The sequence below is a fragment of the Mesoplodon mirus genome (assembly GCF_964341445.2).
Source record: "Mesoplodon mirus genome assembly, chromosome: 16".
NCBI classification, from domain to species: domain Eukaryota; kingdom Metazoa; phylum Chordata; class Mammalia; order Artiodactyla; family Ziphiidae; genus Mesoplodon; species Mesoplodon mirus.
The window spans coordinates 23,531,453-23,603,541 of record NC_138992.1 but is presented as its reverse complement, the minus strand read 5'-3'; positions in this window follow the sequence as shown (position 1 = coordinate 23,603,541).

Below are 72,089 nucleotides of genomic sequence, written 5' to 3'. Positions count from 1 at the left end.
GCTCCAGTCACATTTCACGATTTCAAACTGTGTTTCATTCCTCAACTATGACAGTATTCTAGTATAGGCCTTTCACAATTATTATACAGTGCTCTCCCAATCAGCTTTTTGCATAACCAGCTCTTTCTTTTTATATAGATATTTAGAAAACTCTTATAATGCAATGATATCTTATTGTTTAGACATTTTATTTTATATCTTTTGAAAGAGATTCCTTAGAATTGGTTAAATATTTTTTTACATAAGATGTTTCTTTTCCCATTCTTAGATACTGAAGTGAAATATGCATGTGCTTATCTGAAACCTGTACTAGAACTCTTTCCTGACTATACAGTTTCCCACATACAGGTTAGAACCAGGCATTGAATATAGGACTATAATGGGTGTCAAATAAATCTGAAATCTAGTATCATAACTGAGTAAAGTCAAATTACAAAAACCTAAATGATTTCTAGCCACGTCTTTTCCCCCAGCTTTATTGAGAAATTATTGACAAATAAAAATTATATATATTAAAGTTGTACAAAGTGATGCTTTGACATAAATTGAATTGTGAATTCAATGTAAATTGATTATCTCGATCAAGCTATTTAACATATCCATCACCTCATATACCACTTTTTTTTCCATGTGGAGAGAACACTTGAAATCTACTCTCAATAAATTTCAAGTGTACAGTGTATTACTATTAAGTACAGTTAACATAGTTATCAAAGATGCATAGTCCACATCTAAAATAATATTAAATACTAATATTAATATTAAATATTAAAATAATCATGAGACTCCTATCAGGTTGCACATACTTCACTGTCAAAGGAATGATTAAAAATACAATTTTTATAATTTTTATGCAAAAATTATATAATGGAGGACATTTACAAAAGAAATTTAAATGTATAGCCAAATTATATTTTTATATTTTATTAAAAATTTTTAAAAAACAAAACAAACTGTTTACATTACAGCAGATTTACATCTGAGTTTTGATTAGAATATTTATATTACTATTCTGACTCCATAATTTATAGTAGACCCTACATGTATTACTTGATGATGTTAGCATTTATCTCATATTTACTTGTGATGATTAATGAGAGAACACATTCAATGAATTTCACACAGTGGCAAATTAAGCACTTCCTGAAAGGATAAGTTACTATATATTCTGTTTCATATTTTCAATAATTTTAGATAAGTATATAAAATAATTTAAAAAAAATTAAGTATAGAGTATGTTGTTATGTTTTGCAACAAAGATTTTAATGATAAAGGATTTTGTTCCTTAACTTTTCTCTTAATGTATCTGAAAATTATTCATTGACAGTAATGACAAGATTACCAACTAGTGGCAACCATCATTAATTACAGACACATGGTCCTTGTAAAACTGAAATATCAAGTTCAGTCACTGTATATACCAGGACTAGATTTGATATATGTATTTTAAATCTGAAAAATGACGATGTGTTAAAAGTGGACCTGATAGGCGTCATGAGTTACAAATTCAGTACAACACACTTCCATTCACAAAGAGGTCGATTCATATACACTTGTTAAAATTATATTTTAAAGATGAACACATACTGCAATATATTTTAGCAAGTAAATAGGAGGTAACCTTGATCACAAAAGTTGGATGTAACATGGAGTATATATGTAAGTATTCATATATTTTAGAATAGAGATAGGGTACATGGACTCTGAATTTAGCCACAATCTTTGTAAATTTCAGCTTTGTCACTGTCTAATTTGGGGGCGTAGGCAAGTTTTTTTAATCTCGTTATTTAAGCTAATTGTCAGTTTCACATATTTGTATATGTAATATACAATATTTGCAATATTACAGGGATAATCTGATATTTATGCATGTACTGCTTCTAGCAGGACAGAGCAACTACTCAATAATGTTTTTCTCTGTTATTACCTCAATACTTTTAACAATTCTGCAAATAATACAAACACAATAATCACTAATATTTATTACCCTAATGATAATGAGTATATCTGATCTTTTACATACCACTTCTTAATACAGTGATCTAAAGAATGCGATCGTTTGATTAGAAATCAGTATGTTGGGGCTTCCCTGGTGGCGCAGTGGTTGAGAGTCTGCCTGCTGATGCAGGGGACACGGGTTCGTGCCCCAGTCCGGGAAGACCCCATATGCCGTGGAGCGGCTGGGCCTGTGAGCCATGGACGCTGAGCCTGCGTGTCCGGAGCCTGTGCTCTGCAATGGGAGAGGCCACAACAGTGAGAGGCCCGTGTACCACAAAAAAAATAAAAATAGATAAAAATAAATAAAAGAAGAAAAAAAGAAATCAGTATGTTGTTATTTAGACCTTATAATTAGCTAGGATGTTAAAATAAGAGTCATATCATCAATTAATTAAGATTTATTTATTCATTAATCTTTACTGTCAAATTAATTTATTCATTAATCTTTACTGTCAACATCAACATAAAGTTAGTACAATTATTTGTACACAGATAACAAATGTAGTATATTTTAATTCATTAAAACATTGTTATAGTATAATTTTATATCTACCAAGAATATATATGTTTATATCATCAGAGTATATATTTTATTTAAAATTTTGGTTTATTCATAACTTGGGATTATTCTTTTAGAAAGGTAATATTTTAATTTTTATCTTTCTTTCTTTGGGTTATTTTATTTTTGTATTTTGCAACCAGCACTAACTAATGTATCTCAAGAAGCACTAGGAAGTTTGATACAAACATTGAAGCTAATTTTTGCAATACAAAATGTATGTTGTAAGTAATAGTATCTTGTGAATCTATTATAGTTGACTATTGCACATTACTGTGGACATGTGATAAGAATGTGTTTGGAATATGAAGATAGAACTAGCATATCTTCCCATGCATAACTCTGCATTTTTGTTTAATTTTGCAGATCTGATTGAAATCATGATGCTTTTTTCAACACTAGACACTTTTTTCCTAAATTATATTCATTATGAACTACTTCAAGTAAACTATAAGTATGCCATTATATATCTTATGTTCTCCCTAGGTTGCTGTTTTAAAATGTACTACAGGTGGTAGAAACAATAAACTGCTTTGATTTGAGAGAGAGAGAGGGAGAGAGAGAGAGAGAGAGAGGGAGAGAGAGAGAGAGAGAGAGACTACTTAGTATAATTATGGGGAAAGAAGCTCAAAGTTTGAAATCAGAATACATACCCAGGATTAAAGTTATCAGAAGAGTTAAGAAAATCAGTAAATTTGAAAGCAATGATTTCTTAGGTTTTCTTTTTTTTAAGCTATATATTTGGAATATATATAACTTGTTGAGTTTGAAAATAAGTATACACTCATAAAACTATCAGCCACCACCATCAAGGACATAAATATATCCATCACCTCCCAAAGTTTCCTCCTGCACATTTATTAACATTATTATTATTTGTGGTAAGAACATTTAACATGAGATCTACCCTCTTAGTAAATTTTAAGTACACAGTATAGTATTATTAGCTATAGGCACTCTGTCTTATAGTAGATCTCCAGAATTCTTCCGAAACTGAAACTTTGTACCTTTTAACCATCACCTCCTCATTTCCCCTTCTCCCCAGCTCCTGGTAACCACTATTCTATTCTCTGCTTCTATGAGAGGGCCTATCAGACTATTTTCAATTCCACATGTAAATGAGATCCTATAGTATTTGACTTTCTGTTTCTGCCTTGTTTCTGCTATACCTACCATAATTCTCTCCAGGTCCATCCATGTTGTTACAGAAATAGAAAGACGTTCTGTGTTGATAGATTGGAAGAATTAATATTGACAAAATGTCCATACTACCAAAAGTAAACTACAAACTCACTGTAATTTCTATCAAAATCCCAATGACATTTTTCACAGAAATAGAAAAAGCAATCCTAAAATTCATATGGAATCATGAAACACCCCAAAGAGTCAATGCAATCTTGAAAAAGAATAACAATGCTTGAGACATCTCACTTTCTGATTTTAAATTATATTACAGAGATATAGGAATTAAAACACTATGGTACTAACATAAATTTATAGACCAATGGAACAGAATAGAGTGCTTAGAAATAAATTTATGCATCTATGGTCAACTTATCTTCAGCAAGTTTTCTACAAATTTGAGTTAATTTGACCTTTGCAATTAGGTTAACCTGAGTGTAGGGCACACTTAGATTAACCTAATCAGAAATTTTCATTTCAATCTAGTAGCCTGTGAACAGCTATCCTATTATGTCACAATTTCACATGTGAATATTTAACTAGGAACAATTTAGTTTATAAAAGGAAGGAAAGAAGAAATAAAGCATGGAAAAAAAATTTTAAGTCACAGCAAAGAATTTCTTTTACTCTAGAAACTCAAAATATCTGCCTCTATATATCTTGGGTCAAGTAAAACCTCGTCTTGTCTTTTTAACACCCTGATTGTATTGTTATATTTATTTTGATTTCATAATTTTGTGGTCATAGCTTTAAGAGATTCTCACATCCACAATACTGTGAACTCTTTGGAAAGCAAAATCTTTATTCTCAGGAACCAGACCAGTATCTGAGGCATAACCGATATTAAATACTAATTGTTTGACTAAATAAATTGGTAGGTGGATAGATAAACTTATTAATACTATAGTATTAATAATTGCAGATTTTTATAAATGTTTTCACTGATGCAACCTCTTGCATGGAACTGACACATTAAGAATGATATGAAGTTAAAGCACTAAAATAATACTACTTATTGATTGTGGATATTTATATAATTAATAAAGTAAAAAATATCTTCGAGCAATGCATATGAACTTCAGTATAATTCTTGGTTTTCTATACAGATGAAGTAAATAAAACAAGATATGATATTAAATAATTAAATAATAAATAAATAATTTTGGCTAATTTCAAGAACATGTTAGAAGAAATGTTAACTTCTATCTGTCTTAATAACATATTAAAAAGTGTAGGGAAAAGGTTTGAATAATGTATATCTATTTTCAACGTCGGTTCGGAAAAATTGAATAGCCTACTTTTCTTGTGATAAAAATTTGAAAGTGGTCAAAAGATACCAAAAAAAAAAGTGAAGTTTTGTTGCAAGCAGAGGCATTCTGAATCATTCATTTCCAAAAATAGGCATTGATGTATCTAAATTACTAAGGATTTGGGGTTGGGAGGGGAGGTGGGGCAAGCTTATACTGAAACTGTTGCTTTAGTTCATTTTCTTTCTTCTTTCTTCTCCTTGACTTGGTAACAATAAAGAAAAATTTAAGAAAGACAACAAATTGAAGCTCAAGATATGTGGAATAAAGAAAAGAAGGACAACCAAAATGTTTTGCTTTATATAATTTAAAAAATGTTTTTGTTTTATTTTTACTATGGACCATCAGTACTAGTAAATTCTTCAAAACTTAATCATAGAACAATTTACTGTAGACCCTTCCCACTACTCTGAATGATTTGGAAGGTTCAATAACATGAGAAATTCTGCTCCTGAAACAATTAGAGTGCAGATGTGATTGAAATAAGTAAATTGCAGGTGTTGTTAAGTTTTTTAAATGACATTTCTCTTATGCTAAATTTTATATCATGGAATTTCCTTAAAGGGAAAATAATTTTAGCTACTATAAAAGAAAAAATGTATTGAGAGATTATATTTTAGTTTGAATCTCAATTTTTTTGTGTGTTTGCTTACTAATTTCTTATAAAGATCAATCGTCTCTCTCATCCTACAGCCCTATTCCATCAGAAAATCTGCACGATGCTCCACTAGACAAGGTAGAGAAAATTTTTTTTTAATTTTTTCTTTGTGGATTTAAATATTTATGTATCTATATCTCTTGAGATATATATATATATACACATATATATTTATATGTATTTATATATATGTATATATATAAATATTTTAATGTTTTGGGTACTGTCTACAAGCCTCTAATTTTCCTCTTGCCCCAGGTCCTCACAAATGTTATAAATTTGTACCAGGTAACCTCCTGCCTGTACTTTTCTAGTGTATGCACTGTACAAAGGCTCAGAGGGCTGGGAGAGTGATTTCTTGTCCGGGCTTCATTTTCCAAAAGCTATGCCCTAGCCCTGACACAATTTAACCTGGAGAAGTGGATGAGGTTTGTAATTCATGTTTCCTTTTGCAATTTCCACAAAAGTGCCTTGGTATATTCAGGAATCAATAATTAGCTGAATCTGACAGCAATGATGAGTTCTATCTGAGTGAATATTTAATTGTTGTTAAGCTTTAAAGACGAACGTTCCACCAAGGGGCCAGTGTTCCAACACCCATGTGCCTAGCCTTTTAAATATTTACTGGATTTTGTACTTTAAGGATAATAAGTTCCATTAATTTTCAAATAAAATCAGAAATTTGTAGGTGAAAAATGTTCCAATACTCCAGAATGTATTTAATGGCTTTAATTTTAACATGCTTGTGTGTAAGAGATAACTGTTACAAAATAAAATAAAATTCTCAGCCCGAGTTTGACTTAGCTTAGCAGTTAAAACTACAAAACTACCTATTAGAAAGGAACACAATAAAAATGGTTCCACTGACTTTAGAAATAATCTTGAAAATAGGATAAAAGAAATCACCTTTGAAAGCTGTAAGAAATGTGTCTTCTGCCTGACAAAGTGGTAACACTGGATCATCTTGTGTTGGGTCAGTGACAGTATGCTGATTTGTGATCATCGTTGAGTAATAAAAGACAGCATGGCTGACTTTATCCACACTGATTCCGATTTAGAGCTACCAGATGTTTGTTGGCACCTTTTACCACAAGATTTAGTTCATTTAGTCAAAACGATTAGTAGAAAAGCACATGCTAGAGTGAATCTACTGTCCTGTAAGCAAAGCTGAGACAGTGATGGAGCAAAATAGCTTATCCACAGCAAGTCAGCGGGAAGTTTTATTCTGTCACCTCTCTTCATTAATCTGTACACATGACTGCTTGGAGAGACAGTGAGTTGATTAGGTCTGCAGTGCCATCAGCATGCAGACACTCATCACTACTTCTCATTTTCATATGACCCAGATGGTATAGCTGCTTGACTGCAATTTTCCTTTATATGTGTTTTTAATAGGTTCCTTTTATAGATATTGACTTTCCACCCTCTTATGCATATTTAAAGCCAAGCTGAATTAACTTCTCTTTTAGTTACAACTTGAGGTAACCACATATTGAAAAAAGAAAAACCTTGTATATAATAATTTTTATTTTAGTTAATTAATTAATTTATTTGTGTGTGTGTGTTTTAAATTTCCTTTATTAGAATCTTTTTTATTTTACTAGCAAAACTTAACTTTTCGGAGAGGAAGACTTTACAATTCTTACCTAACTTAAGTGAATGCACGTTTTCTAATTATCTCTGTGCCTAAAAATACCTCATGTGTCCAAATTATTAGTTAACTGGTTTCTGTGATGTCCTAAGCGAATATAGTTGACATATAATCCCAGGATACAGTTGAAGGAATAGAGGCAAAAGAGTCACTTCAAGGAGGAGTCAAAGAAACAAAATTAAATCATAGATAGGATCTTACTATTAATCTGATCTGATTAACTGTTTTTACAAGTGAGAAAAAGTGAGGAGCACTGAAATTATTTGATTGAGTTTACACACAGAGTGAGTAAATTCCTAGAGTTCCTTTTTTCCTTACCTTCTTGCTCAGAACTTAAGATGGTCTAACTCACTTGGGGGACCCTGTGCCTTGAAACATAGTGTCTCAAACCCACTTTGTGTGGGAAGCCCATTGTCTTCTCCATAAAGTGTGCAAATTCCCAAATGTAGGACCACCCTCTGGTGCATGTGCATCTCCAGGCAAATAGTTTTTGTGTGACCTCTGTTCATATAAGCAGTTTGATTTAAAATAGATTACAAAATTCATGGGCCTATCTGAAGTATAGTGATTTATTGATGAAGGTTTGGAATAATTGAGTAGAGAAGAGAAACTTACATGGCTGTGTATTGTCGAATCACTGCACATGAAGATTCTTTATAGTGTTCAGGCATCAGTTTCTGTTCATGTGAGCCCAAGAAACATGTTTTTATTGTTAAATGTACCCTTTCTGGTTAACTTAATTTATTCCACTGTTAAAAAGAACAATGATCTTACAACTCACAATGCCAAGACTCTTTAAAACCTATTTGTATGGAAACAAGGTAGATATTTTTGCTTCTGCAGTTCCCTAGTACCATTTATTTAAAGGCAGTTACATCATTACTTATAGTGCTGCATCAACCATAGCATGCTGCCTATGAAGGCTGATTTCTACCGACTGACTCTCTCAAAGGTTGTGAACTGTGCTTGATTGAAGATGACTGTAAATGCAAAGGAATGTGAATATTGTGTTCTGGCCATGTTAAAATACTATTCTAATGTTTATGCATAAACATAGGATGACACGTCATCTAGCCATGACTTCTCTTAAAATCTTTAGTCTCTAATTGTTGTTTCTAGAATTTAACCTTTTTTAATGTTGATGGCATATTAGCCTTCTATATGCCATGAGAAGCAGAAAGGTTAGGCAATCAGCCAATGGGAAGAACAAGAATAGTTGTAGTCTGTCTGTATCTCACCTAGCATGGCATAAGACCAACCTGGAAGAACACAGAATAACAACATCAATTGTAGAAAAGAGGGACCATTGATTGGAATAGTCCACTGATGTTGCAGAGCTCTCGTCGGAGGTAGGTGTGGGCACCCCTGGACTACAGCCTGAGATATGGTGTGGAGTACATAAATGGGGGAGGTGAGCATCCTGGGTACTGGCTGTGGGGGGTGAGGCTAAGGGATGCCTGCCACCACTCTGTCCACTTTGGAGTATGTAGACTGGAGTTGCCACTGTAATTAGAATACTGACACGTGCAGAGCTCCAACCCAAAGGTCACCATTGGACCATTGGTAGTCCCTGCCCTGAATTTTTTCTATCTAATGAATAAGATACTCAAAATGTCACATAAGCACCATTCCGGTGGCCCACTCCTACACAATCTCATGAAAGACATCTTCTACTGGCTAACAGGAAATCTCTACTCACTAGACTATTCCCCCAAATTGGGTCCACACTCCTGAAACAGAGAGCTAGGACTCAAAATACTACAGGACTTCGTAAGTTTTGACAAAGGTGTGGCAAAACATACTGGTCCCCTCTGAAGCATGGAGTCCAAGGTGAGGGTCCCACTTGCTAGGACAATTATCTAAGGACAGTACTACCCATGGGTTTACACTCATCCTAGCTACCTCTGTCTTTGACTTAAAATGTCTTCTGTTGCTGAATGTTTGTTCCCCATTCCTATTTTGTTTCTGGCTGTTGTTTCTGTTGTTTGTTTGACTTAATTCCACTTTAGCATTGGCCCAAATACATTACTTCATTTATTAAATAATTATTGCACATCTTATATTTGTCACTAATAATTATAAACCCTGGGAAAGAGCAAATATCAAAACAAGCAAAACGCCCTCACCTTATAAAACAAAACTCCCTCCCACTTACATCCCAGTGGGAGAGGTATGTAACAAGATAAATAAATAAAATGCATAGTGTATTAGCTATAAATAAAAGCTCTTTATAAGAGAAAAAATAGAGAATCTTGGGATGAGATGTTCTGGAGGTGAGGGAAATACAATTTAAGAAGGACAGCTAGAAAGGACCTGGCTGAGAAGGTGATACTGCAGTAAAGACTGAAGGGAAAGGGAGGAAACCATGCAGATGTCTGGAGGAAAAGCAAGTTCACATGCACTCAGGCAAAGATATATTTGCCGTATTCAGGGACAATGAGGAAGCCAAGCTGATGGAACAGAGTATGAGGGGAGGAGTCATAGAGGGTGAAACCTGAGCAGTCTTCTTCGTGGGGGTGCAACCTGTGTAGTTACATAGGACTCCATGCTCCCAAGAGCCTCCTACTGAGTTTGATGCTTTGTTGTTGCCATCTTGAAATATTTACCAGTTTTGCTGTTGAACTTGTGTTTTTTAAGTGAAGTCTGATGGGGAAATGGAACATGCATGTGGGCAGAAGTGATATAATATGCAAGTCCACAGTTTTTTGCAATCACATTCACGTAGTACAGGAGTCACAATACCTCATGAACACAGGATACCAGTGGACTAAGGCATGGGCATTCAGCAAGACTCAAAGCAAATGTAAGGTAGGAGTGAAATATCTATGATTTAATAAGTGGGGCACTGACAGTCTTGAAAAACCCAACTTTCTTCTTAAACTAGAACTTGCTTTGAATGCATAAATAAGATGGCTGTGTAATAAAAAACACAAGCAACCATACAACTCTATCATATCTTTCTTACTCATTTTATTTCCCTGTATTAGCCAACTACTTCCATGGCAATGATGACAGAAAGAAAAAACTGGGCAATCGGTAGCTCTTTTTCTTTGTCTTTCCTTATTCATCAGTGAACTGAAGGTAGAGAATACTAGTAAGATGGGAGCATATCAAGAAGTGAAATAAACCATTGAATAAAATATATACACATGTACAAGTTATAAAATATATATTGTTTAATTTCAGTGTTTCTGTATATGACTTAAATGCTCTTATGCTTGCATTAAAACTAGCATTCACAGTATTAAGATGGACAGTAAATCTTATGCAATAATAATTAAAAATTTAATTATTGTTTACTTAGAATGACAATAACAAAAACATGACAAGTTGAGAGACTGGTGAAGGAAGAAAGAGAAAAGCTTTATATTTAGGTATCTTTAGTAACACCTTTTTGCGATTTAGAATAAGTGTGCATGTATATCTTTAGTTTGTACTGGGCCTCATAAATGAGCAGCTGACCTTGCTGAAAAGTTAGAATTTTCAGGCCACATGGAATTTTCTCCATAATTGCATTAAATTTAACTTTTATTCTAAGATCAATAATAAACATTAGAGTTTTAAGAGAAGAAATGACATAATCTGTCTTATGTTTTAAGAAGATCCTCTGGCTGCTGAGAACACTTTTCTTAGGGGCAAGAATAGAAGCAGGGAGACCAATTAGGTGTCTCATATACTAATTCAGGCAAGGGATGATGGTGGCTGGAATTGGGTGATACAACCAGTGGTGGTGAGAGGTTGTCAAGATCTCCATGTATGTTGTAGGTAGTAAATACAATAGGCTATCCAGTTGGATGAAGTTGTCAAAGAAGAGACTGATTAAATTTCAAGGATGTAGACCAAAGCAAATGGGAGCATTCAGGTACAAATTACTGAGAAGTAGAAGACTGCAAAAGAAGTGGGTTTTATTTTTATATTTTGTGGGAGAGGGAATGCCAGCAACTCTTTTGTGAACATATTAAATGTTTCATATCCCTTAGATACCAGAAGAGAGATAGGTAGTAGGCAGATGGATATTAAGTCTGGATTTTGGATGTATGGACAAGAGGTGTACATCTGTGAACCATTCATCAACAGATTTTGTGTAATGCCATGAGATTAGAGAAAATCACCAAGGAGTGCCTGTATGTACAGTAGACAAAAGACCTAAGGACTAAACCCTGGGCCTCTCTAGTGTTTAAAGATAAGGCAGTTAAGGAGGAAACAGGTAGAAAGGTAGAAAGAAAACCAAGATATTGATGTCTCTAAAGCCAATGGATAAAAAAAAAAAAAGTGATTTATCTGTTGGTATACTTCTTCTCACCTCAGGTGCAGAGGTTTGAGTTAATCATATTCAGCAGCACATTATAGCACACTGTCTGATTGGTCTTTGCAAATTCCTATTGTTTAATTAATTTGTTTATTACTTACATTTCATTACCTCACTCATTCCTCTGCTCCAATAGTATGTGTATACTTTACATGTTGTTTCTATGTACTGTAGAATGGATATAATTATCTGTGTGCATTGGATTTTTCACATGAACAGTATCATATAGATGAGGAGTTAGATATCTCATTCAGTCTCTCACTTATTTTCAATAAACTTTGTGCTCTGAAAACCTGGTCATCTTATACATCTTATACACCTTGCAATTACTCCTAACTGTTCCATCATACTCCAAACGGTGCATCATCAAAGAAAAATTGCAGTGGACAGAATTAAAAAGACAAGGAAAACCTTATTCAAGACTATTGCAATAGAAGTCAAAACTACTGCACTAGAGGAGAGAGATTAAACTCAACTCGCCGGAAACAATAGGCGAGAGAGTTTCTAAGCCCTGCAGTGAGCTAGTGGAAAAGTGCTTGAGGACTTTAAGGGGAAATTGATCAATATGATTAGGTCATCTGTATTTGTTAATTGCCCCTTATCTAAATTAGGTCCCTATCCTCCCACAGAGACTGGGAGATAGGGACACTATATTCTTTTTTTTTTTTTTTCACATTCTCCTTTTTTCTTCTTTTTTTTAACATCTTTATTGGAGTATAATTGATTTGCAATGGTGTGTTATTTACAGCCACTATGGAGAACAATATGGAGGTTCCTTAAAAAACTACAAATAGATCTACCATACGACCCAGCAATCCCACTACTGGGCATATACCCTGAGAAAACCATATTTCAAAAAGAGTCATGTACCAAAATGTTCATTGCAACTCTATTTACAATAGCCAGGACATGGAAGCAACCTAAGTGTCCATCAACAAATGAATAGATAAGGAAGATGTGGCACATATATACAATGGAATATTACTCAGCCATAAAAAGAAACGAAGTTGAGTTATTTGTGGGACACTATATCTTTAACAATTACATTTCAGAAGGATGGCTCCCCAGGTCCTTGAGAAAGACATTTCTGGGTAAGCAGCAGAGAAGATTTACATCTCACAGGAGAAGAGAATTTAAAATTGCAAGTTTTCTAATGTAAATAATCTTTTAAAAAGGAGGTAAAGGGCTTAGCAGGAAGAAATCTCTCTAAAGTTTAGGCAAACCAAGGAGAAAGTTAAGGCTATCTTGATCAGCAGCTACCACGTTTTAACTATCAATTTTTCAGAGATAAGCAGTAGGTTGCTTCCACAAATAATGGCATGATAAACATACTTGATTGCTGTTCACACCCTCCAGCAGTGCATGAGCAGTCCTTCAAATTCACAATCCTAACCCCGTCCATTACCCACCTTGTTGTGTTACATTTCTAATATGTAAAAAGAGACAGCTCATTGTTGTTGTTGTTATTTACATTTGTATTTATCTAAATACTAATGGTTATCAGCATCTTTTGGTATATGTGTTAGCTTCCTGTGTTTTCTCTTCTATATATTATCTGTCATAACATTTGCGCATGTTCTTTTCTATCAGGATTATTTTGTCATTGCCAGTTTTATGAATTTGTAGTTCTTCTATCTTCTAGACTAACACATTAGCAATGTTAGAGATAAAAAATACCTTCCCCATTCTGTTTTCCATTGACTTTGTCCCAGGTGTCTATTGCATAGAAATTCATAACTTTGCTGTAATCAAACACAGATAGTGCCTTTGCCTTGATGTGTTCTTTTCAGGTTTTCATATGAAATTTTTCCCTATCCCCACATCACAAAAAAAATATTATTCTATATTTTTCTTAGCTTTATAATATTTCCTTTAATGTTTGTTTATTTAATCTATGTAAAATTTAACTAGTCATCTCTTGGTAGCCATAGAGAATTAGTTCCAAGATACCCAAGCCCTTATATAAGATGGTATTTTAGGGAAGAATTCATATTTATTTTTCTCCATGTATGTCATTTATTCTATACCATTACTAAAGCTTTCCCTTTGTTTTGTGTTTTATTATATATCAGGTTTCTGAAATTTTATGGATTTGCTTCTTAACTCTGTAATCATTTTTCACAGTTCAACTGGGTTTTTTTGCTCTCATTCCATATTTATAATAATTTTTTCCATATCTTAATATGTCATAGAACATAATTTTCATCTTTATCCAATTCTTTTAGATTGACATGGCTATTTTAGAGCCTTAAATTCTCCATATAAACTTTAAAGTGAGTTTATAGAATTTCTTAAATTACAAAATTAATTACTCTCTCTTTGCTTATCTTTCATAATCTTAAGTCTTCAAAAAATATTGATTAGTTATTTTGTAAAACATACCGCAGTTGGGTTTGTCCAATGTTTTCTCGTAATTGGCATTAGGTTCCACATTTTTGGCAAGAATACTAAATAGATGATGCTGTATTTTCAGTGCATTGTACTAACAGGTTATGATATTGAGTCTTCTTATTACTGGTGATGTATACCTTGATCATTTGGTTAAGTTATTGTCTGCCAAATTTCTCCACTGTAAATTCATTATCTTTCTCTTTGTAATTGATACTTACTATCTTGTGGGAGATACTTTTGTTACCGAACCAAACTGGGGTCCACTAGCCCACGTGCAGCAAAGCCAATCTACTGACACCAGGTTGTGGTAAAGGGAAGTGCAACATTTATTGCAGGACACCAATCAAGGAGTTCAGGATGGCTAGTACTCAAAAAGCCCCAGCTCTCTGATGGGTTTCTGCAAAGCATTTTTAAAGGCAAAGTGAAGGAAGAGGAGTCCAAAGGTATGTGATCAGATCATGCACAATTCTCTAATTGGTTGATGGTGAGGTAACAGTGCAGTGTCACAGGGGTTAACATTATCAGTCCTTAGGCTGCAGTATGTCTGGGGCCTATGTGCTCATGACCATCAAGTAGTTAATTTCTTCCATTTGATGGTGGCTTTAGCATCTGTAAACCAACTCAGGAAATGTGCATCACATTGCATTATCTAAGTACTTCAGAGAGGAGTTAAAGCAGAGGATATGGGGAAGGGGTGTGTTTCGGGAAAGTCCCAAGAGTCCAGTTCTACAGTCCAGTTACACTTTGAGACTATACAATTGTTCTTTCTCCTCATACTTCCAGCCACTAATTTTAGCATCCAGTGATGGATCTTGTCAACAACATTTATTACTGTGAAACTTGCTTAATCATGAAAATTTTCTGTTCTTGCTAATTATTTCATAGTTATGTAACATGTTAACATTTAGGAAAGTGGGGTAAGGAATATAAGAAAATTCTTGGTATTTTTTTTGTAACTTTTCCATAAGCCTAAATATACTTAAAAGATAAAAACAAATATAAAATAAAAGAAACTAAAATTTTACTTGGGTTTATATTTATATTTAGGTTAATTGTTAGTTAATTTGAGGAAAATTAACATCTTATAACTGTCTACTAACACCTTATACTTTTGGTCATCCCAACCAAGAACATAATCCTACCATCTTTTGTAAGTCAACAGTTTTGTGGACATGAAAATGATGAAATTTTTCAAATGTTATTTCTATGTCAAAACAGGTGCAAATTTAAGTTTGATAATTTCATTTAGCAATGTGGAGGTTATTGGTGTCCTTCCTAAGGAAAGTTTCAGTGGAATAATAAGGTTGAAGCCCAATAAGAACATGTTCAATAGAGAATAGTGAGAAAGAACTGGAAACAACACACACACACAATTATTTCAAGAAAGTTTTGTGTAAAGGATAAGAGAGTTCAGATCAGTAGCTGGTAAGGTAAATGGAATTAAGATGTTTCTTTCTCTGTATCTTTTTCTTTTTTTATATTACAAAAGAAATATAGCACAGTTCTATACCTGATAGTAATCATCCAGGAGAGAGGGAAAGTTTGATATGGATATAAAGTGCAGAAATAATTGGAGAAATTTCTTCAATAGTATCCAATACAAAAGTGGGAGCTTGGCTAACTAAAGGAAGGAGAGACCGGTCAGTATTGTTGAGGGTTTTATTTAAGCCATGTTCTGTTATCCTAGTGCAGGCAACATTAAACAGAAAGCTGGATATGGCAGTTTTGTGTTTCTTTGTTTAAAGAGCATAATAAATAAGGATTCAAATTCTTGAGGGTAAATACCAGTAAATAATTATGATGGTTTATTAAAAAATTTAAGCTTGGATCCAAATTCTTGAGGGTAAATACCAGTAAATAATTATGATGGTTTATTTAAAAATTCAAGCTTGGAAGATGAAATGTGAGAACATAAGGTTGGGGACAGTAAAAAAAAATGTGGTGAGATCAGTGTGTTATAAATTTCTTTAAAGTCAAAGGTTTGTGACAATTGGAGTATTAGAAGGAGGGAGATTTTCATGTCTTTGAGTTTTATTTATAGGGTTTTATTTCTCCAATTATATGAACTAAGCTTTTGCCTAGGAATGTAGAATCAATTATAATTAATTCTAGTTTAAAATAACAATTCTTTTCAAGGTGTAACACTTATATTTCTTCTACAAAATCAAGCTTTGTAGAAGGTATGAGATAGATGATAGAAAGATAGGTAGGTGGGAGGTGCATAGATAGTTAGATACATGGAATTTTTAGATAATATGTATCACACAGGAGATCATCTCTGCCTAAATATTATAGGAAAAATAAATATAAAAGTTTCTTATAAATTTCAACATATCTATCTCTGTTTATTGTGGTTTTCTATTATGGAAGTTAATGTGCTTGATGTCATTACAAACAATAACTTTTACTTGACCAAGATTTTTCTCATGTATTCAACAACAGAACTAATATTTGATGAACACACACATACATACACACACACACACCCCTTGGAAGATATAATTGTTCAGGTGTAAATGTATCTGGAAATCATTCTGAAATATCTGTTTTTACTGTTTGCTCACATAATATTTTCATATCTTGGGCATTGATATTGCTGCCTTACAGTCCATTTATATACTTAACTATCTCTCCAGACCACTGTCATTCTTATACATGGCATAGACAGTATCTTAATATTTATGGTTCCAGCATTAGGTCAGTGCTGGGCACATGGGAGGTACTGAATATTTATTTGCTGGATAAATAAATACATGAATAACATGAATCAATAAAAAGAATGAAGCCAAGAAAAATCCTGAAGAAATACCCTAAAAATAATATGAAGTATCTTATGCTTGTAAAGCACTAACGTATGATGAACTAATGAGTGTTTTTTACCTTATTAAATTAATTAGCTTTATTAAAGCTACAGGTAATACAGTTTTACTATAGTCTTCATGAACTCTGCCAGGTTTTTCATTATTTGATGTAGTATCAAATTAGCATTTAGAGATCTCTGCTAACAACTTGAATAAAAACAAAGGGATTTGCTCTACAAAGTTTGTAACAATGACCAGTGATGTTTAAACAGTGTATCAAATCCTGCTGTAATAATGGAGTCATTTTTGGTCTCTATTAGTCCATGCCCTACTTAAATTCTTTTTTTTTAACATCTTTATTGGAGTATAATTGCTTTACAATGGTGTGCTGGTTTCTGCTTTATAAAAAAGTGAATCAGCTATACATATACATACATCCCCATATCTCCTCCCTCTTGCATCTCCCTCCCACCTTCCCTATCCCACCCCTCTAGGTGGTCACACCTACTTAAATTCTAATGTGAGACAGTTTGTTTTAAAGTTGACCCAGTTACTCTGAAATCCTAGGATCCTGTCTCATGATACTAAAGATTTTTTTTTCTAAAAATAGGCCAGAAAATCATTCAAAAGTGTATACCAAGAAAAAGTTAGGTGCCTATATGTGCCTAAATTGGATATATTATATATATATATATACCACATATATACAGTTTAGGGATAATTTTCTCAAAAATTTATTCAGCTTTTATTTTGAGCCCACATAACAATATTTACTGATCTTTATTGTTCTTATTACTGCTTGGAATTTTAACTATCCACTGATATTTCTCCCCCTGCTCTTCCCACACTTACTAATGGCATGGACTGCATCTTGTTACTTTTTTGTAACCACAACATTTAGACCTGTATTGGACATATGGTAGGAACTAAATATGTATTTGCTGGATGAATAAATTAATGTATGACATGCATGCGTAGAAGAGGGACCCTCAGAAATAGCTTGTGCAAAAATTCTAAAAATAATATAAAGTGTCTTATATTTGTAAAATACTTTTTAGTATTTTAGGTATGACGAGAAGGTAGGATGAAATGATGAACCCATGGCTTGTCTTTTCCCTATAGTTTGTTTTTCTCAGTGAAAGGGAAACAAACAACTTTATGGTTTATTTTTAAAAGATCATTAGTATGGGAATTAAAAGGGGATAAAAGCTGATTTAATGGAAAGAGAAGAAAGAATGCAAAGCAGAACACTGAGGAGGAATTTTTTAAAAAAATATTTCTTCAATACTATCTTGAAGTGTAGGAAAATCAAATTCCTTGATGAAGGATAGAATATGACATACAACATTATTTTTTTCTTTCTTATGTTCAAGTGTTCCTATCATTAGACATAAAAATTAAAGGGCTTGGTGGATAGAGCAACCAACCAAAATAATTTCTTGGAACAAAGGATCATTTAGGAGTATGAAATTGGAAAAAGAAGCATCAGAGGAAGATTTAAGAAACCTGGGGGAAGGAAAATAAGTGTTTTTTGTTTTGTTTGTTTTGTTTTGTTTTGTTTTTTAATAACCAAAAGCAGCTTCTGTTTAAAGTGACTGTCAAGGGAACTTTCTTCTTCCAACCACTCCTATGGAGCCACCTGCCACATGGCTCACTGAGGAGCAGCTGTCCACATGGGAAAGGACTGCTTGATTAGGTATAGATTTTTTATTATGTTAATTAAATCAATTTTCCTGTTCCCTAGCTCTCTTGTGAAATTTACTCCTGGCAAAATAATAGAGGAATTAAACATAAGGTGTAGTTTTTATAGGTCTTTCTGAAATAATACTACAGATTAGTGAGCATTTCTATTTTGTGTACTGTCAAAGTGAGACATGATTCTGAGAAGCAATGCATTATACAAATTATTTTCAATTTTTGATTGTTTTCATCACCCATTTTTTTTTACCAGTGATTATGGTAGGGGATGGATAAGGGCTGTGGTAGAGGTGTGGTTAACAAAGGCTGTGATAGAGGTATAGTTTAGGGCAAAGAAAGGAAGCTACATCAGAAAGTGAGAATTATTGTAGGAATGATAGATCAAATTATTAAGACTAAAGAACAACATTAACACTATATATATACCACTGTAAAAAATACAGCTAATGTAGGTATTCTTATAGAGAAAAGAATATCAGCATAAAATCAGTCTTTTACTAGTCATTTCATCTTAATCAGACAATTTTGACTTATTTATAAAAAGTAACTCATATTCTGCCTCAGAATCTTTGTGTTTAATGCTCCATCTTTCTGGAAATTTCTTCCTCTGGATTTAGATATGTAATCATTACTTCCTTCAGATCTCTGCTCAACCCTCACTTGTCAGAAGAAGACCTACCTAACCACTCAAAACACTTTGAAAAATGCATTGTAAACTATAGATTGCCTAAATATCAATGGCAATGTCCACAACTTCTATTGGTTTTGTGTTGCAAATAATACTGTAATAGTTCTGATCTCAAATCCCTTATTTTTTAGATACATAACTCAAGATACACTTTTCTCTCTGAATACTTAAAAGTTTTCATACTGTATTTAAACATATTACTATTTTGTTTTTAAATTACTTGACCATAGCTATGGTAAATTATATAATTTTAAATTTCATGAGTCCTTAGCATATTACTTTTATACAGTTTTTCACTGCCTCATTTATATTCACCAACAACAGCTATTTGTGTTATCACTGTTATTTTTATTCTTCATCTAGGCATCATTTAAATTTATTTTATTTGATTTTGACATAAACAATGGGCTCAAATAACTAAAAATTATGATTGTGGTATATGTGCATATATTATCATATATTGAAGTATGTGCATATATATCATATATAGCACATGCTATGCAAATAGTCAATAAAAATCTTTTATAGGAATAGAATAGAGTTTTATTTGAGGCAAACTGTGGACCATAGCCTGGGAGTGCAGTCTTCACCAAGGAAAGAAGTGCTCTGAAAAAGCATGGTTTTCAGCACAGTTTTATATCTTTTCAGAACAAAGAACAAATATGACAGGGGTGCATTCCTTCAAGCTTTCCAAAGAAAGACAGATTAGCATGTACAAAGTTAGTCAGCATGACCTTGGTGTCTGGGAAGGGAACCTTATCTTCCGAGGAATACTAGCATAAGTATCATAGAAAGGAGCAGGGAGCATTTATCGCTACCTTCAAAGGGGACGTAATTTACTTCTGGGTAATGAATTATTTTCTTAATGTTTAAAGCAGACGTACAATGCATGATAAAAAGGCCATAAGACAGGTTGTTCTAGTTAACATAAATTTCAATCCAAATGATGTATAAGCCATACCTCAATATATGAAAATTTCTTTTATCACATATATACTATTGAATGCATTTACTACAGGATTTATTAAATGTAGTGAATATCTATGTATCCATCTACCTACCTATTATCTATGTACCTATCTTTCTATCCATCCATCCATCCGTCTATCTGTTCCATCTCTGGAATTGTTCCAGTGGAATCTTTTGCCATCATGAAATTATTTCCTTAATTTATATCAATTATAATTTTTTGTCTTTATATGACAACAGTTGATGGCCCTCATCAAGGATTCTACCACTGACAGCAAAATCTCTTAGATCATTGTCAAATCAACTGCTTTACCAATGATGCCACAATATTAACGAATAAATATTCTACTGACTATTTTACAGGATGCATGGAAAGTATATACATTTTTCACTGTCAAAACAGTTATCTTACACTCTCTTCCTTTAACGCTGCCTGCAGAATGATTTATCTGCTCATTGCAGGATATGTTTAAATCACATTAGTTCTAAATCTACATGTTCATCATGTATGGATGATTAGGTGTACTTAGTTTAGATATTCTGCATCTTTATTCTTTTAATATTTTATTTCATTCCTTTTAACCTGTCTCAGCATTTATGTCTTATTTTAGGCTACACTTTCAATACCCTTTTTTTTTCAGCGCATATAAGTTGTGTAGTATCTATTTTCATATCTATTTCATACCTTAAAGAGCAAACTTTCAAGTTACTCTTAACAGCTCATTATCTTAACTAAATAAATTAGATGACAAAAATGGCATTTCCTTTTATTTACATTTTAGTTCTGCATTCGTATCATATAATGACGACTTATTCATTCAGAAGATATAAATATCACCCCACAAAAGGCTATAAAAATAAGGAAAAAGGCAACTGCCTCACTAATCTGTTACAGAAAACATAAAATAAAAAAGTTTGATGCATGTGCTAAACTTTGGAAGAGTCATAGAAACAAACATATTTAGAATTATTAATAATTCAGATCTAGGGGCTTCCCTGCTGGTGCAGTGGTTAAGAATCCATCTGCCAATGCAGGGGACATAGGTTTGAGCCCTGTTCCGGGAAGATCCCACATGCCACAGAGAAGTTAAGCCCATGCACCACAACTACTGAACCTGTGCTCTAGAACACACGAGCCACAACTACTGAAGCCCACATGCCTAGAACCCGTGCTCCGCAACAAGGGAAGCCACCGCAATGAGAAGCCTAAGCACTGCAACAAAGAGTAGCCCCTACTCCCCGCAAATAGGGAAAGCCCGTGCGCAGCAACAAAGGCCCAACGCAGCCAAAAATATTTTTAAAACTGCAGATCTATTCTTAAAAAATTAATATGCTATATTAGTTTTATGTTGTAATTTCTCTCATGTCTGATAAAAAGCTAAACAAAATCTAACCAGTTATTTCTCATTAATTATTTCCATTAACTTCTAGATATATCACTCAAAACAAATATGCTAGGTAGAGTGAATTATTAACATAAAGCTTTTAGTCATATTTAATTCCACCTTTGTTATAAAGATAACACAATAATAATTCACACGATACAACATGAAAGTCTTGGGACATAAAGTTTCATGATAATATTTCTTAAAATATTTCAGCCTGATCATCTACTTCTGCCAAAACAGCCACAAATGGTAATAGTTCAGGGGATAGTCTTAATAAATCAAAACACATATTTCCACTTGGAAGTCACTAATTCCACAGACCTAATAGCAAAGTGTCCTCCATTGCCAAGATTCTAATCATCCAGTTACAGTGTCATAAAAACCAACATCACTCTTCCTTTAGCAAATTCTCCAAATTTGCTAAAATATGGAAGAAACTATCCAGTCTTATTTGAGCCTTCTTATCTGAAGGACTTGTTGTAAGTCATAATATTAAAAAAAAAATTAAAGTTAAGTAAATTTTATTACTCAGCTTTCAGTACCTTATAGTAATAAGCAAACCCCAAATCTTGGTGAATTACACCCACAAAGTTTATTTCTCATTGATATTACATGTTGGCTGCAGGGCTGCCTTTTTATATATTTCCTCAAATCTGAGAAGTGGTAAATGTTCCCACAGAAGAGGGAAAGCAAAATTGCATAAACATGGGAGTGCTCTTAAACTTCTGCTCAGAAGTGGCACACATCGTTTCAGCTCGTGTTTTATTAGACAAAGGTAGTCACATGGTAAATGCTGACCCCAATGAGGCATAGAAGAATAACACTCTTACAGGGATGGGCATTCAATCTATAGAAACAATAAAATTCATGACAAAATTATGTTAAAAAATTAAATATGAATAATCGTCCTTTGTCTGTTAGATAAAACATTAACTCTAGGATCTCATTCCTATACTAAACCAATATATTTTAAAATGAGCCATCCTGTCTTTTTAAAAATTTATTATGATAAAATAAAAAGATTGAAAAGATTATATTTTAAAAATCTCATAAATTATAAAATTATCCAATAACGAAAATACACTTGAAAAGAAAACTGTCAGAAGTGTAAATAAAGTAATATATACCTAAATAGCAATTATAGCTTTCGAAGTGATTTATCACCACTTTGGCAATTGTTATTTAATTTGGCAATTGTTCTAATTTATTTTATTTTATTGTTGAAATATATTTGACATATAATGTGTAATTTTAATGTGTATATCATTTTGACTTGATTATATCATTTATATACTGTAATATGATTGCCACTCTAAGCAATAGTTAGCACCTCTTTCACATCACATAATTGACATTTCTTTTTTTTCTGGTGGGAATAATTAAGGTCTACTCTCATAGTAAATTTGATGATTATGATGCAATATTATTATCTATATTCACTTACTGTGTATTAATCTCCAGAATTTATTTGTCTACTAGTTGCAAATTTGTATCTTTAAACAATATCTCTCCTATCCCACCTTGTCTAGAGCCTGGTTATCACCATTTTATTTCTGTTTTTACAAATTTGGCTTTTTTAGGTTCCACATATAAGTGATATCACATAGTATTTGTCTTTCTCTATCTGACTTATCTTCTCACTCAGAATAATGTCCTCAAGGTCCAGGTTGTCACAAATGGCAAGATTCCTTCTTTCCCTTCACTGAATAATAGTCCATTGTGTATATATATACCACATCTTTTTTATCCATTCACCCATTCACAGGCCCTTAGGTTGTTTCCATATCTTGGTTTTTGTGAATAATGCTGCAATAAACAGGGGAGTGCATTTATCTCTTTGATATCCTGTTTTTTTTTCTTGGGGGTATATACCCAAAGTAGCATTGCTGGATCATATAGTAGTTCTATTTTTAATTTTTTGAAGAACCTCCACATTGTTTTCCATATGGTTGGGCTAATTTACATTCCCACCAAATGTGTAAAAGGGTTCCTTGTTCTCCACATCCTCACCAACACTACTTGTTACCTCTTGTCTTGATGACAGCTATTCTGATAGATGTGAGTTGATACCTCATAGTGGTTTTGGTTTGTTTCCACAGTAATTAGTGATGTTCAGCATCTTTTCATGTACCCATTGTATCTTTGGATGTCTTAATTGAACACATGTCTATTTTGTTCCTCTCTCTATTTATTTATTTATTTATTTATTTATTTATTTATTTATTTGTGGTACGCGGGCTTCTCACTGTTGTGGCCTCTCCCATTGCGGAGCACAGGCTCCAGACGTGCAGGATCAGTGGCCATGGCTCGCAGGCCCAGCTGCTCTGCAGTATGTGTGATTTTCCCGGACCTGGTTACGAACCCATGTCCCCTGCATTGGCAGGCGGACTCTCAACCACTGCGCCACCAGGGAAGCCCTCTCCATTTTTAAATCATATTATATTTTTTATTATTAAGTTGTATGAATTCTTTATATATTTTGGATATAAACCCATTATATAAGGTTTGCAAATATTTTCTCCCATTCTGTAGTTCATGTTTCGTCTTTCTTTCCATTCCTCCAGTTATTTTCTCTATGTATGTACATGTGTATGTGTGTATGTGTATATTATTTATTTTTCCAAAATACATGTATGGTGGGCATCCAGTTAGGTATTTAAATCTCTGTTTAAACACTTAAGATTAATTAGAGCAGCTGAAGTCTTCATAATGCTCTGCTATAAATTCTTCTAAGAAAGTAAAGATTTTATAATAAAAATCAAATCCATTATTACCAAAAGTGCATTGTGCTGAATGTTTTCTGTTTGCATCTGCAGATCTATTCCTCTTCACCCTGTACTGGCCCCAGAAGCCTGACTGGGAAGAACTATATCAATTGATTCTGTTGCCCTCTATTTTCCAGTTTGGTTCAGGGGTTAGAAAGGAGTAAAGTTGGCTTTTTTTCTGCTGAGGTCCTTCCCTATTTTGTTCCTCTAGGGTGGCTATCTTCCCTGTAAGAGGCAACAGCTCTTACTGGGTTGTCTTCCCCAGATGTCCCTTTCTACCTTCTAGGAACCACTCTACTCTGCAAATTCTGGCATAATAGCGTTAATGCTTCCCAGTTGTAACTAACCATGGGGTACTGATCTCTGGTTATTAGTTTCCATTAACCCTGCCCACATATTTGCAAAACTATAGTACATTTTTCTCAATCACCATTTTTGTCGTGACTTTCGTTTCCTGCCAGGATCCTTAGTAATATATCAATTCACAGTTAAATAATGTATCACGTTTTTTAAAAACAGCTACAAGTGGTTATAAAAAGAAGAAAAACAGAACCTATATGAAATATCTACTATATGTCTTCTTTATTTCTAATATTTATGTCAATTCCAGAAATGTTCATTAACAGGTTCCACAGAGAGTATATGAAGATCACTTGGTAGTCAGAGTCTACATGGATTTTACATTACCCATTCTGTGGATAACCGTGTGCTTCTTTCTCAGAGACATGCTATAAACATAATCCATTAAGATCTCTTTGCTCATTATTGGAGGGAAAAAAGAAGAAATTACTGAGAAGGAAAAGATGTTTATGAAGCATCTAATGTATACTAGGCATTATGCTCAACACTTTTCAAAATATTTTTTATTAACCCACACCTCACATGGGGAAATATGTATTCAACAAGTGCAACCTACTTCTGAAAGTGAGTGAAGATACAAAGGAAAAGTATTAATTTGTTTATTGAATCCACTTAGAATAATAAAAAGACCTTCAAACCTTATGCGATATTCTCATTTAAACTACTCTAGAACTGGACCAGCAGGCACAATTATTGCTTTTATACCTATTGACATGTACCATCAAGAAGAGTAATTTAGGACACCCTCAAGGTCACTAAGAAAGGTAATGATTTCATTAAAGCTATCTAACTTATCTTAACCACTGTGTTTCTCATTACATTCTAGCATACTATTCTTTAACTTAAATAAAACTAAAATTTTAATTAACTCTAAATGTAAATATACTCACCAGCAGACAATTCTTAGGAAATACAACCAATACAAAATAAATTTCCAAATGTAGAGTAATATGTGAAAAAGAAGTGCTACTATGAAAATAAATAAAATTAATGCAAGCTAGATGCCAGGCTCCATATAATATTTCTCATTTTATTCAAATAATTTGAAATAATGAATGCATATGTTATATATTCTTACACTACTATATAGTTTTTAACAGGGTTGTTAGATCATCTAATATAGATTTCCCAATTAAACTTAAAGTGAATCTAGTTGAAACTTTAAAAGACATGTCAAATACATAAAAATTGTTCATTATTTAGTAAATTTATATTTTTCATTGATGCATTCATTTTTAGTTTGCAAATTTAAATTCTCTTTATTTTTACCGCAAGTATCTTTTAAAATAAAAATATAAAATAATTAAATACAAAGGAAAATTCCATATTCCTGCCTTAAATTAGGAAATTCCTGGGTGATACCTTGCTATTTGGCTGGTATGGTCCTTCCTAGGAAGAAGAGATTTAAACTGAGAAATAATCCTTGAATCATCTGTCTTGAAAGATTTTTGTACTACAAAGTGGAAGTCATTAATCACAAAGTTAGAATGAAGACCTAGATGAGAGTAACCATCAGGCTGCAGAACTAGAGTAATCAAATGGCAGTTGTATCTTATGCTTGAGTCCTTCTGAACAAATGCACTGGTTTGCATGTAGGTATTGGTGTTTGAAGACAGAGGTAATATTTGCTGAGCTGCCATAATAATACTGCATTTAATGATGGCTTAGCACATTGGTGGCTTTATATTTTTTAAAAGATACTTCATATTAGACAAGGCCCTGGGTGGAGCAAAGAAAAGTCTTTTCTGAATTCTTAAGTGCCATTTTGTTTCTGTGACTACCATATTTAACACATAAGACCATAGTAAGTAACATTTTTATGGTGCATTATGAAAATAAAGATATTGCCTTCTAGTTTAAGATTGTGTTAAAGTTCATTATTGAATTTAGTTTTTTTCAAATTACCATGATTTGAAGATTACCAAAGATTAAAATGAAGAAATACTAAAAGTACTTTCAAAATATTTTTGAAAACCATAACAAAAATGCACTGGTCATTTAAGGAATAAATTATACCAATTCTCTACAATCTCTTTCAGAGGATAGAAGCAGAGGACATAAGTTCCTAACTCATTCTATGAGGCCGGCATTACCCTAATACTAAAACCAGACAAAGACATTATAGGAACAGAAAACTACAGACCAATATCCCTCATGAAAATACATGCAAAAATCCTCAAAAATAATAGCAAATTGAATTCAAAAAAGTATAAAAAAATTATACACCAATACCAAGTGGGATTTATCTCATGTATGCAAGGCTGGTTCAACATTTGAAAATCAATTAATGTAATCTATCACATCAACAGACTAAAAAAGAAAAATCAGAATGTTTTCAATAGATACAGAAAAAGCATTTAACAAAATCTGACAAATTCATGATAAAAACTCTCAGTAAAGTAGGAAAACAGGGAAACTTCCTCAACTTGATAAAGATTATCTACAAAAATCCTACAGCTAATATCATAGTTAATGATGAGAAACTCAAAGATTCCCAATTAGAATAAGTACAAGGCAAGGATGTCTCCTCTCAGCATTCCTTTGCAACATCATGATAGAATTTCTTACTAACGCATAAAGAAAGAAAATGTATACAGCCTGGGATGGAAGACACAAAACTCTCTTTGTTCACAATGACATGATCATCTCTGTAAAAGTCCAAAAGAATCAACAACAAAAACTCCTGGAACTAATAAGCAATTATAGCAAGATTTCAGGATACAAGCTCAATGTACAAAAGTCAATTGCTTTCCTGTATACCAACAATGAACAAGTAGAACCAGAAATTCAAAACCCAATACCATTTGCATTAGCACCCACAAAAAATGAAATTCTTAGGTATGAATCTAACAAAAAAATATACAACATCTATATGAGGAATACTGCAAAACTCTGATGGACAAAATCAAAGGAAAACTAAATACTTATGGATAGGAAGAATAAAAATTGCCAAGTTATAAGTTCTTCCCAACTTGATCTATAGATCCAATACATCTCAATCAAAATCCGGCAAGTTATCTTATGGATATGGAAAAACTTATTCTAAAGTTTGTATGGAGAGGCAAAAGATCCAGAATAGGCAGCACAACATTGAAGGAGAATAACAAAGTTGGAGGACTGATGCCTCCTGACTTCAAGAGTATAAATAAAGCTACAGTTATCAAGACAGTGTGATAGGGGCAAAATAATAGATAAATAGGTTAACTGGACAGAATAGTAAGCCCAGAAATAACCCCAGAAATATAGCCAACTCATCTTTGACAAAGGAGCAAAGGCAATACAATGGAACAAAGATACTCTCTTTGACAAATGGTACTGAAACAATCAGACATCCTCATGCAAAAATTGAACCCGACACAGAACCCTTCACAAAAATGGACTATAATTGGATCTAAATGTAAAACATAAAATTATAACACTATTAGAAGATCATAGAAGAAAACCTGGATGGCCTTGGGTACAGTGTTACCTTTCTAGGTAAACTCCAAAAACATGATGCCTAAAAAGAATAAGTGATGACCTGGAGTTCATTAAAATTAAAAACTTCTTCTCTGTGATAGGTAATATCAAAAGAGTGAGTACAGAAGCTAGAGATAGGAAGAAAAATATTTGCAAAAGACACATCTGATAAGACATTGTTACCTAAAATACACAAAGAACTCTTAAGATTCAACAGTTATAAAACAAACAACCTGATTTAAAAAATGGGCCAAACATCTTAACAGACACTTTACCAAAATAAGATGTACAGATGGCAAATACACATATGAAAAGACATTACACAATACTGGTTTTTCAATATATGTTTTTCATAATCATAATTTTGGGTGACATACTTCCTATTTAGGAATGTTCATCTTCCAAGTTCAGTAGAATCTTCATACCATCTTTTAATATTCTTCTATATCAATTCTTCTCCTTAATAATAGCAATGGAAATTTGAAATGTGCTATTGCTTTTTCACTTTGTTTAAAATTTTGTCCTTTAATATTTTTTGTCAATGATAAACTTACATTGACACCTCATAATCCTAATGTCTGCTGTTTACCTTAGGGTATAATGACATATCCATAATTATCATATAGGGAAATGCAAATAAAAAATGTGATACCACCACACACCTATTAAAATGGCCAAAATCTGGAACACTGACACCATTAAATGCTGGCAAGGAGCACAGTTGTGGGAACATATGGTAAGTGTATGCTTAGTTTTTTAGAACTGCCAAACTGTTTTGCAAAGTGGCTGTGCCATTTTGCATTTCCACTAGCAGTTTACGAGAGTTCCTGTAGCTCCACATCCTTGTCAGCATTTAGTTCTGGTTGTTATTTTTATAAGCATTTATAGAAATGAAAATAAAGTTAGCATACACACTATTTTATATTTGTCTTGAGTGTAAATCCATTTCCCTTGTCAGAGTAATTACTTGAAAAATCATAACCCTGACCAGACACAGAGATAACTACTTTCACAAACATCATTAATGATTACATATTATTTCTTGCAGTAATAGATATACATTTATTCATCAACTGATTGATAGAATTTCAACATAATCATCAATAAGGTAATTTTTATTCCAAGTTATATCTAGAATTCATTCTTAGAATTGAAAGTAAGTACCTATGTTGACAGCAATGTGAAAAACCATGTCTTGTTCTTTTTATGTACATTACTGACACCGCTAATTAGATATAATAGCAACTTAAAGAATCACATGGTCATCGATGATATATTAACTGGGGTCTGCCAGGCATAATGTTGAAGGGAGCATCCTTCTATTTGACCTTGCAAAGGTCAAGGTTAAATCCAACACCAAATAACAGGTTCAAGTCGAATAAAAAGGTATAAAATGAACTTCACACTCCATATAACCAGTTCTATGTTCTTCACCATTATTTCTGCTTTACTTTACTTGGATGAGAGTTTATATTCTACTAGGTTCTTTTCTACTTACTTCATTCCTCTGTCTACTAATTCTTCAAACATCTTTTATTTTTTAATTTTATTATTTTACCTCTGATTATTTTTCAAGTTCATGTCTTATATTTTATTGAGACTATAAAATTGATTTTTACTAAATTATTTTTTCTAATTTTCTTAACTACATCCTGGTTGCCACCTTATACAACAATTTGAAGACATAAATTATTTTTTCTTATTTGCTGATTCTTGAAAGATATTTCAGGCCTCTCGTTTGCCTGTAAAATGGGGGAAATGCTTCTTTATTTTCCCTGTTTAGCTCCAGGTAGCTATTCAAAACCTTCTTTCAGATTTTAGTGTGAATATATATTTAAAATAATGAATATCACTACTAAGTGTTCCTGATGGGAATGGAGAAATATAGAACTATGAGCAGTCCCACTTGCAGAATGTCATTTCTATGTAGTCTTTTTTCTTTGAAACTTGTGAACCAGGTTATGCCCAGTCTCTTTGTCAGATGTGGCTGTCTTTCACAACAGGGGCAAATTTTTCACATCATGCAAAAGTCTCACTTCCTTATACTTTTCAATTTGATATAGCCACTGATATTTCTCATCATAAGTAATTTTAATATTTAGTCTTTAGCAATAAATCTTAGATTGTTCTCTACCAGTCTCCTCACTTTTCCTAGTCTCAGTCCTTCATCATCTAAGTCAGGGGAATGTGTAGGAATCTTTTAGATCTTCTTTGTTTCTGGGAGTGCTGTCCCTGAAGAGGTCATCACAATTTGATCTTTAATATTATCCTCATCTGGTTCTCCTTGTAGTTGATTAAAAAAATAAAGTATTTTAGTTTTCTGGCATATGGATAACATTCCCTGTTAGTTTTAAATGCCTAGATATATTCTCGTGTTTTCATTTGCTCATTCAAATGGGAATATGGAAAACGGATAGTTCTACTTTTCTAGAAGACCTTTCCTAGATGGTATATTGATAGAAACTCCTACCATACAAAAGAAAAATACTCACATTGAAATACTTTTTTAATCTGATAAGGAAAGATGACCTAGAAAAAATTGCATCAATTATATGAAAACCCAAGACAGTCAGATAAGTGATTTTTTAAAGTGTTAACCTAATTATAATATTCCATTTGTAAATCTTAGTTTCCTAAGCTTAAATTAATTATAACTTTAAATTAGTTTCTTAAAGCTTGAATCTGGCCTGTGCACAGTAGTTTTCTGACTCCTGATTTAGGAGCATAAAATTTATTGATTTATTCTTAGACTAGTAAACAATGGAATTTTGCAGAATGTCTGACTAAACCAAACAGGAGCAGATCCCGGGAGTGTTCTGCCCACATCCGCTAAAGGTTGAGCATTCTAATACATGCTGCTGGATTGCTACTGCCATCTGCATCTCTCCTTACCTGAGGCTTTTCCCTGGCCTCCAGGGCCAATTTTGCCCCTACACAGCAGGACGGCAAATGAGCATTCTCATCCCCCAGAGCTGTCCTCACCCAATGACAGAGGAGATGACTTAATATTTTAGCTCCCTTGCCTCTGGGTATATATTCTGCACCATTCTCTATCATTCCCCACTGGGATAAAGTCCCAGTTCTGAGAGTAGACATTTATTTGAAATTATCCCCCACTGGCATCTTTATCTTTCTCATTTTACCTCCCCACTCTCCAGGAATATTTTCTGAGATTACTTCTGAATTTTCACTTTAACCCTGCCTCAATGATCTGTTTTTGCTGGAATGCAAACAAACCTATAAGTTCTATTAAACAGTGCTTGTGTATACAGAATTAAACAGAAAAAAAGCAAAACAAAACAGACCTTTTCAACATGATCAATAGATAAATACAAATCGAGTTTATATTGAATGTCATGAATACTGGTGTTCAATACCTTAATCCAGAGCTTCCCAGCAGGTTTCTGACAGTTTACAGGTGTATCACAATTGTGTCACAGTGTGCCAAGATATTGATGATCTCATCCCTGGCAGACCAGAATCCCTGGTCAACGTGTCTCTACCTATAGGTCATCTCAGTTTGTCCTGCTCTACTATATAAATATTACCATATTTATCCTGTACATGCCAATATTTTTTAAATGTTGGAAGAATGGCCTTAGACTATTGTCATCAATTTTTTCTGTAAGCTGTATAGTACACAAGTTTCTATGGATATAAATTTAATTAAAGTTAGAATTAATGTCATATAAAACAAGCTTCTATATGAATCATTAGTTATATTGAGCATGAAATATTTGACAAATTCCCAAGAATTAAAGAAAACATAGATATACCCAAATATGGTATTCAAGCTTATATAAATATTTACCTGTGTTGAGTAACTCTCTGGATTTTGATTATTATTTTTGAAGATGTAAGAATTCTCAATGGATAGATAGCCTAGTGAAAATATTAGTAAGCAATGATATGATTGTCTTTGTTGATAAATAGGAGAATGATAGCTGGTTGAGGCACTAGAGTCTTCAGACCTATTCTCAATCATCCTTACTAAAAGACCAGATTACTAGGAGGTCTAAAGTGTTGTAGCAGGGATGTTAAATGTTTGCTGCTACTGCTTTTCTGAAATAAATAAATGAATAAGAACACTACTCTCATACAGAAAAAAGAGGTACTTAATACTTTTATCTTTAGCCATTGTGTCACTCAGAAAAAGTAACAACAATTTCTATTAATGATAAGGGTAAATACAATTTATTCTCCCTCAAGAAATGTTTTATGGCATATAATTTCTATAGAGTCAAAATACTTCAGAAAAGTAAAACTTAAATCTAACATGTTTCAAGAATTTTATTATTGTTTGGAACTAACTATATACCACCGTTTATGGCTGTAAGTTTATAATTATAATATTCATCATATTATGATCATTCAAACTAATACTTAGTCATTATTGAGTTATAAATTTTTTAACAAGTTATACCCTCTAATTTCAAAGAAACTTGGGAAGGTTTAATAATCTAAAGTTAAATGATTAAAGTTTGAAACAAGGCAGAACCGCTCTAATAGAAATTGAGAAATTTAGTATCATTAGGCATCTTAGATGGGTTAATTAGCAATTTTAAAACCTAAATTGAACTCCATTTTTTTCTTGAGTGTTATTCTGATTTCATTGTATGACACATAAATTCAAAAAAAAAGTCCATGTTTTTTCTGTGAAGAATTTTTGGCAGGAATTAATTTTAAAAGATGTTATTACATGTATGTTTATTAAAACACATTGGGATAGAATAGCAGATAAGGACTACAAGTACATGTTACAGAAGACATAAAAACTCCCTGTATGCATAGAAAAGTAGTTTATCATTTTCAGTGCAAAGGCTGAAGAAAATGAAAGTACTGGGGATTTCTACATGAAAATACTAAGAGCACAATGTTTTAGATTTAATATGAGTTTGCATAAAACAAAAAGTAATAATGCATAGTTAATCACAAAGTGCTAGCATAGTGTGAAAATCTTTTTTTTTTTTTTTTTTTTTGCGGTACACGGGCCTCTCACTGCCTTGGCCTCTCCCGTTGAAGAGCACAGGCTCTGGATGCACAGGCTCAGCGGCCATGGCTCACGGGCCTAGCCGCTCCGCAGCATGTGGGATCCTCCCGGACTGGGGCACAAACCCATGTCCCCTGCATCGGCAGGTTGACCCTCAACCACTGCACCACCGGGGAAGCTTGTGTGAAAATCTTTATGCAATATACTTTTAAAATCCCTATTCTATTTTTAAAATTGCTTTGCAGAACATTTGGTCCTGTCCAAAACGTTCATAAAACATTTGGATTACAACAGAAGATCCTTGAAATTTGGTCCTATCTAAAATGTCCATGAGCATATTTGGTCCATGCCACATGATTTTTGACAGGACCAAATATCAAGGAACTTTTGGTGTGGACCAAATGTCTATATGGACATTTTGGACAGGATCAAACATGGTCAAATATTATGGACTTTTTGAGTGCAGTAAATGGATGTGGCAGGTAGGACCAAGTGTCTGCTAATCTAAAAGTTCATTGTATCTACTTTATTTTTCCTCCAACTGAAAGCCAATTATATACAGTGGATAGGAAAGGAATGTCTAAAGTCTATTTTGGATCTATTTCCATGTTGATTAGTTTCCACAAATTTCCCTTCTCTGAAGTGTTTCATACACATTTTGTGAATTTGCCTTTACCTAAGAATTTTTATTACTATTCAGTTCTATGACTCACAGTTCCAGTTCAGTTTCTATTTACCTGGATAGGTAAGCAGTATTCTAAATATTTGAAAATAAACCAATTTAATGTAATAATAATCCTGAACTTTTATCATACTAAGGAGAGTATATTTAATGTTATGCATCTCCTTATAAAATAAGTATTATTAATCCAAATGAAATAGCATAAGAAAGGGCAACATCAAACTAAGTCTGCATTGGAATCTGAAAATCAGTATGAAAATATGTGATTGGGCTGATCTCTATTGTAATCAACTATTTATTAATTGTGTAAAGCTAAAAACTAAAATATTGTCTATGAAATTGCCTGGAATAGTGCTTTGCTCGTAGTAGGTATATAATAAGCTTTGGTTGACTCTGTAGAAAACTTTGCCTAGAAATTATGGATAGAAAGTAGATAGAACTTTTTTTCCTTTCTATCAGGGAGAAAACAATTTAATTAATAAAACAAAAAATAGGCTTACATTTAAAATAATTACTTATAAATATAAGCTATTCTTTGTGATTACATAATATGATTCAGACTGAAGTAAATTCTATCTTTGAATGATTATAGCACTTTTGTACCCTATTTATATTTTTTGTATGTTAACTCATATCTGAAATACACACACACACACACACACACATATACACTATTATATTCTATTTTAGAACCTACTCCCAAATACTTGGCATAATTTAATATTCTATATATTCTGTACAATGTTTTTTTTAAAACTGTTCAGTGGCAATGACAGTGATAGAAGGAATGTGGGAAGAAAGCACCATAAGTGGGCTTCCCTGGTGACGTGGTGGTTAAGAATCCTCCTGCCAATGCAGGGGACACGGGTTTGAGCACTGGTCCAGGATGATCCCACATGCCACGGAGCAGCTAAGCCCGTGTGCCACAACTACTGAGCCTGCGCTCTAGAGCTTGCGAGCCACAACTACTGAAGCCTGCATGCCTGGAGCCCATGCTCCGCAACAAGAGAATCCACCACAATAAGCCCGTGCATCGCAACGAAGAGTAGCCCCCTCGTCTCAACTAGAGAAAGCCCGCGCACAGCAAATAAGACCCAACGCAGCCAAAATTAAATAAATAAAATAAATACATTTTTTAAAAAAAGCACCATAAGTGCTTAGTAGAGGAGCATTGAGCTGGGCCATGGAGACTGGGAGCTACTGGAAAAAAGTATTCAGAAAATAAGTATAAAAGTGTTCCAAAGAGTAAAACAGCATGACAAAATAAAGGAAGCCGGTGTGTATGTGGCATGCTTGGGAAACAGCGACTACATACATTTGGATGGAAATAAGAGTCCTAAGAGATAAACTGAGAGAAATACTTCTGTTTATAACATTACAATACAAAAAGATGTTCAAATGATCGTATGATAGATAAAATGTATAGAAGTCTTATTTTCCTGACAAACAGATAAGGTAGGCACAGCCTAGACTTGGGAGAGCTGCTCACAACCAGAGAAACGGAATGATTGGATTCACTCATTATTCACTCAACTATTCTTTTATGGCATGCATTAGGGAATGCAATGATTATGTAACTGCAATGTTAAAATCTGACAGCTCTCCTAAATGTCTTTCTGGTTCTGTGTTTTTAAATGGTTCTGGTTCACCAGCTGGCAAAGGACTCAGAAATCTCTCTAAAATATAACCATTCTCATCTTTTCAAGTCATTAGATTTTTGGTGAAAGTCATAGCAAGCCCAGATCTCATGCTGAGGATATTTGCATCTGAACATCATGAAGCAGGCTTGAACCCTGCAAACCTTAGTTCAAAATTGGCTACTGCATTGATTCGAATGAGTGCACTGCACCGGTTTTCTTTTTTCTTACATTTTTTTCTTAATCTTCAAATAATTTGATCTGAGGCCTATTCCAAGCTGCATTACAAAGTCTGTGAAACATAATGACGCATCGAGCAAAATGTAAAAACTAAATCTATAAATAAAATTAAGGATGAGATGGAGACAGTCTTCATATAATCTCCCCATGTTCATTAGCTCATATATTGTGCAAAAGCAAATTTTATCAAAAATGTTATAGCATATGGAGGGATATGGGAAGCAGATACTAAAAAAAGCTTAAAATTAAATTTAACATCATAACTTGAGTCATAAATTATATACCGGAATGTCACGCCCTTAGATACCTTTCCATTCTTGCTTGCAAGTATATGAATTATTGGAGAAATTTTACATCATAAAATTATTCTCCATTGTATTTTTCCCTCTTTCCAAACTAGATAAGGTTCTCAATTTATAAGCCTGAATAAAACTCTGGACCTCTTACTACTTTTCCCAGAAAGTATAAGGAGAATTAACTTTATTAGACACTAAACTTCATAAGTATAGGGACATTGTTTACCCGGATCGCTGCTTTATCCCAAAGTAAGCTAGTGTCAATATACAGAGCACGGAAATAAATATTTATTAAATGAATGCACCTATTAGGTAATTACAAATATAAGAGCATATAAGAAGAAATATGGGAAATGGGAACAATTGGACCAATAGGAAATCACACTTAAATGGAACCTGAAATATGAATAGTGATTAGCAGTGAAGACTGAGGAGATTATTGGACTGCAGAGAAGAGTATTCTAGACTGAGGAAATTATTATGTATTCAACAACTTCTCAATTACTACAACCTGTATATGGGTATAGCTATGTATATATGAGTCTAAACATATATATATGAAATTAATGTATTGTATAAAACAGATTATTTATATAATCTATAAACAAATCTTAAGAATATGAGAATCCCTTCTATTATTTCTTTGTCTTGCCTTGTCAAGAATCTTCAACCCACAGTTTGGGAACTACTAAAAATAAGAATTCTTAAAGATAACTCTAAAGACCTCAAGAATTAAATGGAGTCATAAAAGTTGATTTTACACCACTTAATTTTAATGCCTGTTTCCTTCTGAAACTTTTCTGCCCTGGATAGCATGATGATAGTGTTTTATCCTACTTCTCTAACTATTTCTTCTATGTCTTTATCCTTGGCATTTATCCTCCTTCTGATCTCCTAAATGGCACATCTCTGTACGTACTTGGGATTATGTTTGCTATCTTTGTGTAGCTATGTCTGTCTCTTGTTCTGCACTTAGAAAAAAACTTTTGAATTTATTCTCATCTGTTTCTACTGTTTCAACTATCAATTCTGAGACATGAGTTTTTTTTAAATCTAAATCTCTGATGTCATCTTAAAGCTTCAATCCTGAGTTTCAAAATTGTCAGTAGACATTTCTACCTCCCTTAAATGTAATTATGTTAAAATCAAATGGTAAAAAGTCAGAGATAATTAGGGAGAATATGTAGGACATAAATTGAAAAGGTCTGAAGCCAAAATTCTGGGGATTATCAACATTTCCATGTAGGGAAAGTAAAGACTGTAAAGGAGTTAAAATGAACTAATAGAGAATAATATGAAAAACTGAAGAGTCATATCAGGGAAAGTACGGAAGAAGAAGGTCACCAGAAAAAGCAAAGCTATTTACCTGTTTAGCTAGCTATCTAGCTTTTTTTTTTTAATCAAGATGAGTGTCCATTAACCATTAACCTTAATAAGTAGATCACTATGTGTGACCTTGAGGAGGGCTCCTGAAGAGAATTGGTAAGTACGGAATCAGAATTTGTCAAGCTGTGAAGTTAATGGATGGGACGGTATGGAGGCAGGGAATAGATTTACTCATTTAGGAAGTTTGGCTTTGAGGTTGTCTTTGATATAATTATAAGCAAACCGTCAAGGGGGAACATCAAACTCAGACTTGGACCTTGTTCTTGCTAAAGAGGTGCACGTGAACTAAGTCTTAAAGGACATATTATGTTTTCAAGATGATAAGAGTGATCAGAGTGGCATTCTAGAGCAGACGAAGGCACAAGATATCATTGAGAAATTATAGTAGAGCAGAGCAGGTCCAATGCAGAGCAGGACCAGATAAAGATGAGGCTAGAGAGAAAATAGAGTGCCTTATTTTCTTATTTAAAAAGATCTCGGGCTTCCCTGGTGACGCAGTGGTTGAGAGTCCACCTGCCGATGCAGGCGACGCGGGTCCGTACCCTGGTCCGGGAAGATCCCACATGCCGCGGAGCGGCTAGGCCCGTGAGCCGTGGCCGCTGAGCCCTCGCGTCCGGAGCCTGTGCTCCGCAACGGGAGAGGCCACAACAGTGAGAGGCCCGCGTACCGCAAAAAAAAAAAAAAAAAAAAAAGATCTCATGTGCCTTGCTGAAAAACTTTAAATTTTTCTTGCCTTGCATTCATGGACTTACATTCTAGCTAAACAAACAAATAATTTTAAAATGTTGTGATAAATAGTATAGAAAAAGAAAAAGAGAATGAGGTGGATAGTGAATGTCAGGGTAGGGAGCTGCTATTTATGAGGTCTGGGAGTAATCTCTCCATAAGGTGACATTTAAGCAGAGACCTCAAGGAAGTGAGGAAGTGATCAATGTAGGTACATGGAGAAAGAATTTAATAAGCAAAGGGGGAAATGAGCAAAGGCCAAGAGGAACGCTTGTATATGGCCTAGATTTTGGCCAAACAGCAAGAAGCCCATAATAGCTGCAAATAGATCAGCATTCATCATAGAAAGAGATGAATTTAGGGAGGTAGAACAGTTGCTGTGTTGCAAGGTCGTTGGATAAAATGACCTGAGAAATTTGTCATTATATTTCCTGGGTAGCTTATATTTTATCAATTATTTTATTCCAAAGTACTTATTTATTATATTAAATAGAAAAAGAATATACAGAAATGTTGAGATACAAAAAAAAATTGATAAGTGATATATACACATTATACACAATGATAAGTATATATATATACTTTAATATATATATATTTAATATATATCATTATATATATATAGTGCTATATATATCATTAAGTGCTATATATATCATCATATATATAATGATATATATATATATAAGTGCTATATATATATATATATATATATACACATGTTATATATTTCCTTCTTGTGATTTGTATTTTTATTGATGCAGTCATCCATGTCTGTGGATTTGTGTGTAAAACACAAATTATGAGTGTATTCCCTCTATAATTTGCATCCAGTTTTTTTGCGTTAAAATTCAATCTAGTCAGTTTTCCATTATAGTCAATTTATTTGGACAACACATATTTTAATGTCCCATGGGATTAACAACCCCTTATGATTTGCATTTAACATGTTATATTATTCCATGTAATAAACAGTGTGAATGTAGGCATAAGCTTGTACGTGCATACACACACACTCACACACTCATTAGAGGAAACTTAGTTTTGCCTCATGTAGTAAAACGACGTTGATGCTTCCATTTCTCTTGTTTCTGTGTACAATGTGTGTGGCTACCAGCATTTATGGATATCCTACTTACTTTATAAACATCAGCAGGATGTCAAATCCTCATATACTTCCAATCTCTGACTTCCCTAGTCCTGAAGTCAATATTCAGACTCATATTCATGTGATTAGGTCAGGCTCACCTGAATAATCTTAAGGTAACTTGAATTGGGACCTTAATTACATTTCAGTCACTTCCAGTAACACCTATATTAGTGATTGGAGAAGGTATGCATACACAGGGGCTTGGAATTTTGGAGGATTTACAAATAAAGTTGTTTTGAGCATTCACATACAAGTATTTGTAAGAACACATGCTTTCTTTTCTCTTGCATAAATACCTAGAAATTTAATGAGTGGATGATATGCTAAACACATGTCACTTTTGAAGAAACTGCCATGCTGACTTACAAAGTATTTGTGTCATCTTACGTTGCCAGCGGCAGTGTATAAGAGTTCCATTGTCTCTCTAACTAGATATTCTACTGCATGTGTAGTGGTATCTCAGTGCAGTTTTATTTCTAATTCCTTAGTGACTATTAATGTTGAATATGGTTTTATGTGCTAGTTTACCTTTTGTTCATGTTATTTTGTAAAGTGACTTTTTGAATTTGTGATATTTAAAAAAATTCGTTGTTTCTTCAAATTGGATTATAAGAACAATATTATAGATACTCATCTTTTAACAGATGTGTAATTTTCAAATATAATATATTCTTCTAATCTATGCATTTTCATTCTCTGAAAAAATATTAATAGAGAAAAAGTGGTTAATTTTGATGAAGTCCAAATTACCAGTTTTTTTGTATGCATCATGCTTTTGATGTCATGTATAAAAAATATTTTCTTAGAACAATTTCATAAAGATTTTCTCCTTCCACAATTTTAGAATTTTAACTTTTACATTTAAGGACTATGGGCATTTTGAATCGCCCTTGAATATGACATTAGGTATTGATTGAACTTCATTTTTCTGATATATGGATATCTGTTTCAGCACAGTTGGACTATCCTTTCTCCACTGAAATCTTTAACATCTTTGTCTAAAACCAACTGAATATATATATATATATATATATATATATATATATATATATATATATATGTGAGTCTATTTCTGTACACTCTATTTTGTTCCATTATTTACTTTTCTGTCCTTATGCCAATACTATCTTGATTATTGTAGTTTCATATTGAGTCTTGAATTCAGATAGGGCAAATCTTTCACATTTGTTTTTACTATCTTAATGTAATTTTTTTTTCTCTTTTTTTTCTCTCAATGTAATTTTGGCTTTCTTTTTTTTTTTTTTTAATTTAAACTAAAGCCAAACAAACGAAAAACAGTCCACCAGTTTCTCCCTAACCTCTGGCAAGCATCAGCTTGTTCTCTGTATTTATGAGTTTGGATTGTTTGTTTGTTTGTTTGTTTATAGATTCCATGTATATAAGGGATCATATGGTAATTATCTTTCTCTGTCTGACTTATTTCACTTAGCATAATACCCTCAAGTTCATCCATGTTGTGGTAAAAGGCAAGATTTCATACTTTTTTATGGCTAAATAATATCTCATTGTGTGTGTATGTATATTTGCATACATATGTGGATATATATATCATAAAGTCTTTATCCATTCATCCATTGATGGACACTTAAGTTGTTTTCATATTATGGCTGTTGTAAATAATGCAGCAATGAACATGGAGTTGCATATATCTTTTCAAGTTAGTGTTTTTGTTTTCCTAGGATAAATACCCAGAAGTGGAATTGCTGGATCATATAGTAGAGCTGTTTTTAGTTTTTAAGGATCCTCTATACTGTTTTCCACAGTGGCTGTGCTAATTTACATTCCTACACATGGTGCACAGAATTTATCTTTTTTCCACATCCTCATCAATATTTGTTATTTCTAGTCTTTTTGATAATAGCCATATAACTGGTGTGAGGTAATATCTCATTGTGATTTTGATTTGTATTTCCCAGGTAGTTAATGATGTAGAGCATATTTTCTTGTACCTTTTGGCTATCTGTATGTCTTCTTTAGAAAAATGTCAATTAATATCATCTGCCCATTTTTTATTGAATTGTTTAGTTTTTATGCTTTTGTGTTCTTTCTATATTTTAGATATTATCCTTTTATCAGTCATATGATTTGCAAATATTTTCTCACCTTCAGTAGCTTACCTTTTCATTTTGTTGATGGTTTCCTTTGTTGTGCAGAAGATTTTTAGTTTGATGTACTCCCACTGGTGTCAGATTCAAAAAAGCACCTCCAAGACCAATGTCAAGGAGCTTATTGCCTGCATTTTCTTCTAGGAGTTTTATGGTTTCAGACCTTAAGTTGAATTATTTAGTCCATTTCAAATTAATTTTTGTGTATGATGTAAGATAGTGGTCCAGTTTCATTAATTTTCATGTTGCTGTCAAATTTCCCAAATCTCCCATTTATTAAAGAGATTGTCCTTTCCTATTGTATATTCTTGGCTTCTTATAAATTAGTTGACCATATATGCATAGATTTCCTTCTGGGCTCTCTATTCTGTTCCACTGACATATATATCGTTTTTATGCCAATACCATACTGTTTTAACTACTATAGCTTTGTAATATAGTTTGAAATCAGGAGCATGATGCCTCCAACTTTGTTGATTCTCAAGATTGCTTTGGCTTTTGGTGTCTTTTGTGTTTCTATACAAATTTTAGAATTATTTGTTCCAGTTCTGTGGAAAATGCTATTGATAGTTTCATAGGGATTGCACTGAATCTGTAGATTGGATTCTTCTAGTACCTGAGCAGTGTATATTTTTCCATTTGTTTGTGTCCTCTTCAATTTCTTTCATCAGTGGCTTATAGTTTTCCAAGCATAGGTCCTTTACCTCCTTAGTTAGATTTATTCCTAGAGGCTTTATTCTTTCTGATGGGATTTTCTTTTTTTTTCTTTTTTTAACTGGAGTATAGTTGCTTTACAATATTGTGTTAGTTTCTGCTGTACAATGAAATGAATCAGCTATATGTATACATATATCCCCTCCCTCTTGGGCCTCCCTCCCAACCCCCATCCCACCCATCTAGGTCACCAAAGAGCACCAAGATGAGTTCCCTGCACTACACAGAAGATTCCCACTAGCTATCTGTTTTACACATGGTAGTGTATATATGTCAATCCCATTCTCCCAATTCCTCCCACCTCCCCCACCCCATGTCCACACATACATTCTCTATGTCTGCATCTCTATCCATGCCATGCAAATAGGTTCATCTGTACCGTTTTTCTAGATTGCTTTCTTTTTTTCTTTTTTCCTTGTGGTACGCGGGGCTCTCACCGCTGTGGCCTCCCCCGTTGCAGAGCACAGGCTCCGGACGCACAGGCTTAGCAGCCATGGCTCACGGGCCCAGACACTCCTGGCACATGGAATCCCCCTGGACCGGGGCACGAACCCGCGTCCCCTGGACCGGCAGGCGGACTCCCAACCACCGCGCCACCAGGGAAGCCCCTAGATTGCTTTCTTAATTTCTCTTTCTGGTAGTTTGTAGTTAGTCTGCAACCAACTTCTGACTATATATTTTGTATTTTGTAACTCTACTGAATTCATTGACGAGTTCTAGTAGTTTTTTGGTGTTTTTTTTAATAAATTTATATATATAGTATCACACCATCTGCAAACAATGATAATTTTACTTCTTCCTTTCCAATTTGGATTTCTTTCATTTTTTTTTCTTGTCTGATTTCTGCAGCTAGGACTTCCAGTATTATGTTGAATAAAAGTTGTGAGGTATCCTTGTCTTATTCCTGATCTTTTAGTAAATGCTTTCAACTGTTCACCATTGAGTATGATGTTGGCTGTAAGTTTGTCATAAATGGCCTTTATGTTGGTGGTCCATGTATACCCACTTTGTTGAAGTTTTTATCATAAATGGATGTTGAGTTTTGTCAAAAGCTTGTTCTGCATCTATTGAGATTATCATATGATTTTTATTTTTTCAATTTGTTAATGTGGTGTATTGTATTGATGGATTTTCAGATATTGAACCCTCCTTGCATCCCTCAGATAAATCCCACTTGATCATGGCATATGATCCTTTTAATGTGTTGTTGAATTTGGTTTGCTAATATTTTGTTTAGGATTTTTGCATCTATGTTCATCAGTGGTATTGGCCTATGATTTTCATTTTTTGTGGTGTCTGTCTGGTTTTGACATTAGAGTAATGCTGGCCTCATAGAATGAATTCAGAAGTGCTCCTTCTTCTTTGTTATTTTTGAAGTTTGAGAAGATTAGGCATCAACAATTCTTTAAATGCTTGTTAGAATTAACATTTAAAGCACTCTGATCCTAAACTTTTTTGGGGGGGAGTTTTTGATTACTGATTCAATCAGTAACTGGTCTTTTCATATTTTCTATTTTATCATGATTCAGTCTTAGTAGATGGTATGCTTCTAGGAATGTATCAATTTCTTCTAGGCTGTCCAGCTTCTTGGCTTATAATTGTTCATTATAGTCTCTTATGATCCTTTATAGTTCTATGGTAATAGTTATAATATCTTCTCTTTCATTTCTCATTTTATTTGTTTGAGTTCTTTCTTCTTTTTCTTGGTGAGTCTAGCTAAAGATTTGTCAATTTTCTTTTTGTTTTCAAAGAACCAGCTCTTAGTTTCATTGATCTTTTCAAATGCCTGTTTAGTCTCTATTTCATTTATTTCTGCTCTAATCTTTCCTTCCTTCTACTAACTTTGGGCTTCATTTGTCCTTCTTTTTCTAGTTCCTTGAGCTATAAGTTTAGATTGTTTCAGATTTTTCTTCTTTCCTGAGGTAGACTTGTATTGCTATGAACTTCTTTTTTTAGATCTGGTTTGCTGCATCCCATAGATTTTGGATTGTGTGTTTCAATTTTCATTTGTCTCCAGGAATTTTTTTATTTCTCTTTTGATTTCTTCTTGATCTATTGGTTGTTTAATAGCATGTCATTTAATCTTGACATATTGGTCAATTTTCTAGTCTTTTTAGTGTAATTAATTTCTACTTAATGCCATTGTGGTAGGAAAAGATGCTAGATATGATTTCAGTCCTCTTCAATTTATTAGGACTTGTTTTGAGGCCTATTATATGATCTATCTTGGAAAATGATCTACATGCCCTTGAGAAAAAGGTGTATTCCATTGTTTTTAGATGGAATGTTCTGTAGATATGTTAACTCCATCTGGTCTAATGTGTCATTTAAGGCTGATGTTTCTGTCTAGATGATCTATCCATTGATGTAAGTGGTGTATTAAAGTCCTCTTCTATTACTGTATTGCTGTTTGTTTCTCCCTTTATGTCTGCTAGTGTTTGATTCATATATTTAGGTGCTCCTATATTGGGTGCATAAATATTTATAAATGTTATATCTTCTTGTTGGATTGACCCCTTTATCATTATGTAACATCTTTGTCTCTTATTAGAGGCTTTATTTTAAAGTCTACTTTTATTTCTGATGTAGGTATAGGTACTCCAGCTTTCTTTTGGCTTCCATTTGCATGGGATATCTTTTTCCATCCTTTCACTTCCAGTCTGTGTGTGTCCTTATATATAAACTCAGTCTTTTGTAGGCAGCACATAGATAGGTCATGTTTTGTTTTGACTTTTATGCATTAATCCATTCTATATTTTCTGATTGAATAATTTAGTCCAGTTACTTTCAAAATGATGATTGATAGGTATGTGCTTATTGATATTTTGTTATTGTGTTCTGGCTGTTTTTATAGTTTCTCTCTTTTCCTTGCTTCTTCTCTTGCTCTCTTCCTTTGTAGTTTGATGACTTTCTTTAGTGCTATGCTTATGTTTCTTTCTCTTCATCTTTTGTGTATTTACTCTATGGTTTTTTCTTTGTGGTTACAATGAGGCTTACCTATAACAACTTATATCTGTAATAGTCTATTGTAAGTTGATAACAACTTACATTAGACCCCATTCTAAAGCTTAACATTTCTCTTCTTCCACCCACATTTTATGTTTTTGTTGTCACATTTTACATCTTTTAATCTTGTGTATCAGTTCAATTTTTTTAAATTTAATTATGTATTTTTAGACTCATGGTTTATTGAGAAGTGTATTATTTAGTTTCACAATATTTATGTTTTGTGTAAATGTCTATTACCAATTTAATTTAATTTAATTTATTATTCATCTAATTTAATTCCATTTTGGTCTTTTAAAAAATACCTGGATATCCTTAAGTTTACTGAGACTGAATTTAAATCTTGAATATGATATTTTTTGCAACATAATCTCTGTGTACTTGAAAAAAAAGTGTATTCTGCTGTTGTTAAGTGGAGCATTCTACAAATGTCAGTTGAATAGAGGTTGTTGATGATGTGATACAAGTCAAGTAATTTTTGATATGTTTGTGCTTAAATATAATGTACTATCTTGCTGTATGTTGTTTTCTATTTTCTCTTTACTTTTTCCACTTTTTGTAGGCAATTTTATTTTACTTTTATCCAGCTTTATTGAGAAAAGATTGATATTTAACATTGTGTAAGTTTAAAATGTACAGCATATTGATTTCATACACTAATATATTGCAAAATGATTACCACAATAGTTAGTTAACACCACCATCACTTTACATAATTACAATTTTTTCTGATGAGAACATATAAGATATAATAGAGTATCATTAACTATAGTCACCATGTTGTACATTAGATTCCCGATACTTACTTATAACTGGAAGTTTGTACCCTTTCACTCCTTATTTCCCCCACATTTCTCCTTAGCCCCTAGCAACCACCATTCTACTCTGTATTCTATTCTTCCATTATTTTCCTTTTCTGTCTTATTTTAGATTGCACTGATCATTTTTAATGACTTTGTTGTCTCTCATATTAGCAAAAACTATAATTCCTTTATTTTTTTCAACTGTTTGCTTTAAGGTTCAGTAAATGCAGTTTAACTTATACAATATTTTACCACTTCATGATAGAATAAGAATCTCCCAACTGAATTCTCCTAAATTACCTTCTATCCTTTGTGCAATTGCTATCATAAATTTTACTTTCATATATATAATTAATTGCACAATATATTACAATTATTTATGCATCAGTCAGTTACCTTTAAACACTTTTATGTAATAATATATTTTATAGTTGTACACATATTAACTGTTTCCACTGATATCCATTTCTTTGAATAGATAGAGATTTCCATATTGTATCATATTTTTCCTAAAGGATTTAATATAGTACTGGCCTACAATTTATTACTTCTTTCGGCATTTGTATATCTGAAAAAAAATATTTCTGCTAGTTTTAAAAGATATATTCTTTTAAAAGATATATTCTTTTATTCTTTAGAAATTGAAGTGTGTAGCTTCACTGTCCTCTGTCTTGTATTCATTCTAAAAGAAATTTGCTATAATTCTTTTGTTTCTCTTTGCAATATTTCTTTTTCCTCTGGTTGCTTTTAACATTCTCTATTTATCTCTGGCTTTAAGGAATTTAACTCTACATGACATGGTATAATTTTTTTCATATTTCTTATATTTGAGTTTTGCTGAATTTAGCTCTGTTGGTTTCTGGTTTTAATAAAATATGGAGAGATGCCTACTCTTAATTCTTCAAATATTACTAACTCTTTTCTTGTTCTCCTTCTTAAATTAAAATTATTCATATAGCTGATCATTTAAAGTTGTTCCACAGCTCACTGGTAGTCTGCTTATTCATTTTCATCCTCTTTTCTCTATATATTTCATTTTAGATAGTATCTATTGCTTTGGACTCAGTTACCTGATCTTGCTGTGTTTTTTGTTTCCTGTGGTTTCTAATCTATTTCATACAATGATGTTTCTTAGATTTTGCACTTTTCATCTCTAGGAAATTAATTTTATTGACCATTTATATGTTTTAAATATTTATTAATATGCTCAATCTTTCATCTGTCTAGTTGAACATATAAATTTTATTTTAAATATTTTTTTTTGATGTTGACCATTTTTAAAGTCTTTATTGAATTTGTTACAATACTTCCTCTGGGTTTTTTTTTGTTTTTTGTTTTTGTTTTTTTGGCTGTGAGGCATGTGGGGTCGTAGCTCCCTGACCAGAGATTAAACCCACACCCCCATGCATTGAAAGGTGAAGTCTTAACCACTAGACTGCCAGAAAGTCCGCTAAATTTTAATTATAATAAATATTTGAATGCTTTTGACTACTAAGTCTATAGTGTTCTTTCTAGGTATGAGTCTATTGCTTTTTCTCCTCATTAGGATTTATGTTTCTCTGCTTTTAAAATACCTAGTTAATTTTGATTAGGGATCAGATATTGCAAATTTTTGAATTTTACCCTTTTAGTTGCTAGATATTTGTGTATTCCTGAAGTGTTATTAAGATTTATTCTGAGACACACTAAATTTCTTGGAGACAGTTTGTTTCTTTCAAGGCTTGTTTGTAAGCTTTGCTTTATAGGACCCAAATAGCTATGGTCTATTGTTCATTTTTTCCACTACTGAGTCAATATTCTTCTGAGTACTTTATCTGATACTCTGTGATTTATAGTTTTACACACCAAGTGATAGAAACAGGAAAAATCTACACTTTTTGTGAGCATCTAGGATTGTTTCCTGTGCTCCTTTTGGGCTATTTCTCTGGCTCTGTATTGTTTTTTCACTCTCAGGTGCTGATCACTCCTTAGCTAAAATTTTGAGGAGGTTTCTCTCTTTGTTTTTCTGTAACTTTCTGTCTTCCAATATGTTTTCCTGCAAACTCTATGTGACTTGGATTTTCCAGACTCAGCTTTATCTCTTGCACTAGTAAATTCCCAGCTCCATTTTGATTAGTGCTAATCCTCCTTGCTTCCTCTTTCCCAGGAATCAGCTTCCTGCATTGTCTACTATTTAATGTACAAAAATTAACTAAAAGTATATTATTTTTAATACTTTGCCTGGATATTTAGTTGTCTCAAGTAGGAAGGTAAATCCAATTCCTCTTTCTCCATATTGGCTGGAAGTAGTGGTCCTCTTTTATTTACAATCTTAAAAACTAAATTTAGAGGTACCTAATTATTTCATATTTTTGTCTTTGTGAGTAATGTAATAGAGTAAAACTGTTGATAATGTCCCATATTACCACATCAATAATATACTAGTATTCCACATACAGTGTTATAGTGACTATTTTTACATATTACTGTTTAGCAAATGTCACTGAATTTTAGATATATATGTAAGATATAAAAAGCAAATAAAAATCTTATGATTTAAAATTATATCACAAATTCAGTAACCTGGTAAAGACTAATATAAAACCACTGGAAACTACCAAGCTATTTATTTGAAAATCTAAGCAATGTAGCAGATGCTGAAATTGGAAACAACTTTGCTAAAACTCACCAAAAGAAAATGGAAGGAAGAAAAGTTCACTTTAATTACACTGGGTAACATAAAAATACATATTCACTGTCAGATTATTCACAAGTTATATTTAAAGATACCATCTCTGTGAATATTTACGTACTGTGAACATGACTCCTCTCTACTAGTCAGAAATTTGTTTTCAGCTATCACTCAGAGCAGCTACTTCAAGATATGCTGCTTTGAAAAAGCCATTGAAAGTTTTAACCTCTTTCTTCAAGTACATCCTTTTATAGGGTGCCAAAGGACACATGGAAAAACACACAAAATACATCTTTATCTTCCCTCTTTTGAGAAAAATAAACTAATAATTATCTATGCAAATTTCAATTACTATTTGCATGTTACATTTTCTGAGGGTAGTAGAGGCTTGAGCTTAGATAATATTTCAGAAAATTGAATATATTTTCACAGGAAGAACTTTCTATCATATTGCTGTTTAACCAAAAATAAAATATTTATAATCACAAAAATTAAATGAAATTTCTGGTGCTATCTTTTACTCAAGTTAAATGGAGTTGGTTAATATCTCCGAGGTTTAGATTTTCCATTTATCTACCACACGGGTTTTTACTGACAATTTTTAAACATTTACAATTTTATTTTAGAATGGTTTTAGAATTACAGAGATAGATTTTTCCATATACTCCACATCCTTATTTCCCTTTTATTAGCATCTTAAATTAAATTAGTATGGTATATAACAATTAAAGAACTAATATTGATGCCTAATTATTAACTAAAGTCCACAAAATATTCATAGTTCCTCAATTTTTACCTAATCTCATTTTTATATTTCTATCATTTATTCTTCTTACCTGGGATACCGTATACAGTTGTCATGTCTCCTTAGGCTCCTCTTGGCTGTAATACTTCTTTGGACATTTCTTGTTTTTTGTTTGTTTGTTTGTTTTTGGGTTTTTTTGTTTTTTGTGGTACACAGGCCTCTCACTGTTGTGGCCTCTCCCGTTGCGGAGCACAGGCTCCGGACGCGCAGGCTCAGTGGCCATGGCTCACGGGCCTAGCCACTCCACAACATGTGGGATCTTCCTGGACCGGGGCACGAACCCGTGTCCCCTGCATTAGCAGGCAGACTCTCAACCACTGCGCCACCAGGGAAGCTCTGGACATTTCTTGTTTTTGATGACCTTGACAGTATTGGAGAAGACTGGTCATATATTTGTGGATACCCCACTTTGGGATTTTGCTTAATATTTACTCATGATTATATTGATTACTATGGTTTTATCAGAGGAAGATATAGAGGCAAAGTCATTTTCATTACATCGTACTTGATATATACTATCAACATGACTTATCACTCTTGACCTTGACCTTGATCAGCTGGCTGAGATAGTGTTTTTTAGGTTTCTCCATAGTGCTTTTTAGGTTTCTCCACTGGAAAGTTATTATTTTCCCACCTTATATCATACTGGACTCTATGAAAGGAAGTCACTATGTGCTGCCTAACTTAAGGAATAGAAGTTATGAATTCATTATGCTTGTGAATGTGAGTGAGCATCTGCATAAATTGTTTGAGATTGTTCTACATGAGAGATTTAACTTTTTCCAAATACATTTACTCAATTATTTATTTTTATTAGTATGGACCCTTGGATATTTATTTTATAATTTGGACTATTAATCCATTGTTACATTATTTATTTTGCTCAAGGTGTTAGAGCTTTGACCATTGGAAGCTCTTTCGTTAAGGTCCTATGTACTTTAGGTACACTCCCATCATTGCGTGTAGGTTTGTTTGTTTGTTGAGCACTTTTTAACTGTCTGGAACTACAAGTTTCTCTGGAGTTCTCATATATTTATTGCCTCCGTCCTTTAATCACACATTTCTGCTTGAACTTTTTATTGTTATTTTATTGGTATTAGTTGATGCTGCTGTCTCCAACTCTATAGCTACATGAATCATTCTAGTGTCCTCATCAGGTAACCAACCATTCTAACAGTGAAAATCCTGGATCCCACCATCCATATATTACTTAATTGTTTAATTAAAGTGAACACGTATAGTGGATCCAGAATTGTTACGCCATGCCCTGTGAGGACAATTTTAATTAATTTTTGTATAGTACTTATAGGCAGCTTATTTTGCCATTAGTCTTACAGGTGCTACTCATTTCCAAAGTTATTAAAGTCAGCACCATTTTCTCCACTCCTTTCAGGTAGGTTGTGCCATGCATTGATGAATACAGTTAGATTCTTTAGTCACACTCTGAATTCCATCCTGGAACCCCCCTGACCTCCTTTTTTTAAATTTTCATACATCAACTTTTTCACTTTATGTTGTAAAGTGCTACAGTTTTTGATAAATACTTACTGCCATGTATCCTCCATTACTGAATAGTTTCAGTACCCCAAAAACAATTTTAAAAATTCTCCATGATTCAGATCCTTCAACTCCTTCCCAAACCCCTGACAACCACTACTCTATTTATAATCTTGATCATTTTGCCTTTTCCAGAATGTTCTATAATTGGGATCATGCAGTATATAGCTTTTATAGAATGCCTTCTTTCACTTGGCAATGTGTATTTAAGATTCATACATAACTTTGGATAGCTTCATAGCTTTTATTCCTGAATAATATTTCATCATGTGGCTAGACCACAATGTATTTATTTTCCTATTGAAAGATATCTTGGTTGCTTCCAGTTTTTGTGGTAATAAATAAAATTGCTGTAAACACTCACATGCGAATGATGGTGTAGAGATAATTTTTCAAATCACAACATAAATATATAGGATAAAAATTGCTGGATTATAAAATAAGAATATGTACAGCTTTGAAAAAATCCAACCTGTTTTTCAAAGTGGGTATACCTGTTTGCATTCCCACCATCAGTAAATGAGAATTCTGGTTCTTCTGAACCCTTGCAACAATTGGTATTGTCAGATTTGGGGGGTTTTTTTAGCCATTCTAACAGGTGTACAGTGATATACTGTTTTTTTATTTGCATTTTCTAATGACAAATAATGATGACCATATTTTCATATGTTTATCTTTCACTTATTTATCTTCTTTAGTGATGCAGCTGTTCAGATCTCTTGTCTACTTTTTAAACTGGGTTGTTTGTTTTCTTATTGTTGAGTTTTAGGCGTTCTATGTATATTTTGGATACAAGTTCCTTTGCAAATATATTTTTCTTGTCTATGTCTAGTTGAAGAGTACAGATCCTGTTTAAAACCTATGTGTGATTTTTTGGGCCTGACCATAGGTAATTACAAAGGCTTCACTGGTAGACCTCATGGGGAAAGGCTTCCCTCCCCAAATGAGTCTCAGTACACAGCCAATGCAATACAGTCTCTGAATGGAGATGTACTCAAGACCTCAGAAACCTCTTGTCTGTCATGTTTTTTACAAATTTACATTCTTAGTCTCTGCACCTGTATTCCTAGATCTCTTTATCTGAGACCTTGGGCTGAGCTCTCCTTAGTCACCTTTGTAGAGACCTCCCTATGTGGGAAGAAGGAGGAAACGTGGAAGACATATTTTCCAAGCTGACACAGTACCTAGTAATTTTTCACACCTACACCTCCCCTCTTATGTTTCCCCTCATCCCAGAGTCCATAAAACTGTTCGAGCCATTTGTTCAGGGCTCTCCCCACAGTAAGATGACCCCTTATCTGCACTGGTTGACCAGACCCTTTACTGGTGTGCAGTTCCACAGGCAAAATGGAACAGGGAGAGCAAGCTGGTTCTTCCTCTGGTTTTAGATTATTGCTTATACCATCAGAGTAAGTGATTAAAGGCTTAACTTTTTTATTTTTGACTAGTTTTAATTGACTACTTCAACACGTGGCAGCTCAGCTGAACTCCTGACACTAGGCTTTTTGTTCTCTTCATAGTGTCTTTCAGAAGAAGTAGTTTTTAATTTTAATAAAGTCAACTTATCAACTTTTTTTCTCTCATGATTGTGCTTTGCGTGTTGTATCTAAAAACGCATCACCAAAACCAAGGTCATAAAAATTTTCTCCTAAAAGTTTTATAGTTTTATATTTTACATTATGTTCATGATCCATTTTGTGACAATTAGTTTCATAATGCACTAGTGCTGAGTCCAGGCTAATTTTTTTGCATATAGGTGTCCACTGTTCTGGTATCTTTTAGTATAAAGTCTCTCCTTTCTCCATTGAGTTGTTTTTGAATCATGCAAAAAATATCAATTGACTATATTTGTATTGATCTATTTATGAGAAATCTATTTTGTTCAATTCATTGATGATTCTATTCTTTTGCCACAAATAATTATTTTGAATGTATAGTAAAACTTGAAATCAGATAGTGTGAGTCCTTTAACTTTCATCTTCTTCAGCTGTCTTGTGTTGGCTATTCTAGCTCTTTTGTCCTTCCATATAGACTTTTTTTTTTTTTTTTTTTTGCTGTACGCGGGCCTCTCACTGTTGTGGCCTCTCCCGTTGCGGAGCACAGGCTCCGGACGCACAGGCTCAGCGGCCATGGCTCACGGGCCCAGCCGCTCCGCGGCATATGGGATCCTCCCAGACCGGGGCACGAACCCGTATCCCCTGCATCGGCAGGCGGACTCTCAACCACTGCGCCACCAGGGAGGCCCCATATAGACTTTTAAATCAGTTTACTGATATTGATATAATAGTTTGCTGGTATTTTGCCTGAGGTTGCAATGAATGTAAAGATTAAATTGGAAAGAATTGACATTTTAGATATTCAGTCTTTCAATTCGTGAATGTGATGTATTTCTCCCTTTGTTTAGATCTTCCTTGATTTTTTTCATCAATGTTTAATAGTTTTGTGCATACAGATCTTGGACACATTCTATTTTATTGATGGAATAAGTTAAAATTGTTCCCTCTGCTTCTATTTTCTGGGAAAGATTTTGAAGATTCAGTATTATTTCTTCAATAAATGTTTGTTAGAATTCTCCAGTGAAACCAAATGTCTCTAGTGTTTTCTTTTTTAGAAAATATGTAATTATTTATTTAATTTCTTTAATAGATACTGGACTCTTCAGGATACCCATTTCTCCCTGTGTCAGTTTTGGTAGTATATGCTTTACAAGGAATTGCTCCATATTACCTAAGACAGCAGATTTATGGTTTGGAGTTCTTTGTACTATCTTTGTTATAATTTTAATATCCATCAGATTGGCAGTAATGGCCCCACTTTAACTTCTAATAGTGGTAATTTCCCTTGCCCCTTAATCCTTCCCTGGCTTTAGTGTTCTTAATATATTTTCTTGAAACACTGTTCCCTATTGACTATGTGTGTGTGTGCATGTGTGTGTGTGTATGTTTGTGTTCTTCTTTTAAGGTGAGTCAGGAAGACTGGTGGGTGGGAAATGGGGAAGGGGGGGAAGTGTCTTCCTCTAGCTGAGATAAGGCTCTGGCAAAGTCTTTTCCACTATAGAGGAGAACTTTGTTAATGGGGAGTTTTGTGACGTGTTCTACAATGATTATTCTTTTCTGCTTTGCCACAGCCAATAGTGTTTTGGGTTTTATTTTTCTTAACCTAGTAGGGATCCTGGACATAAAGTTTATAAAAATGCAGGCCCCTTAAAACTGGGGTGCCCAAGAGTTTCTCACTTTCATATTTGTGCATACTCAGTCTCCAGCACTTCACCAAAACTACCATTTAAGTCTTCCTCCCAGTTTATGGCTGTAGTGGCGTCTGCTCCAAGTAAGTAGATCTTAGCTGTGACTCTGGATTCATCTGTCTCTCTGGACTTCGGGCTGACAGTTTGACCTGCAAATTCATTTCTCTGTTTGATCAAAGGAAATTTATTGATTTTAAGTTTTTCCAGCTTTGTCTCGTTTTAAAAACAGAAACTATGACCACCACCCCCAAGCCCTTTAAATGTCAGAGCTGAAATCAGAAGTACACAATTGTACATTATAAGAACCTAAAATATGTCCATCATTCCCATTACAAAATATATAATAAATAAATGTCATTTTCACTTCTTTCAGTCTAACTAATTTGTGCACAACCACTAAATCCCAAGTACTCAGCAAAGTGTCTAAGATACAATAGGGACACAACTTGACCTTTGTCTTTTAGGAAGTGCTAGTGGTTTTAATCACCTTTCAAGCCATACCTAAGTTTATCCAACTGCAGAGAATTCATCATCCTTCCATTTATGGGTGTTGTATTCAAATTGTGTTTGTAATCAGCAAGCAATTTAATCATTTCATTCAGCTATTTATGACAGTCACCATGGCTACCAGCTAATAGTAGAAATGATACATAAGAGCAGCACAGATTAGAGAACACTTCAATAATCAAGGACTAGAACACAAATAACCAAACTAGAAGTGTCACAATTTCTTTTCACAGTATTCAATGTTACAGAAGAGTTTCCCTGTCTTGTTTACCTAAGCCCATTGTCTGAACCATATGTCAGAAGACATAATGATAGATATTTGTTTCATGTGCATCTGTAACTGGTTATCCTAAACATGAGAGTCATCATCTGGTGCCGTGATACTGACAGAAATTTAAGAAGGATTCTTCAAAGATCCATTATGATATGTTCTATGTAGAATGATCCTAAGTACTACATTTTGTGTAGTTGGTGGATTTTGTTTTCATAATTAACTGTTATTTCTCATTTAATATATAAAGATATATTAATAATCAGAATATATAGTGAGAAAAGATAAGAATCTTTACTCAACTATGCTAACCTAAAGCATTCAGATGAAGAAAAAAAATCTTTAGAATGATTTGGGAATTACATGGTCTGCAAGGCAGTTCATTCCACTGGTAAGTGTGCTTGGTTGTTTTTTCCCATGGTTTAATTATGAATGAAATAGCTCACTGAACTGTTATTTTTCAAAACCTCTGAAACTGCCTCACTTTCTACATTAATGCTTGTAACTAAAAAAAAAAAAAAAGTTTTTTGATCTGAAGCAGAAAACAAGACTCAGCTTCACGTCTAGTTTATTCTTTTATTTCTGAGATCCAGTAGGAATTTCAGTTAAACCTTATTGTCACACTCCCTTTATACCACATATGTAAGCTTCAAAGATAGTTTCTAATCCCTCAATTTCTTTTCCGAAACACTTCTAGAATCATCATTCATAATTTCTTTTTTTAAAAAAACTATACTTCTGGACTTGTGTCACCTTTACCTGTGTATCTATGGAAAGTTTTGGAGGGAAAAATGTATATTTTTAGAATAATTGTGTTAAACCAAGGTAATTAAAGAGACACTTTAACCTCAGCTTGGGCACACATCCTTGACTTTCTCAGTTCTCACAATGGAAATGGTCGCTTTTCCCTCTGCTGTGAGTGTGGTTCCCTCTCTGTGATCTGAAAACAAATGCTCTCTCTCTTCCTCCTTCCCTCCCTTCCTCCATTTATTTATCTTACTTTCACTCTTTAATCAACTGTTATCTACTTTGAATCCCAAAATACAAATTAATGTGTGCACTCAATGATTTCCACTGACTTTTCAGTCTTTACCTTATTTGAAATCTCTGCAGTATTTGACACCATTTGCCATTTGTTTCATTGTAATACTTTTTATAATGTAACACAAACCTAACTCATTGACTTTAGTCTCCTAGCTTCCCCTTTAAGGATTATTCTTTTCTTGTCTTAACTTTAAATTAGTTGAGATAAACTTTATTAGTTCTTTTTTTTCCTTTTCTAACAGCCCACTCTCCCTAAGTAACACAATCCACATCTTTAGCGTCAAGGATTCCCAAGTCTATAACTCCATGACTTCTCTCTCTCAAGTTGGAAAGCTGTGTATCCAACTGACCTCCATGTTTTTCTAGCCTGAATGATTAACAGTCATATCATGCTCCAGCTTTCCAAAGCTAAACTCATCATCTCCTTCCACTCATCTACTTATCCTTATATTTTATGTTAACACATTCAGTGATAGCATCCAAATCAGCAAGAGAGAAGTCACCTTTGATTCTTTCATCCCTATCCCCATCCAAATTTAATTAATACATATGATTTAAAAACCCCTTTAATATATATTGATTCTATTCATTTCTCTCTGTCACCACTGGTTATCCCTTAGCTATGAGCACAAATTGCAATACCATATTCTCCTTTCTTGTTTTTAGCCTTCATTTTTTCTAAATTATTTCACACTTGGAAATCCAGGTACATTTTTTAAAATGCAAATTGGATCACATAACTTCCCTACTTAAAACCCTTCAATAACCTTCCATTGCTCTATTTCTAAAGTCTAAATTTCTTAATGTAGAACTTAAATTCTCAAGAGACCTCTCTTTTCCTAATACTTTATTTCTTTACAGCTTTACTCACTTAGAATGCATTATCCAGTCATACTGGACTTACAGTTCTCCAAATGAGTCATTTTCATATGCCACTGTTTTCTTTTTTTTTTTGTCCCCATACTGCAATAAAGTTCTAATCTAGACATTTGCTGTTCATTAGTTTTCTTGGCCCTTTGAACACTTAATGTCCAGACATCTTATGTGATGCAGTATGAATATTGCTTCCTTTACTAACCTATTTTTTAGTCATAGAGCTATATTGTGACCTTCGTATGTGATTCCATAGCAGTCCACACTTACTTCTATCATACAATTACAAAGGTCTTTTCTATTTAGGTTCCTATAACCCCTATTAGAATATAGGGAGTTAAATGGTAAAGGTATTATATTTTCATCAATATTCTATGCTTGATCTATAAGGGCATTTATAGATGTCAAAAGAATGGTTAGATTGGCAGCCTTTTGAAACCTCATTTAAAATGTACTGACAGTGCATTAATGATCTGCTTTATTTTTGATAAACTTTCTGTAGTGGCTAATGAAACTGTCATCCATCCATCTACTGGCTCACATGGTGGATGTGAAATAAACCTAACACCTCAAACAGTTCCTAGAATACAGTGGTTATTCCATACATATTTGTTGATATAATGAGTTACTGAAAATAAATTAATTCTAAATTACTCACTCTAACCTTTGTCTCAGTATTCAATCTGACATCATTTTTTTACTCCATATCTCTTGAATCTTCCTTTTACATCACACTGCCATAATAAGGCCTCATCGAGTTTTTCCTTGACTAAAATATAATCCTGTTTCCTTTTAGCATCCCAATAGCCAGTTCATCCTTTATTTTCTGTTAGAGCAGTGACTTTCAACTGAGGATGAGTTTGAATTCCCCTACCCACTAGGTTTGGCCATGTCTAGTTAAGTCTTGCTGTGACCACTGATGGGTGAGGTGCTACTGGCATCTAGTAGGCAAAGGCCCAGTCATCATCCTATGGAGCACAGGAGAGCTCCCAACAACAAGGAATTATCCAGCTCAAAATGTCAGTAGTGCTTAGGTCATAAAACTCGCTGTTAGAGTGGTTACATGCTGAAATGTACATCTATTTGTGTTGTTTATCTTTGTTAAATGGTCTACACTTGTATTTTCTAGAACTCCTAGGGTTCTGTGGAGGTCCATCAAGCATTTAACCAATTTACTGTCTACTGTTTGATAAATTGAGATTATTAGTGAGATATTATGACAAAGATTTTTAATCATTCTCAATATCTATTTCTTCCTTTGTGCTTCTAGTAAAGAACTGTCCTCACTTAAACTTTAGGAGCACATAACAGCAAAGTTAGAGACTAACTTTCTTAGCTGTCCATGTGTATTCATTCATACATGGTTCAGTTTGGTCAGCAGATTGTGAGTATAGGTGATTTGTACAAAGCCAGGACTGTTTTTTTTTACCTTCCAGTTAGATGGGAATAGCATTTGAAGTCATGCTTTCAGGGTGGCAGGACCAACTACAATTGTGACTGCTTGCCTTATGACCATTAATTTAAGAAAGGAACTTTATTTTGGGACATTAGCAACTTAAACTCTCACAGATACAGATGAAACATATTCTTCTTGATAAGCTATCTCCTAAAATCACTTTTGCACTACAAGCTGAAGCTTGACAACATAATATGATACACACGACACTTTGTGATATAATCTTTGCTTGCAAGTCTTGCTCAGCTTCATTGCCATTGGTACTCTATAGGACTTTATATGATAGAGCCTCAGCTCTGTCCATTTCCTTCCTATTCTTAGTGTCCTATCACTTCATCCTCATAATCTCATTGCTTAAAATTACTTTAAAATAGAATACACACTCAACACATTTTTCTAAATAATTACCTATGCAAGATTTCAAAATAATATGGTTAATGGCCCAACCATAATACTCAACAGTTTCAATATTTGAAAACATAGATGATTGATTTCATAATCCTATAATTATAGTCTTAATCATATAATCTTACCTTATAAAGTATCAATGAATCAATAGCTGATTACATAGGTTAACTGTGACATTAGTTAATAACTGTTTATAAACAAAACTGAATTTCATTTATAATATGAACCTGGATTTTGACTCTATCTTATTTCCAGATTTTACCTTTTTTTAAGTTTACTAGTTATGGTGATTGATTTACTTCTCATTTGATTTGATGATCAGATATGCAAACTTCCTTAGATCAAAAAGTTATTTTCCTTTTCAATCAGGTAGTTTGGGTAACATGAGAAAGCAGGATTAGGGTGTTATTTGAGATCTCATGAATTCAATTTGCAGTGAATATTTTAGTCAATAACTGTTTTATCAATTATGGAAATATATTTGCTTAAGACACTAACTATAATATATGTCATATATTATTCACCAAGTATGAGTCTCCTTAGTGAGAAATTTTATAGCAAGAAAAGATATAAGAAATAGGTTCATAATGCCTGCACACTAGGAGAAATTTATTAGTGAGAAGAAAATAAAACTGGTAAAATTATTAGAAAATAGAACTCCTTTAATACAATCACAAAGAGAAGACAAATTAAAAGACAAATGGTGAGTTATTAAGATATTGATACATATATTGAGCCTGCTAATGAAACATATATACAGAGCTTCTAAATAATTATTTTAAATGGGTATCTTATGTACCCATCATGGGAATTATCTCAAGTCTCATAATTCTTCAAGAATTATTCCTATAATTATCTATATCCCTTCAAGGAAATGTCATGGTAGATAAAAACAAGCAAACAAAGCAACACACACACACACACACACACACACACACACAAAGCCAATGCCATAGATTTTGGTGTTACTTATACCTGATTTGAATCCTAGTTCTATTATTTATTAATTATATTGACTAGGTTATTCAACACTTCTTAACTTCATTTTTCCCATTAATAAAATAGGAAAAATAATATTACGAGGGCTAGTATAATTAAAGGACTTGGAGCATAGTAAATTTTCAGTAATTAAAAATTTCCTACTTCCCTAATAATAAAAATACGTTAATCATGTTTTCTTAACCAAAATTTAGGACACATGTTCTGACATCTTTTACTCTGTTGTGGTTGTATTGATCTGAAAATCCTAAAAGAGCATTGAGATGTTAATTTGTTAGCAATTGTTACAACGTGATTATTCTTAATTATACACAGCTATTAATTTTTTTAAGATATTGGTAAATGTTAATTATTAGAGGTACATGGGGGTTAGTCACTCCCAGCTAACCTCATTAACAGTCTAAAAGGAAAGAAACTGTAGACTCTATTCTGCCATATTACAGTCATTCATAAATAGTAGGCAGTGATTTTCTTATACTCACTTCTGTCTTTTGGAATAAAATCTCACCTGTTTTTTTTCTTTGTGGTGTTCCAAAAACACCATCCTTGAAAATCCAGCTAAGGTCTTTGATAAAAGGCTCTAGATGAGATTAGTCTAGTCAACTCTGCAGATTCAGGTGATCCTTCTGTACAAGTAGCTGAGCTCAGAATATTTTAGAGGTCAAGTCCAGGGGACTATACTTTAGTATTGTTAAAGAAAAAAAAAAAGAAGTATTCTGAGCCTTGTTAAAATGGTAAAGAAGACTTCATTCAACATTATTGTGATAGGTGTAAAGACTACCACAGTGCGGATCAAGATCAGGTTCAACTTCTAAGACAAAAGCAAGTGAGATTTTATATCCAAGGAGAAGATTGGGGGTGGGAGGTGGGGGGTGTTGGGTCAGTGGGTGGAAAATTTCTAAGAGGAGACATAAGGAAGGGGGATTTTTGCTAAATATACTTAACAGGATTCTTGCTGTATGCAGGCCAGGGTGATCAGATATTATCTGGGGAATAGTAGAGGATGAGGAATTTGATCTCATACCAAGGGTGATCAGATACTAAGGGTGAAGATTTTTGCTCAGCTAACCTAGCAGGATTCTTGGTACAACTGAACTATGCAAAACAAATAAATGTAAAAACAAATAAATGTAAAGGAAACTAACTTATCTTATGCATTTCATGTGAAAATAAGCATGAGAATATGTTAGTCTTCATGATTACCATGAAAGGGAAGCTTCAGAAATTCAAACACACTTCTGCAGCCAAAAATGTTACTAAAGGAGTGAGTCTCTCACTGAACATTTAAAAGATAAAGATGTGGTGCTTGAAAACAACATTGCAAATAGACTCTAATTAGTGACTATGTTAATTCTTTTCCCCACTTGTTAACATTAACAGGAAATGATATTAATGTTTTCAGTAGCTGAAAAGGGATGCAATTAACTTTACATTTTCATATCAAAAGAATTGCAGTAACATTATATAATAAAACCTAGCTTTTCATATATGCATGAAGAAATGCAGTCTTCACTTATTGGTGGCTTAAAATTTTTAGAAATAAATTTTAGAAATTTTAGAAACGAAGAACTCTTTGAAATTAGAGACAGTGTTATTGCAAATTCACAAATACTTCTTTGCTGAGTAAAAAATGAGCAAAATGCAATTCTTGGTAAAACAGTGATAGATTACAGAGAGAAATCTGGAGAGAAGGGAAAAGAATAACAAAGAAACATGAATACAACTTTCACACCCTCCATAGAGCTTTGCAAACACCATTTTAGAACAATTCATATATTTCATTTTCCTCATTTAACTCATGTAGCTTAGAAGTGTCATTTTGAATAAGTATATTTCCTTTACAACAACCTCATGCAGACTTTATGCATAATTTATTTACATAAATTTCCTTTACATCAACTTTTACTTATTAGAGTTTCATTTAGCTTATATGATACATTTACGTGTGATCAATTGCATTTTTATCTTTTAATGTAAGTCACCTTATATTACACAGGCATACCTCATTTAATTGAGCTTTTCTTTACTGCACTTCACAGATACTGTGCTTTTTACAGATTAAAGGTTTGAGGCAACCCTGGGTTGAGCAAGTCTATCCATGCCATTTTTCCAACAGCATTTGTTCATTTTGTGTTTCTTCACGTTTTGGTAATTCTCACAATATTTCAAACATTTTCATTATTATTATATTTGTCATGGCGATCTATGATCAGGGATTTTTGATGTTACTATTGTAATTGTTCTGGGGTGCCACGAACTGTACCCGTGTAAGATGACAAACTTAATACATAAATGTTGTGTGTTCTGACTGCTTCAAAAATCGACAAATCTCCAGATTCTCTCCCTCTCCTCAGACCTCCCTGTTCCCTGAGACAGAATAATATTGAAATTAGACTAACTAATCAAAAGCTAGAGATGATTAAGCTTAGTGAGGAAGGGGTGTCAAAAGCCAAGATAGGCTAAGCTAGGCCACTTGCACCAAACAGCCAAGCTGTGAATGCAAAGGAAAATTCCTTGAAGGAAATTATAAGTGCTACTCCAGTGAACACAAGAATGACAAGAAAGGGAAACAGCCTTATTGCTGATATAGAAAAAGTTTGAGTGATCTGGATAGAACCAGCCACAACATTCCCTTAAGCCAAGGTTTAATACAGAACAAGGCCCTAGATCTCTTCAATTCTATGAAGGCTCAGAGAGGTGAGGAGGCTGCATAAGGTCTAAAACTGAACCATCAGTATCATGGAGGTATGCTTGTGTTAAGTTACAAATTATCAAAATAACAGTAACTTTCAATGATCATATCACTGGAATACTGAAAATCTATTTGGCACATACAGTTACTCTAACTGAATAATCCCAGACATCCTTTTACAGTCGAATCCAAAATTCTTTTGCAAAATTTTATGGACTAGACCAGTATCCCCATATATATTTAATATCACTTCCGTTTATTGAAATGTTAACCAGTGTCACTAATTTTCATCTGCTGATGTGGAAAAGGACTAAAGGATCAAATTTTTTTCAGGGTACTCAGTTTAGTCAAGCTAATTTCTGTTCATCAACAGCATGAAATATTAGTAGATATAAATCACTGAAATAAATCTTATTAATTTCTAAGAACTTCTCTTCTAATGATACATTATAATTTTCCTACCTAGCTCAAAAACATTAGAATAATTAAGTTGATGTATTATATAATGACAAATTCCTTAGATGTGTTCAAGTCACATTAATTTGGGAAGATTCCTCTAATCGCTTTAAGACTGTCTTTGATGCTTTAGTATGAATTATTCTTAATGTAAATAATACTGTAGTGGAGAAAAAATATGTTATTATTTAAGAAAATTTGAGATTAGTAGAAAATTAGTTCCTATTGCTAGATAATAAACAATATAACAGTGTTTCTATTAAGCATCAATTATATGCATAGTACTCTGGGAAACTTTCAAAGATTGGAAAGAAAAAAAAGAAAGAAATGTCTGTATTGCTATAGAAATAATACTAAACTTCATGAATATATTAGAGGACTTCCCTGGTGGCACAGTGGTTAAGAATCCACCTGCCAATGCAGGGGCTATGGGTTCGAGCCCTGGTCTGGGAAGATCCCACATGCTGCAGAGCAACTAAGCCTGTGCGCCACAACTACTGAGCCTGTGCTCTAGAGCCCGTGAGCCGCAACTACTGAAGCCCGCATGCCACAACTACTGAAGCCTGCACGCCTAGAGCCCATGCTCCACGACGAAGGGCCACCACAATGAGAAGCCCACACACCGCAACAAAGAGCATCCCCCACTCGCCACAACTTTGTTGCACAGCAGCGAAGACCCAACACAGCCAAAAATAAATAAATAAATACAAGAAACAAGAAAACAAGGCAAAAAACTTATGATAAACATTGAATAAAATATAGGCTTTTTACAACAAAGGAGGAAAGCCGTGAATAACATAAGTGTTGTCATGGTGACTCAGAAAAGTGTTGTCATGGTGAGTCAGAAAAACCTTCAAATATCGGTATCTCATTTTCTTCCCACATTTTATCTCTTACTGTTCATTGTGTATGACTAAGTTCTCCTTTTTCTCCCCAAACTAGTTATCTTACTTGTACTCTTGCCCTAAGTGTATCATGCAGCTACTATGTCATGATTTCATTCTGGTCCAAACCCCGCTCTACTAATGGTCAGTTATCATGTTTTATTATTTTATTTTTGTCACAATTTATAATTGTCATAAAATTATTCATTTATTTTCATGTTTGTCTTTTTAATATTGCTAAAATACATTTGAGTATTTGAAAACCTTAATATATATATATTATTTAATATGTTACCCTTATGATATAATTACTATACTGTAATTCCTCCTTCCCATTGATTGTCAAAGTTCCTAGAAAAATTGTCTATATTTCACACTTATTTCTACCAGTTCATTAAGGGCTCACAATATGATTGTCTTTTCTTGGGATTTGTTACACTAAATCAACCACAATGCAGTTACTAGAGACTGTGATGTTAGAAATTATGAGCTATACACATCAGATAGATGTAGAAAAAATAAAAGAATTTTTAATTTTAGACATGAAGTCACTTAAATATCTAGAGAGGGTTTTCAGACTTCCTTTATGGGAGAAGACAAATAATTATATAATATAAACCTAAGAATATGAGCAACTTAGGGTTGGAATTCCTATTATAGTGAATGTAAATAGAGGTCAGATTGTGTCACCAATAATGGCCTAAAATCTATGTTTGTCCTGAGTGGCAGTGTGGGGTGGGAAGGTGGTGGTTTTCTCTGGTTTCTATGAAAGTTCAGCTACCTGTGAATTTATTGGTCAAATATTTATTTGGGAAAGCAACTTTAAAGTGGGCAAGTTCTTCCTAAACCTAATAATATTTACAATTAAATACAGGTGAACTATTTCAAAACACAATATTAAGAAATGATCTCTGGACAATTAGTTTTTCATGTGTATTTCTAATCTTAAAGGGAATTTATCCATTGGATACTTGTTATTCCAAGTAAAATTTTAATTAAGCAATTTAAAAAGAGCTGTAAATGTAAGTTTAAATTTCACCAATAAATAGATGTTATTGTAATTTATTTATTTATTTTTTTTGCGGTACGTGGGCCTCTCACTGTTGTGGCCTCTCCCATTGCAGAGCACAGGCTCTGGACGTGCAGGCTCAGCAGCCATGGCTCACGGGCCCAGCCACTCCGTGGCATGTGGGATCTTCCTGTACCGGGGCATGAACCCATGTCCCCTGCATCAGCAGGCGGACTCTCAACCACTGCGCCACCAGGGAAGCCCTTGCAATATTTTAGAATATCCAGGACCTCTGTATTTATAAATCTAACTCTTTAATAGTTGGGAAGATTTCACTAGTCAGACAATTGAAGCATATACAAAATTTAAAATATTATATTTATAAATTCAATTTAAATTGAAGAGTGGAAATTGATTAACTAGGTTGTAAGGTTTCTTTAAGAGTCTTGGATAAAATTTGCTAACAATAAATTAATCTGATTTATATGTTAATATTAATGTGTAGGGGAAAACATTCTTAATTTGTTATAAAATAATTTTTGAAGAAATTTCTGAAAAATTTATACCATGCAAAGAAATCCCACTTTTAAGAACACCTGTAAGTTCACGTTTGAATACTAGACTGCTCATCATGTGCAAAGGATGATATACATTTGATCTCTCTTTCCACTTATGTTTTTTCTCTTCCCCTTGCCAGGAATTCCTCAGTCAATATAGTGAAATATTAACTAAGCTTCAAGGGCCAAGCATAATACCATTAACTCCATTAACTATTTTCTAGATTACTCCTTTAAAAATAAGTATTTTCTTTCTCTATGTTTTTCTCTTTTTACTCAATGGTACTACTGACTTCATTATAATTGAACTGTTTGCACACATCTGCCTCTTCCTCTATGATGCCAGCTTCTTGTATTAAAGGGACTGTTATACATTTGTTTTGAATAGAAAACCACTGGATTCTGATATTGAGAGCAACACAATCATGCCCAGACAACTAATACTTACATTTGGTCATAAAAGAATATATGAAATTTTAGATGGATGAGTAGAAAGTCATCAATACTAGAAAAATAGAGTTTGAAGTTTATATTTATTACTTATTAATCAGTTTAGCATATTTTTAATGAAAAAAAGTACTCACCGATTGTTAGGGTTCCCTTTTGGACAAAAGTTGATCCAGTAAACTTTATATATTGAGTTACACTGAGGTGAGTAGGAAGGTAATGAATAACTGCAGAGCCCATAGACTATACAGTCAATAAATTGAACCGTATGTTTTTCACATTCTCTATTTTAAGGCATGTAGCAAATAAGAAAGAAGAGCCAAATATTTCTTCAGTTCATTGAATAAAATTTGGCTGCATGAATGACAAAGACTAAAGCTCATAATATAGTTTATGACATGACATTAACTTTGTTAAAATGTACATTTAAAAGGTGTCTTTATGTCCATAAAATCCTTAAAATGTAACCTACATGTTAGACTATTTTAAAGAGTAAATATTTTATATTAAAATGTGCCTCTGTGCTTTTGAAGAGCAACACTTTTAATGAAACTACATGATCAGAAGTACCCATATCCTATAGGATTTTCAGAATTTCAAAATCTGATATGATAAGAGCAATTGAAAACTATTGGTATATTTAATTTTCTTTATTGCAATTTTTGCCATTAAAATTACTATATTGTACACCTGAAACTAATATTGTAAATCAACTGTACTTCAATAAAAATAAATTAATTAATTAAATTGACTTTTTTCCTTTTTTTACCTCTCTGCAATTAAAGTAACATTCTATCTTGCTTAAATTTTTTAAGATGCAGACCAGAAAAATTATATGAAATGCAAAGAAATGAGTGATCTATTTTAATAATTCTATAATGGGAAAAGCAAGAAATAATGGTTTAGCAAAGACTTTATTTCAGACTTGGAAGAAGTTTTTCCAGGATTAGTAAATACAGTACTTTCAGATGGAGAAGAGGAAAAGCAAATTTTCAGAAATAATAATCACATGATCAATATCAGAGAAGTACAACAGGGTATGGTACTACTTATGAATAGGCCAGAATGATTATGGTGTATGATGGCTGTGCTGAGAACAGAGGTAGCATATGCAACTGTAAAGTAGCTTTTGCTATCTTTTAAAAAATAATACTAAGTAGTGTGGGTCATAGTCTGTAGACGGTGAGGAATCTTCCAAAGTAATTAAGCAAGCAAATGTAATTTGGGTGAGAATTTTTTAAAAGTAGAATTAATTAGCTAAAAACTTATTCTTAGAAGGCAAGTTCAAAGTGTAGTTAAGACCAATAAATAAAAAGCAGAAATCTGTGATTTCATTAAAGTGTTGTTTGCCAACATTTTCTCAGAGTGAATAATAAGGATCCTTCAGAGAAGAGGAATATAACCATATATGCAAATTTTGGATAAAGTTTCAAAGTAAAGAGTCCAGCACAGATGACATTAGACAAGAAAAGTTTTCATGATCTCATCCAACAAGGTAACAGATAAGTATGAGAATTCCTCCTAAAAATTCCAAATGAATCTCTTTTGAAGTGTTGCCACTTGGAGTGACTTTCTCAACTTATTTTAATCTTCTTTGGTTGGACATAGCATGATAAGTGAAGTTATTAGCAGAAGGCTTTATTGATAGGTTAATGAATCCTCATCCAAGATAGGTGCCTTTTTTTCCCACTATTTATCTATAGATATTGATTCATCTTCTCTACCTATGTCACATATGGATTCACCTATGTGATGTCATATGATTATCATTTCTTTTTTGTGATGAAAAAATTAATATTTACTTTCATTGTAATTCAAGTATATAATACAACACTGTTGACTGTAATCACTATGCAGTGCATTAGATCTTCAGAACTTATTCATCTTCTAGTTGCAAGTTTGAAACCTTTGACCAACATCTTCTCAATTCACCTACCCTCTGTTAACCACCATTCTACATTCTCTTTCTATGCATTTGGCTTATTTAGATTCCACAAATAAGTCATATCATACAATATTTGTCTTTCTCTGTCTGATTTATCTCATTCAGCATAAAGCCCTCAAGTTCTATACATGTTGTCACAAAAGGCAGAATGTTCTTCTTTCTCATGGGTGAATAATGCACCATATTATATATATATATATATATATATATATATATATATATATATATATGGACACTTAGGTTGGCTATTGTGAATAATGCTGCAGTGAATATGGAGATGCAGTTATCTCTTTGATATCCTGTTTTTATTTCCTTTGTATACATACCTAGATTTAGGTTTGCTGCATCCCATGGTAGTACTATTTTTAGTTTTTGACGAACCACCATACTGTTTTTCATAGTGGCTACACGAATTTACATTCTCCCTAGCAGTGCACAAAATTTTCCTTTCCTCCACATTCTTACAATCACTTGTTATCTCTTCGATGACAGCAGTTGTAATGGGTGATATAAGGTGATATCTCACTGTGGTTTTGATTTGCTTTTTAAAAAAAATTTTTTTTAATTTTATTTATTTATTTTTTTGGTCATGTCAGGTCTTTGTTGCGGCACGTGGGATCTTCATTGAGGCATGCGGGATCTTTCGTTGTGGTACATGGTCTTCTCTACTTGTAGCATGTGGGTTTTCTCTTCTCTAGTTGTGGTGCACAGGCTCTAGGGCGTGTGGGCTCTGTAGTTTTCGGCATGCAGGCTCTCTAGTTGAGGCGTGAGGGCTTAGTTGCTCCGTGGCACGTGGGATCTTAGTTCCCTGACCAGGGATCGAACCCGCCTCCCCTGAATTGCAAGGCAGATTCTTTACCACTGGACCACCAGGGAAGTCCCTTGATTTGCTTTTCCATCACGATTAGTGATGTCTAGCATATTTTCATGTACTTGTTGGTCATTTGGATATCTTCTCCAAAAAAAATGTTTATTTAGTTTCCCTGCCCTTTTTTTTCAACTGGATTGTTTGTTGTTCTATTTGCTGCTGTTACTATTGAGTTATACGAATTCTTTATTTATTTTGGAAATTAGACCCTTATCTGATATATGATTTGCAAATACTTTTATTTATTATTCAGATGTGGAGACTGAGGGACATATTTAACTGGTTTGCCAACATATTTAATTTGATTTACAAATTCTCTTGTCTTCAATGAATATTTCTCCTTTCTCTTCTATTCTCAAAACTAATTTGTCTTCCATTCACATTCTCAGTGACCTTATTTTTTACCCTTTTGAAAAATAGAAATCATTCCTCACTGCTTCCACCTCTAATAATGTCTGAATCTGTGTTTATATACAGTGCTTTCACTCTTATTTTACATTTGATAAACTCTTCTTGTTCCTATTGTAAGACCAGCACTTTCACTTGTGTACTAAATCCTGTTTTCTCATTTAGTGAAACATGTGATCTAATTAATATTGTTTTTGTCCCTTATGCCTTTAATTAGTGTTTTTTCCACTGAATAATTCCTACAAGTAAAGCTATATGCACAATATCTACCATCTTAAAAATATAACACTTATGTTTTATGTAAGAGTCATTCCATTATGCTCCCTGTTTCAGTAAAACTTGTAGAAAAATAAATTGTCTACCATAGTTGACACTTGAATGACATGGATTTGAACTGTAGAGGTCCACTTATAGACAGATATTTTTCAATTATAAATAATACCATACTACACCGTCCTTGGTTGGTTGAACCCTCAGATGAAGAGGATCTGTCAATCCAGAGGGCAACTATAAATTACACTCGGATTAATTCTCTTGTTGTTCAAGGATCAACTATACTTTATTTGTTATCTAATCAGCTTTATCATTGTTAGTCTAATAGAATATAACTTGTTAATATCATCAATAAATTCACATTGCTAGAATCAATTCTCATTTCAGAATCTTCCTCTATGTTGCTCTTTTTGTACCAATGATATAGTTCATCCTTTCTCTTTTTGAAGACACTTCACTTGATTGTCACAACAATCAATATTTGGTTCCCTTCTTATTTAATTAACTAATGCTTCTTAATCACCTTTGCTGCTTCTCATCACTTCCCAAAGCTCAATACTTGGACCTCTTCTAAATACAATCCCTTTATGATTACATAGAGTCTCATGAATTTAAATACCCTTCAAATGATGATAACCTCCAAATTTTTTATCTCCATCATAGACTTCTCCCTAGAATCCCTGCCCTATAAAATTGAATGCTAATGTTGCAGGTTGGAGCTTCAACGTGTGAATTTTGGGAGTACACAAATACTCAGTCCGCAGTAGTTTCCCTTTTTTAAAAAATTGTTTTTCAGGTTTTGTTCTTTATGAAGTTTTAGGAATAGTTCATGACTTCTCCTAAACTATGTGATGTGCAGTTATCTCTTTCTGCTTTGTCAATATTTTTATCTTGTTCTACTTACTAGTATGTATTAATGCATTTTATATAGTTTTATTTTTAATGTTGGTATTGTCTTCTTTAATTGTTTCTTGAGTTTATTTCATAGTTAATATTTCCCTGACACCCAGATTATAATAAAAAATTCTTTAAGTACTTATATTCTTCACTAAAAGAACTGGTGAATCCCTCTAGCCAGTGATTGATAGTAGTGGCAACAGTAGTCATACACTTTTGCTACTGACATTAACAATAATTCCCTGATGTCTCTCCATTTAAAGAGATTCTGGTTTTGGAACTATATGATATATACCATATGCATATACACATTCAAATGCATGTATGTCATGTGTGCGTGTGTGTGTGCATGTGTGTATGTTGTAGTCACCTACAGAAACTCGATTAACCCCAACCAAAATGTGGGTTAGAAGTCCAGACTTATGACACCACACACACACTAAAGTGGTATGAAAAGATTATTACTGGTTTATTACTAACATAATGAGACGTTCTGGAGAGAACAGAGTGACTCACAAGTAAGTCTGAACATTACTTGAGAAAGAAAAGAGAAAGGAGACTGGCTAGAGTTTTTTGTTGTGATTAGAGAGTGGGGCAGGATGAAGGTTCCCTTGCATACTCAAGGGGCTTGTGTGGTTTGAACCACCTGCCATGCCACAGGGAACCCCCAAACTTTCTTATCAGCATACCCAGATGTGGAACAGAGTGGGAAAGTGGTGGGTGGGAGAGGCTGTGAGGTTTAAAACTGTCAGTAAACATTAAAAAATGGAATCAGACAATTATTACAATGCAAATATGTTATTTTAGCTTTCCTATTTCTACTAGAAATTGGTATTTCCTGAGAAAATTAATCATTTTCTCTGATCTTTATATTTACTTTAGTTCAAATTACTAATATATTTATTTACATAGTCATTTTTCATTCTCTCATATGATCTTTTAATTCCTTTGGTTTCTATGAGCATTTTGCATTTAGAATCCTCTGTTTTGTGCATGTGCAAATTTGTCCTCCTAAACTTCGTAGCTTCTGTTGTACAAATTATTTTTAAAGAATTAACTTTTTTTTAGTTACACTATCCTTTTGTTGTAGTATATGTTTTTCTTTTATTTGTGTTGTTCATTGTTTTATTCTTTTACTAACATATTGAATTTTGTTTTTAATATATTTTCTAGTTGTCTTTGTTAGTATTAGTATTTAAAGCTATGGATTTTCCTCTGGGAACAACTAAATTAGGTGATTTATTTTACAAGTCCATTACCAATATGATTTTTAGTATGCTAATGATATTCTTTTATGTTACTGACTCCAAGATAGTATGGCTAGATTAGGAAGAGGCAATGTTATTATTTTAAATATCACTAAATGAAGTAAAAACCTTTGCAATATAAGCAGCAACAGAGGATTGTAAAGCACATAGCAATTTTATTTTAACTTCTTGGAACAGAATTGATAACATATAATATGAAGTAATATGTAAAAACCTAATGACTAAGTGAAATAAAGTGAATATTTACAATATCAAAACATGAAAATTGTTCATGTATAAAAAAGAAATAAGCTTAATTTGAATATCTATGAAATCAAACAACAAAAAGTTGATTTCTAATTGTGAATAATCTACTTCCAACACTTGTTTTTGGCTGAAATTAGTACAAAGTCTTTTGAGCTTAATACATACATATGAAAAACTATGTGAAATTGATTTGTGTTTATGATGAGTCACTTAAAGCAATGTGGTAGAATTTTATTAAAATTATTACTTGTAACCCTTTGTCTTGTATTCTCACAACTATATTACTGATAAAACATTGCTCAGGTTTTATATCCTTTTTTCTACTTTTATATAAAACGTGTTTTCACATAAGAAGTACTTAGAAA